The sequence below is a fragment of the Convolutriloba macropyga genome, chromosome 6, assembly GCF_964194025.1.
Source record: "Convolutriloba macropyga chromosome 6, txConMacr16.3, whole genome shotgun sequence".
NCBI lineage: Eukaryota > Metazoa > Xenacoelomorpha > Acoela > Convolutidae > Convolutriloba > Convolutriloba macropyga.
Window position 1 is genome coordinate 4,354,077 of NC_134473.1, and position 72,089 is coordinate 4,426,165.

The following is a 72,089-nucleotide window of genomic DNA, read 5'->3' on the forward strand; positions in this document are numbered from 1 at the left end:
CGTACAGCACTTCACAGAATAACCAAACAAATAACTCTTCTTGTTTTGTTTGTATTTGTTGCCAACCGTGCCTTTATTTCATATTTGGAATTAAAGTGTTGAAACAGTAGTAGTAGTAGTAGTAGTAGTAGTAGTAGTAGTAGTAGTAGTAGTAGTAGTAGTAGTAGTAGTAGTAGTAGTAGTAGTAGTAGTAGTAGTAGTAGTAGTAGTAGTAGTAGTAGTAGTAGTAGTAGTAGTAGTAGTAGTAGTAGTAGTAGTAGTAGTAGTAGTAGTAGTAGTAGTAGTAGTAGTAGTAGTAGTAGTAGTAGTAGTAGTAGTAGTAGTAGTAGTAGTGGGGGACAAAATCCAACCTCACCTCCACGTGGTGTCCCCTGGGGGTAGGTCATGTGCTGCGGCTCTCCGCTCACATGGTCGAGCTAACGAGGCACTGGTCTTCTAGTTTGTGGCGCAACTAGTCGTATCTCAGCCTTCAAACACCAAAGCAATGAGTACATTCAACCATGGCCCCGAGTCCCGGGTAAGGGGTGCTAAGAATCTCCCGAGGAACCAACTCAGAATTGCAACTTTAAACGTCAGAACACTGACCCAAGCCGGATCTTTAGAGGCTTTGAAAATGGATCTGGCGCAATACAAGTTGGATATTCTGGGAGTGCAGGAGACGAGATTGCAGGAGCAAGAAATTGATCTCGGAGACCACAAGCTCTACCTGTCTGACTCGTGGTTGTCTGGTGTAAAGTCGAGACAAGGAGGAGTGGGCGTTGCTGTAAAGAAGTCATTGATAAACAGCATCGTAGAACAAGTGGCTCTAAGTGAACGTATTTGCTACGTCAAGTTCGCGGCTCGGAGGAGAGCCAATCTAGCTGTTGTTGTCTGCTACGCACCTACGAATGAAGCTAGTCTCCAAGAGAAGGATTTGTTTTGGAGTCAACTTTCAGACCTAGTTTCCAGCTTCAAACATAGGGAGCGTATTTGTGTCATCGGTGACCTCAATGCAGAGCCTGGACACCAGTTGAATGACATCATGAGCTGCAGAGGCCCGTTTGGAATGGGTGAAGAAAATGAAAACTCGGAAAAGTTGTTATCATTTTGCACTTCACACAAATTGCTCGTAGGTGGTACATGGTTCCAGCATCGACAAGTGCATCGGTACACCTACAACCCTCCCGATCCGAGTTGTCGAAAAAAGATGCTGGATCACATTCTGTTTGCAGAGAGATACAGAGGATGTCTGACGAATGTGAGGACCAGAAGAGGGAAAACCACAATTACCGATCATGAACTGGTCATTGCGGAAGTATCTATGAAACTTTTGTCTAAAAAGCCATGTTTCACGCCCAGAATCAGTTCTGCAAAGCTGCAAGATGAAACAACGCGTGACTTATTCACGCAGGAGGTCAAGTTACATCTTGATAAGAGCGGCGATTTCGAGAATACAGAGCAGTCTTGGGACAATTTTCGAAAAGCCCTGAACCAAGCAGCAGTGAAATGCCTCCTTCCCGACAAGCGAGTGAACAAACCTTGGATTTCTCCAGATTCTCTGGAACTTATCCGGAAACGAGCTGATCTACAGTTGAAGAAACACAGCAGCGCGGTGGCGTTGTTAGAGTTCACAAACTGCTGTAAGGAAGTCAGAAAAGCTCTACGTGCAGACAAACGGGCATGGCTTGAACGCAAAGGCCAAGAAGTGCAGAGCTTTGCGGAGAGAGGCAACTTGAAGGAGGTTTTTGGGGCATCACAGCAGATTTGCCGACTCCTGAATCCCTCAACATCCAGTTGCAGTACGAGATTGGATCCCGAAGAAGCAGCTGAAAGCTTGTCGATTGACCTGAGCCCAATTCGATTTGAAGAAGTGCTTGAAGTTGTCCGCAGGTTGAAGAATGGCAAGGCAAGTGGACCCGATAACATTTCCTGTGAGATGTTGAAAGCACACAAGGGTATTGTCGAGTGGCTCTGGGACATCATAGATAAGTGTTGGTCGACGGAAGTTCTGCCCGATGACTGGAAGGTAGCAGAAATTGTCCCATTATACAAGAGTAAAGGAAAGAGGTCAGAGTGTTCGAACCACCGAGGGATCTCTCTATTGTCAGTACAAGGCAAAGTGTTCGCTTCCGTTATTCTCAATCGATGCAAAGATTCAGTGGATCGCGTCTTAAGGGAAGAGCAGTGCGGCTTCAGAAAAAGCAGAGGATGCGCCGATCAACTCTTTGCCCTGCGTCAAATAATAGAGAAATCAATGGCGTTTCAATTGGATATTAGCTTCTGTTTCATAGACTTTCGAGCGGCATTCGATTCTGTCGATCGTGAGCAGATGTACCAGATAATGAAACACTATGGTCTCCCGCAAAAAGTGATAAACGTCATAAGAAACAGCTATGATGGATTCAAATGTCGAGTCAAAGCCGAAGGTGAGAAAGGACGCTTATTTGATGTCAGAACGGGCGTTAGGCAGGGTGATGTGTGGTCCCCAATCCTATTCGGCCTTGTCATCAACTACATTTTGGCTAACTCGGTGCATGGAGGATTAGACATTGGGAGATTGGTGGCTGACTTAGATTTTGCTGATGATGTTGCTCTCGTGGGGGTCTCAGACAGTGAGGTGCAAGAAAATCTACATCGAATCGAGGCCCTTGCGGAAGCCGCTGGTCTGAAGATTAATGTGGCCAAAACAAAGAATATGGGCGTAAAATGCGACAGCCCAAATGTTGTTGCAGTGCCTAGTATCCAACAGAACGTGGAGATACTCACTGGAACACATAAAGGCAAACGACTAACCATCAGCACGGAGGTGCTGCTTGGAACGAAAAAGAAAGCGGGCTGGTTCGAAACACAAGATGGCCGGAAGCTAAGATTGAAAAGCTTAGCGGTGGCTAAGCCAGCGTTGGTAGCTTCACAACAACAATCTGCGGTAGCAGATTCAGAGTCGCTAGAAAATGAGAGTCGGTCAGTGGTGGCTGACCAAGAGTCTTTAAGATGTCAGAATTGTCAGCGGCAATTCAGTACAGTTACCGGACGCAAAGTGCACCAAACAAGATTCTGCAAAGCCGGTTTGTCAAAGAATGTCGTCGACAAGTCAAAGTTCGAGCAACTAGAGGCGAGCCTTACCTGTGATAAGTGTGAAAGAAAGTTCAAAACAGTCAATGGCCGAAAAGTTCACCAATCGAGATACTGTGGCAAACCTAAAGCAGTTGCCACACGCGTGTTTTCCTGCAAAGTACAAGATGTTCTCGGAAACGAGTTCGAAAACATAGAAGCGTTCAAGTATCTCGGATCATATGTCAGCCTCAAGCATGGAGACCTGCAGGAAGTCAATTGCAAACTTGCAGAAGGTAGACAACGGTTTGCTAACTTCCAAAATCTCTGGAAGAGCAAGCAGCTCAGCGTGCACCTCAAGTGCAATTTGTACAAAGCACTCGTTTTATCAGCCGTGCTGTACAGCTCAGAGACTTGGACTCTTTCGAAATTAATGGAGAGAAAACTTGAGAGTTTCCACTGTGGTTGTCTTCGGAGAATTCTACGTGTGTCATATCTGGAGAAAGCAACGAACGAAGAAATTATGTCAAGATCACGAATGCCCCAACTATCCACGATGATCATGCTCAAACGGATAAAATGGTACGGACACCTCCAGAGAATGGAACCAGGAAGATTAGCCCGCAGTGCCTTCGATTGGGACCCGCCCGATCAATACGTCCATGCTAGACGCGCTCCTGGGGGGCAACGGAAAACGTGGATGAGTCAAATCGAAGGAGACTGTGTACGAAACAAAGTATCGTTCACCAGATTGCAGGAGAAAGCAGCAACCGGGTCAAAGAATGCATTTAACAATTTCGTCGTACAGCACTTCACAGAATAACCAAACAAATAACTCTTCTTGTTTTGTTTGTATTTGTTGCCAACCGTGCCTTTATTTCATATTTGGAATTAAAGTGTTGAAACAGTAGTAGTAGTAGTAGTAGTAGTAGTAGTAGTAGTAGTAGTAGTAGTAGTAGTAGTAGTAGTAGTAGTAGTAGTAGTAGTAGTAGTAGTAGTAGTAGTAGTAGTAGTAGTAGTAGTAGTAGTAGTAGTAGTAGTAGTAGTAGTAGTAGTAGTAGTAGTAGTAGTAGTAGTAGTAGTAGTAGTAGTAGTAGTAGTAGTAGTAGTAGTAGTAGTAGTAGTAGTAGTAGTAGTAGTAGTAGTAGTAGTAGTAGTAGTAGTAGTAGTAGTAGTAGTAGTAGTAGTAGTAGTAGTAGTAGTAGTAGTAGTAGTAGTAGTAGTAGTAGTAGTAGTAGTAGTAGTAGTAGTAGTAGTAGTAGTAGTAGTAGTAGTAGTAGTAGTAGTAGTAGTAGTAGTAGTAGTAGTAGTAGTAGTAGTAGTAGTAGTAGTAGTAGTAGTAGTAGTAGTAGTAGTAGTAGTAGTAGTAGTAGTAGTAGTAGTAGTAGTAGTAGTAGTAGTAGTAGTAGTAGTAGTAGTAGTAGTAGTAGTAGCAGTAGTAGTAGTAGTAGTAGTAGTAGTAGTAGTAGTAGTAGTAGTAGTAGTAGTAGTAGTAGTAGTAGTATTAGTAGTAGTAGTAGTAGTAGTAGTAGTAGTAGTAGTAGTAGTAGTAGTAGTAGTAGTAGTAGTAGTAGTAGTAGTAGTAGTAGTAGTAGTAGTAGTAGTAGTAGTAGTAGTAGTAGTAGTAGTAGTAGTAGTAGTAGTAGTAGTAGTAGTAGTAGTAGTAGTAGTAGTAGTAGTAGTAGTAGTAGTAGTAGTAGTAGTAGTAGTAGTAGTAGTAGTAGTAGTAGTAGTAGTAGTAGTAGTAGTAGTAGTAGTAGTAGTAGTAGTAGTAGTAGTAGTAGTAGTAGTAGTAGTAGTAGTAGTAGTAGTAGTAGTAGTAGTAGTAGTAGTAGTAGTAGTAGTAGTAGTAGTAGTAGTAGTAGTAGTAGTAGTAGTAGTAGTAGTAGTAGTAGTAGTAGTAGTAGTAGTAGTAGTAGTAGTAGTAGTAGTAGTAGTAGTAGTAGTAGTAGTAGTAGTAGTAGTAGTGGGGGACAAAATCCAACCTCACCTCCACGTGGTGTCCCCTGGGGGTAGGTCATGTGCTGCGGCTCTACGCTCACATGGTCGAGCTAACGAGGCACTGGTCTTCTAGTTTGTGGCGCAACTAGTCGTATCTCAGCCTTCAAACACCAAAGCAATGAGTACAATCAACCATGGCCCCGAGTCCCGGGTAAGGGGTGCTAAGAATCTCCCGAGGAACCAACTCAGAATTGCAACTTTAAACGTCAGAACACTGACCCAAGCCGGATCTCTAGAGGCTTTGAAAATGGATCTGGCGCGATACAAGTTGGATATTCTGGGAGTGCAGGAGACGAGATTGCAGGAGCAAGAAATTGATCTCGGAGACCACAAGCTCTACCTGTCTGACTCGTGGTTGTCTGGTGTAAAGTCGAGACAAGGAGGAGTGGGCGTTGCTGTAAAGAAGTCATTGATAAACAGCATCGTAGAACAAGTGGCTCTAAGTGAACGTATTTGCTACGTCAAGTTCGCGGCTCAGAGGAGAGCCAATTTAGCTGTTGTTGTCTGCTACGCACCTACGAATGAAGCTAGTCTCCAAGAGAAGGATTTGTTTTGGAGTCAACTTTCAGACCTAGTTTCCAGTTTCAAACATAGGGAGCGTATTTGTGTCATCGGTGACCTCAATGCAGAGCCTGGACACCAGTTGAATGACACCATGAGCTGCAGAGGCCCGTTTGGAATGGGTGAAGAAAATGAAAACTCTGAAAAGTTGTTATCATTTTGCAAACTTTTGTCTAAAATGTCATGCTTCACGCCCAGAATCAGTTCTGCAAAGCTGCAAGATGAAACAACGCGTGACTTATTCACGCAGGAGGTCAAGTTACATCTTGATAAGAGCGGCGATTTCGAGAATACAGAGCAGTCTTGGGACAATTTTCGAAAAGCCCTGAACCAAGCAGCAGTGAAATGCCTCCTTCCGGACAAGCGAGTGAACAAACCTTGGATTTCTCCAGATTCTCTGGAACTTATCCGGAAACGAGCCGATCTACAGTTAAAGAAACACAGCAGCGCGGAGGCGCTGTTAGAGTTCACAAACTGCTGTAAGGAAGTCAGAAAAGCTCTACGTGCAGACAAACGGGCATGGCTTGAACGCAAAGGCCAAGAAGTGCAGAGCTTCGCGGACAGAGGCAACTTAAAGGAGGTTTTTGGGGCATCACAGCAGATTTGCCGAAACTGGAGGCCCCAGTTGACCAAATTAGTTTCAAGCACTGGCGTCAACTTACGGACGAAAGAGGAACGACTTGAACGCTGGACGGAACATTTTAGTCAACTCCTGAATCCCTCAACATTCAGTTGCAGTACGAGATTGGATCCCGAAGAAGCAGCTGAAAGCTTGCCGATTGACCTGAGCCCAATTCGATTTGAAGAAGTGCTTGAAGCTGTCCGCAGGTTGAAGAATGGCAAGGCAAGTGGACCCGATAACATTTCCTGTGAGATGTTGAAAGCACACAATTGTATTGTCGAGTGGCTCTGGGACATCATAGATAAATGTTGGTCGACGGAAGTTCTGCCCGATGACTGGAAGGTAGCAGAAATTGTCCCATTATACAAGAGTAAAGGAAAGAGGTCAGAGTGTTCGAACCACCGAGGGATCTCTCTATTGTCAGTACCAGGCAAAGTGTTCGCTTCCGTTACTCTCAATCGATGCAAAGATTCAGTGGATCGCGTCTTAAGGGAAGAGCAGTGCGGCTTCAGAAAAAGCAGAGGATGCGCCGATCAACTCTTTGCCCTGCGTCAAATAATAGAGAAATCAATGGCGTTTCAATTGGATATTAGCTTTTGTTTCATAGACTTTCGAGCGGCATTCGATTCTGTCGATCGTGAGCAGATGTACCAGATAATGAAACACTATGGTCTGCCGCAAAAAGTGATAAACATCATAAGAAACAGCTATGATGGATTCAAATGTCGAGTCAAAGCCGAAGGTGAGAAGGGACGCTTATTTGATGTCAGAACAGGCGTTAGGCAGGGTGATGTGTGGTCCCCAATCCTATTCGGCCTTGTCATCAACTACATTTTAGCTAACTCGGTGCATGGAGGATTAGACATTGGGAGATTGGTGGCTGACTTAGATTTTGCTGATGATGTTGCTCTCGTGGGGGTCTCAGACAGTGAGGTGCAAGAAAACCTACATCGAATCGAGGCCCTAGCGGAAGCCGCTGGTCTGAAGATTAATGTGACCAAAACAAAGAATATGGGCGTAAAATACGACAGCCCAAATGTTGTTGCAGTGCCTAGTATCCAACAGAACGTGGAGATACTCACTGGAACACATAAAGGCAAACTAGGACTCCTGACAGAGACATCTAGCCAGTCACGACTAACCATCGGCACGGAGGTGCTGCTGGGAACGAAAAAGAAAGCGGGCTGGTTCGAAACACAAGATGGCCGGAAGCTCAGATTGAAAAGCTTAGCGGAGGCTAAGCCAGCGTTGGTAGCTTCACAACAACAATCTGCAGTAGCGGATTTAGAGTCGCTAGAAAATGAGAGTGGGTCAGCGGTGGCTGATCAAGAGTCTTTAAGATGTCAGAACTGTCAGCGGCAATTCAGTACAGTTACCGGACGCAAAGTGCACCAAACAAGATTCTGCAAAGCCGGTTTGTCAAAGAATGTCGTCGACAAGTCAAAGTTCGAGCAACTAGAGGCGAGCCTCACCTGTGACAAGTGTGAAAGGAAGTTCAAAACAGTCAATGGCCGAAAAGTTCACCAATCGAGATACTGTGGCAAACCTAAAGCAGCTGCCACACGCGTGTTTTCCTGCAAAGTACAAGATGTTATCGGAAACGAGTTTGAAAACATAGAAGCGTTCAAGTATCTCGGATCATATGTCAGCCTCAAGCATGGAGACCTCCAGGAAGTCAATTGCAAACTTGCAGAAGGTAGACAACGGTTTGCTAACTTCCAAAATCTCTGGAAGAGCAAGCAGCTCAGCGTGCACCTCAAGTGCAATTTGTACAAAGCACTCGTTTTATCAGCCGTGCTGTACAGCTCAGAGACTTGGACTCTTTCGAAATTAATGGAGAGAAAACTTGAGAGTTTCCACTGTGGTTGTCTTCGGAGAATTCTACGTGTGTCATATCTGGAGAAAGCAACGAACGAAGAAATTATGTCAAGATCACGAATGCCCCAACTATCCACGATGATCATGCTCAAACGGATAAAATGGTACGGTCACATCCAGAGAATGGAACCAGGAAGATTAGCCCGCAGTGCCTTCGATTGGGACCCGCCCGATCAATACGTCCATGCTAGACGCGCTCCTGGGGGGCAACGGAAAACTTGGATGAGTCAAATCGAAGGAGACTGTGTACGAAACAAAGTATCGTTCACCAGATTGCAGGAGAAAGCAGCAACCGGGTCAAAGAATGCCTTCAACAATTTCGTCGTACATCACTTCACAGAATAACCAAACAAATAACTCTTCTTGTTTTGTTTGTATTTGTATTTGTATTTGTTGCCAACCGTGCCTTTATTTCATATTTGGAATTAAAGTGTTGAAACAGTAGTAGTAGTAGTAGTAGTAGTAGTAGTAGTAGTAGTAGTAGTAGTAGTAGTAGTAGTAGTAGTAGTAGTAGTAGTAGTAGTAGTAGTAGTAGTAGTAGTAGTAGTAGTAGTAGTAGTAGTAGTAGTAGTAGTAGTAGTAGTAGTAGTAGTAGTAGTAGTAGTAGTAGTAGTAGTAGTAGTAGTAGTAGTAGTAGTAGTAGTAGTAGTAGTAGTAGTAGTAGTAGTAGTAGTAGTAGTAGTAGTAGTAGTAGTAGTAGTAGTAGTAGTAGTAGTAGTAGTAGTAGTAATAGCTTAAGCTTCAGTGTCGTGGCACTAGGGTGGGCATATTTTTATTGGTTGGCTAATTTGACGTTCTGTACTGTATTGCAGTTGTTGCAATTGCACAAAGAGGTCCGCGTTCGAGAATTGGCTTCAGAATAATGTCTAGAGAAATAATTCCAGTATAATTCGGTTAATCGTTTTTTTTGCTTAAACTTTCAATGGCTAAATTTGTGATTACAGATAATATTTAAAAATTGACTAGAACGCCTCCAGAAGTTTTCGTCTGCTATTTCGTTCTTGTTTGATTTATGTTTATTAGCTCAAATTGTCTGGTATTTCATTGATCATCACAGTTTTGGTTTCTAGTTATCGGAATTTTGATATAGTGTTTTCCTGAGAGAAAAGCAATTAAGTGAATTAGATCGTGTAGTTCTATGTATAAGGAGAGGGGAAATAAATTGGGCTTTCCAAGTCTCTTCTTGTTATTCAATTCCCAGTTGTTTACGATCCAACTGGTAGCTTTCTTTTGAACGCGCTCAATATCTTTCGTCTGCGTTTTGTTAGCGAACCAGGCTTGAGATGCATATGCAACAATTGGTACGACATATCTTGCGTACGTATTGAGTTTTGCGCTTAGTTTCGTGGACGTTGAAGTGTTTCTTTTTAAGAAGTAGAACGCTTGTAGGCGCCTTTGTAATGCCTAGATCTTTTTGCTGGCTCTGGTGAAGTAAAGTTTTGTTGTTTAAACTTAACTTGAGCTGGTCTTGATTTTTTATTGGCAAGATATAACACTTGTTTTCATTTAATGTCATTTTATTGTTTAAACACCATTCTTCCATTTGTTTTATATCGTGTTGCATGTTTTCACTATTCGTAGCTACAATCTTGAAATCGTCTGCATAACTAAAGGCTTCAAACTTAGCTACTTGTAGAGGAAGATCGTTAACAAAAATGATGAATAGAAGTGGACCTAGTAATGATCCTTGTGGAACACCACTTGTTATTGATCATGTCTCTTTCTTGAAAGAATAGTTTATGGTTTCAACGTCTTCGGCACCGTTTTCGCAAAATGTAATTGCGTTTTTGTTCTTTGTCGAAATTTAATGTTTCATTTTGATGACGTACTCGGTATCCTGAATAGTGACAGGCCTCAATGTTTTCATATGGAAGCATAAATGAAAATAAACCTATTTAAAGGTTGCAGTTGATTTCTAATCGTTTTGATAAGAAATTATTTGTTTTCAAAATATATCTATTTTTGAACTTTGCCGTTTTTTCCTGTCTACTTGTTATCTTGTCTGACGAAAAACTGGTCCAATGTTTTTCTATTAAAATAGAAGGTAATTTGTTTAAGTTAGGTTCTGTTTGACTCTATTTTGTCTTTGTTCATTTTTTTTTCAAAGAAACACACTGATTTTGGGATGAATATGTTTGTTTGTTGTTGTTTGTTTGTCTCGTCTCCGTGGCATTATTGATTTTGAAGCAATTTTTTTCAAACCCGAATCATTTATTAACGTTTTTGAGTTTTTGAAAAGTTCAATCTCTTCCTCATTTACTAGGGAATTATGCCAAAAATCTGGATATGCAGTTTCGGAACTTAAGTGCGAAAGCCCGAGACTCCTTGTTCTAATAGGTATTCTAGTGATTTCGTAGTGTTAATTGGACCTTAATGTGTTATTCACTGGTAAGTTAACTCGTTGTTCAACTGTTGTTATCGCAACGAATTGATTGCAGTTCAAAATAAATGAAACTTCAAATCAGTCAAAAGGGACTCATCCGACGAATCTGTGACCGAATAAGCAAATAAATACGTTAGCTGAAAGTCAGGACAGAAAATCAAAATTGAGCAAAGAGGCTGACCTGACCAAAACAATTGGTACCAGTTTCATTTGAAAGCAATTAAACAGCATATTTCATGTGCGTTTGCGCCGTTATGCGCCCCCCAGTTACAGAGCACGTGTCCTTATATAGTAAATCACTATGTAAAAATATGGCACGTGCGTCTGGGGGGTGCAAATAATATGCACCCACTAAGCTGGGGGGGGGGGCACAAACGGAAAAGATCCGATTCTATCTATATGATATAATTTGCGCTCCCTGCGCTGCAAGAAGTCTTCGAAAAGGGCAAATATTTAACACTAAATTTATTGCAGTCAAACCATGACCAAAAATTCATGAAAATGTTTGTTTTCTTGAATTCAGCTCTAGCGTCGTAATTAAGTCGCGTTTTCGCTAAGGCGCTGTTCGTTTAAACTGCCTGCTCATTAATTTGTTGTATATTGCTCTTATTTTCTGCCCAGCGCTTACTTTTCAGTACTCTTAGTTTCTGTTCATATTTATTGTCTTGATTATACAAAGGGATTTGAAGCGTGCTAAATAATTTATGTCGACATAATCTTTTATGTCGACTTAAATTATTTAATTATCGTCGACATAAATTCGTCGACATAAAATCGTCGACATAAATTATTAAATTATTATTTAATGTCGACATAAAGTTTTAATTATCTTCGACATAATGTGCCTTACAGCTTACCGAACAGCGTCAAGTATAATTTATATTCTGCCTGTGTTTTGTCGATTCTGCTTTATGGTTCTCAAGCGTGGTTTGCTGATGTTAGCCATCTTAGATTATTAGAAAAGTTTTATTGGAAGGGTTTACGCTGGTGCTATGGAAGGAATGACTACAACACACTTCTTCGTGCGTCAAATAATACTCCGATATGCTATCAACTGATTGAACGTGATCTTTGCTTCTTTATTTCCATTGTTTTGGGCAATACGTGCATAAAATTCGAAGACGTTTTCTCTATGAAGACATATTCTAAGATGCTTCGAACTAACTCTCATGATCATGTTGTAGTGAGCCCCACGAATAAGCAGCTGGTAGCTAAATCATTTTTTAAGCGGGTACAAATCTATGTGAATGATTTCAGCGACACTGGTAACTTCAACATCCTGAGGCCACCAGCCAACTACAAAGTTTTACTGAGAACTTTTTTCTCCACACTACGTGACTCAAAGTTTAATCCGGACGTGACATGTAGTTGGTCCATCAAATGTCGTTGTGCGTTTTGCCGTTCTTAATTTTTGTTTTTATTTTTTTTCACCAGTTGTAATAGCTATAGATTAATTTCTTGTTTGTACCATATGTATAGATCTTTCTGATGTGTTGTATTAAAATCCATAATTTGGTCAATTGAAGTCTTTTACTACTACTACTACTACTACTACTTATGCATATGTAGAGTCATGGGACCTAAGATCAGCCAATATTCACCAATTGTTGAGAGGGATGTTCTCAATTTACGTATTTGTTATGGTTTGTGACGCTAAATCGTTTTCCAGGCTATAGTGAAGTAGAGTTTGCTCGGTCGTGTTCAATATCAATTTCTTGCAATGCTTGAAGCGTAATTGGTTTTATTCTGCTTTGAACCTGATCATAATGCGCAAAGTGGATTAACAAAGAATCAGTTAACGAGGTAATTTTTTAATCCAAATATTGCAACACCTGTAAATAATTGATTGGGAAACAATATGGTTTGTGTTGGGACCTCTATCAATGTAAATAAAACACGCCGTGTATAAAGCTGAAACAATTAAGCTTTTCATATCACTCTAGAGCACTTTCGTCATTGTTCATTTATAATTCATAGATCAAGACCATCGAGATCTTTCTATTTTCTGCTGTTATAATAAATCCATTTATTTGCGCATTTCCTCTCAAAACTACACAACAATACGATACTTGTTTAAATCCGGATTGAAAGAAAGCTTAGCTTGATTGACGTGCTTGACTTTCTTTTCCGTTCTTTGAATTTGTGATTACCATTCGCAAATCGGACATTTCACTTATTTTAACATTTTTCTATATTTAATTCGTAACTTTGTAATTTTTTCGAAAAATATTGCGAATTCGAATCAAATCTGACATTCCTACCATCTTCTATTCGCATAACTTGAAATTTCCACAAAAAATATTTGATAACGTTGGATTTATTTTAAATTTCAACTGGTCTAGATTGTTTTTGCAAATGTCTGCAGTGCGAGTTCCAGCAAGTGGCAGTGGATCTCAGGCATTTGTTGCATTCAGTTGCATGAGGTTTGGTCATTTTTTGGATCTTTTCTGTGATTCGCCCTGCCAAACGTCATTACATTGTAAATCGTTGTGACATAGCTGTGTGTCTAGCGAATATACCCTTTTGTGGGTGGCAAAAAATTGCAACCAGCGGCACCGGGGGGGGGGGGGGGGTTGATGAACGCGAAAGATCCAATTTTAACATTTTAACTAAACTTTTTCCTTAAATTTTTGTTAAGCGTCATGTGATCCTGGAAGAAGTCTGACGTCATCTTAGTTGTGATGCAGATTCAATTCACAAATTCCCATCCAAAAACTGTTTCTGTCTCCCAGTCCACTAATGAATAGCACTATGTCTATCTAAGGTTGATAATTTCATGTATAATTATAGTTCTCTCAAACCCCCCTTCCCCCCAGCTGTGGGCATTCAATTTTATGCTTCCTCGGCCCAGGAGCACGGTATGTAACTGCGGGGGTCATAAGGGGGTAGATCCAAGTTTTGCACTTTCATAATGGTATACCCAAACAGTGCTGGCAAGTCAAACATCTCACCTGGCTATAAATAATCAGTACAGTCGTGATCAGTTCATAAACACGCATCAGTTTGTTCATACAGGCTAACGAAAACAAATTTTGTTCAGGGCGAACAATTCCTTTATTGGCAATATTGCTCAGTTAGCTCTCTTGCGATTGCCATATGGCGGCAGTTGCAAGAGATTGTCATGAAAACTGGATTTATTGGCTTTTGTAATTCTGCTTTTCAGAAAATTTCAAAAAATGGGAAAGAAACCAGAAAAAGGGAAAGAGAAAGCCGGAGGAGATAACAGAGACGACGACCCTTCCAGAACACCAGGTATGAGTAACTCAGCTTCTCTCTTAATTTTCACTGTAAGAAAGACAAAGTTTCAATTTTAAATTGCCTGCCTGCGAATGATGTCTGACACTGATTTGGATAGCATTTTTTGACCCAGGATTTTTTCCCTTGATGCAATTAATGGAGTTGGTTTTTTAATTGCTCTCAAACGAATTTGGTAGCCATTATGTTGGTGCTGCGGTCTTTTTAATGCGATTTTTGGCTGACACTTTTGATTTTTCGACCTAAAAAACGGGATAACGCCCGGAGGGCATTAAGTGGCCGAGCAGCTCTCTTAGAGCCTTACCGGTCTCTAAGTGCGCGATTCAGTGAAAGTGTTTTGATGACAAAATTTTGATGAAGGTCGGTTCCCGACGCTAGTCGGTTATGTTTAAACTTCTTCAACCTTTAAATAACTATATTTTTAAGTCAGAGTCTAGTTCTGTGAAGCATTAAGCAACCGGATGTAAAAATTGTGGGATCTTGCGGCTACGACTGCTCTAAAAAATTGAAAGGATTCCCAAAATTACAAACGTCTCATTTAAACCCCCATTTTGCTCGTTAGAGAAGCAAATTGCGATATGCTGATAATTTATTGGAACACATATTTATTTTAACTTTCAAAAATACTGGTACTATATTTTGTACTTGGTCGAAATAGACCCACAATTTGTTGCCTGTGTTAGTTGTTTTGCTGTGTGTCGGGCCTACAAAATTATGGAAAAAAATTTCTGGCTGGTGTATGACAAAAAATTATGGCTTTTTTTATGAGGGGTGATTTCCATTTGGAGTATACTCAGCTTATTATCTCGGTACTCCTGTTTTGTAAGCTGTAACTGGGTATCGGAATTTTTCAAAGAACATATCTTAAGGCTTCTATGGTCTAACCGAAAAGTTTGCCCACTTATATGCTCAATTTGCACTGGTGTAGCTTACGATTCTTAAAATTTAATAAATATGCAATTTTGAACAAAACGTGGCGTGATTGAGATATACAAAAAGAAGAATGTTCTAGCTCAGTGTCTTTGATGTTTTTATTAGCTGAAAAATTTGTGTTATGAGTTGAAGCTCTGACAATGTTTCGGCAAAAACAAGGAATTTCGGTAATGTGCGTTTGCATATACTGCTCTTATCTCTCTAAACAGCAAGTTTTCCTTTTTTTTTACCTTGTAAGTAAAGCAGAAAAGGGATTTTGAAAATTTTGACTACTCATAGGTTTTTTGACATTTTGGGACTTAAGAAAGTATAACTATTCATAGTCGTTGAGAAACTCCATTGATTAAATGAAGGTCGGAAGGTTAAAACAACGAAATGTTTTTTGTCAGAGAGTTATTTTAGATGTTCTTGGAAATGCGGTAAAAGAAAATTAACCACTGAAGATCAAATTGCGTTAAAATGAACATGAAAATTTTTTTCGATACGAAATGACATTTTAATGGCGCGAAGTGATTGCGGCTATTATTGGGAACATCGTTATTTTGTTAAATTTCGTCGTCTTTGTCGATGATTCTTGCGATCTGACTTCTTGGAATTGACTTTTTCAATTTCAGTGCTTCTACTGCTCTGCAAAAATTTGTCTACGTTGACCTCATTTTTGTACGTGTCGTCATTAGTAAAATTTGTGTTCGTGACTTCATTTGTTCTGCTTTTTGGTCTATTGCGTGACTTACCTCATTAAAAAATGACTTCTGAACTCACTTAATGAATTTTAAATTTTATGAACATTTACTAGTTAAAGATCAATAGTGTGCATCTAAGTAGTACCAAACGTAGATGCCCTAATTCTTGAGTGTTAGAGTCTGGTCAATCTGTCTATCTGATTTCTTTGATTTTTCAATTCATGGAAGGCCACAAGCTGCTATTTCCCGGCAATCTGCCGGCTGTTTTTAGTAACTGCAAGACATGCATCTCCTCCTAGGATCAAACGACTAAATTTTTACCTTGACTTTCACCCAGTAAACTGTCAGCATTGGATATTGATCCTTCTGATTGGAACAAATTAGAAATGTTTGACAAAAGAGTAGAGCAAAAAAATAATTTTGGCCATTTTTGTCATAATTGGGACATGTTTTGTATTTGACTACTAAAGAATTTTGTTTGGAAATGGCTGTAAACAATTCTGCGAAACGGATTCTGAGCAAAAATTTGCAACTTTTTCTGGGGTCGAAACGTTTTGCGAGAAAAGTTTGAACTGCAATGGTTTTTCTTCTATGAGAACTTAGAGCCTAAAGTAAAGATATGGGTTCTCAAAATTATCCCAAGACCACGTATATATCTTAAAAGAACTAGTGTTGATTAAAGTTGGTTTAATAGAGCATAAACAAAAAGACAATGCTTCATTGTCTGTTTCTTTCAGCTCTATTAAAACAATTTTTAATCAACACTAGTTAAGATATATAGGTTGTCTTGAAATATTTTTGTTTGGGTTATTGTTCTGTATATTGATAGGGAAACACCTACATAGAGATTATTGTGTTTCAAATTGATGGATTTTGCAGAAAATGTGAGAAAGTTACTGATTTTCCGTTATATTTATGGAAAATCTCATTTTTAATAACCTTTTTGTATCGTAAAAACAGAACTAAAACAATCCTGTATATGGAAATAATTTTCTCAGCAATATTTTTCTGATGATGCCGCTCTTTTAACTCTCCGATAAATTTTTAGGTACGTCAAAAATGACGGAGCAGAAAAGCCAGACTGGCATAGAGTTCCTACATGAGGTCGGAACAATAAAATTTAATTCAAGTTTAGATATTTTAATCACAATCAAAACTTCGAACATTTCTATCTGTATTTTGTAATTTTGTAGACAGAACTCATCGATAGGAGCAGAGGGCCTGACAGTTTCTATCATATCTGTTTTCTGAGAATGTGCCGTCTATGTTGATAAGATTTTTAGCTATAACTTTCTAAACATGGTGCGTTTTATTTTATTTTCTCTTCTCAATCACACCTAATATGGCGTGAGTACCAGCGTTTCTAGATTATGTGTTAGGATTATGCTTTTTTAGATTAGAAAACTATGAGCAAATTCATTTTTACAATAGCAAAAGAGACTGTAGTTGAACTAACCATCATTAAAATTGCATCAATCTCTTTTGTTTATCTTGCAAAGTGCTGAAAACTAATCGAAATGCATGCAAAATGTACAGGTTTTAAAGACAAGTTTTAAAGTTCTGAGGTGTGTGTTTTGAGTATCGCTTTCACAAGTGATTGGTGGTGTACTCGGCTTTCGTTCGGTAAAATACTTGGAAAGGATTGATGGCTTAATGCTGTTGCTTTTGTTTCTCTCAACAGCTTTTTTTTGCCTCAACGCAGACTGCGTTTAAACTTGAAACAGAATATATTCAATGTTTGTTTCTGATGTTTTAGAACCCTATAACTGCACAGGGAACATAGACACAGACTTCACAGAGTTGTGCAGAAGAGCTGGAATGTCCGAGATCCCTTCTGTGGTCGTGAGAGCCAAGCCCCCCGGACAACAGCCACCCCCGGGGCAGGATAACAAAGCTGTTAGTTTCATAAGTTAAAAACTCTCGTTGGAACTTTTTAATGTTCATCCTGGTGGAGAAGCAGTTTTAGTTCTAGTTTACATCATTATAACTGTGTATAATAGTTTAGATAGCTAATGTGACGTATTTTTAAGTCTAGTTGATGAGCGTTTTTTACGGATTTTTAAACCAGGTGAAATGTTTGAAAATAAGCTGTCGAGAAACTGGAATTTTGACATTTGGGGACGGCTTCGTTACTCAGACTTCTGTTATCATTATTTGATCTAATTTTAGGATGTTTAGTTATGTTCTAATTTGTCCGCTGCTAATTCTAACGTACCTACCTGCAATTTTGCAGATTTCGATTTTATCTATTTCTGTGACACAAAACGTCTGAAAACTGAATAATTCTAGTCTAGCAGTCTTAAATTAATAATTTGTTCATTTGCAGGGTAAAAAGGGCAAGCAAGTGGTCGAGGTATGTCCTTAACATTCACGATGATGCTGTCAATAAGTATTAACCAGGTTGATGATTCGACATAACGTGATTTTTAATAAGAGAACTTGATGTTTAATTTGTTTGAAATATTTTCCCTCAATTTGCTAACTGCCATGTATTTAAATTATTTTTTGATCTCATTAAAACGACTGAAATCGAAAAAAAAAATTATCCCATTAATTTGAGGTGCCATGGCTATGATTTGTATCATTGTCAAAGTCCCTGGAGAGACGTGCAGAATAGTGGCATAATTCAAGTACTTAAAGCTTGTGCTCAATTTGAGAAACATAAGTGTGAGATTGCTGGATGAGAGCCAAAAAAGACAAATAAATACTTGCCGTTGTGAATTTTGAAAATCTGTTTTTTTGCTCATTTTGTTCCATTTAGTGAACTAAGTTAACTATCTTTCTACAAAATGCGATCATACTATCAATTCTGGTTGTTTCGTCAAATTGTTGAGAATTTTTAACTAATATAACAGTATTGGTGGAATTGAAAATGCTGCAAATTGAGAGAGGTCCAAATAAAAATTGTCCAGTTTCCAATAAGCTGACTGAAATGTGTGCAACGTGAAATGAAATCCATTGGAATATCCATAAACAATGTAAGGTAAATGCTCTTTTGGTAGGCTGTTGATTTGAACGCGACAGCGACCAACGTGACAGCTGCAACTGACGAGGCAGACATGGGAGGCACGAGTGGGGAACAGAGCGAAGTGTTTGTACCAACTACGTACATTTTGAGGAGCAAGTACGATTATATGAAGCCAGTCGTGCAAGTAGACGCGGATCCCAATGATAAAAAGGCCATTGTCAAAGAGATATTTGTAAGGAGTAAGTGCATTGCAGTATAAATTTGGTAACAGTTGATAATATGACAAATCTATGAGCAATGTCTGCGTTTGCTGGACTCGCATTTTCTCATGCTTTTTTCCCGAAACTGGAGTCTTTGGAACTATTTTATCCCCCAGCCTAGTGGGCATATAATTTTTACGCCTCGAGGTGCACGTGTGCTATTTTTTTAAACATAGTAACGTGCTATATAATCATACAAAAATTGTAACTGGGGAAATAAAAAACTGGAGCGGGCAGAATTGTTCCGAGTTTTGTCAATGATTAATTTAAAGGTATTTGCCCTCCGAGCATGAAGGCCTAGCAAGTTTCCTGTCTTTCTCGGTATTTCTCTTTTTTAGCAAGTTTCCTGTTCCTTGACTAATTGTTACTGCTTACGCTTTTGCGAAAATGGAATTCATTATGAATTCATTCTGGAGATCAAATCCAGAAGAAAAATAGTGTTTCTTCAAGTTTTGATAAATATTTTGGCCATTCTGTGACAGCAAAAAATTTTCTGTTAAATTGACCTTTTCGAAGTTTTGTTGCTCTGCAGTGAGTTCAAATTGTGTCATATATAAACAGAATGATTACGGTCGCATATTTTTTTAAACTGTGCATTACCCTTCATTATAACAAGACAATATTCGCCCAAAAAGTGCTCACAAGTATGTTTTTAATTGCTCTCAAACGAAGTTTGTAGCAATTATATTAGTCCTGTCGGTCTATTTTTTATGCGATTTTTCGCTTGACCAATTTTTCGTCTGACGCTTTTGACTTTTCGTCCTCAAAAACGGGATAAACAGGTAGCGCCCAGCGGCCATCAAGTGCTCTTAGAGCCTTTCAGCTCTGTTTCAGCTCAAACTGTTTTGGAGACTTATACTTATACTTATGGTGTGAAGGGCGGTTCTTAGAGGTTAAGACACCTCTCTCCCCCCCCCCTGTTGACCCCCCACCCCCACTATTGCCTCCTCCACCCCCACCGCGCTGTTGTCCCCATCAGCCCCCGGTGCACCCCCCCCCCCCCCCGTGACTAGCTACTGACGAAGCCAACCGCTCGCCGGTCGTTTGAGAGCAATTCGCCCGACGTTAGTCGGTTATGTTTTTAAATTCCTCTCTCGTGATTAATAGCTCTTGAACGTAGTTCATAGCAATTATTGTAAACGTGTGTGTCTTTTTTATGCAAAATTTTCGCTTGACAATTTTGACTTTTCGAGTGACTTTTGCGCCCTTGACTTTTTGCATTTCGCGTGATCTAAAATTCCCTCTCAATCACAATTTCAAGCAGCTGAACTCAATTGGCGGCAATTAAATACTAAAAGTCAAATGAAAAGTGCGCCGAAACTGGTGTCATTTTTTACTTTAAATCTTAATAGTCGTATATGTTAACCTCTAATGTGGTTATTTGAAGCCCTCTATAGAACTTCTTAGTCCCATTTAGGCTCCTCCCCCCCCGACTGAAGCAGGCTGCAATTGATTAGAGCTCCCACTAGTCGTTCAAGAGCAATTCTTCCGATGTTTAGTCGGTTATGTTTGTTATTTTAATTGTTTATTTCCTGCTGGCATTTTCTACAATCTGTAAGGCAATGTTTTAATTACTGTTTTCGCTTCGCTCCGGTATTAGAGTGGGTAGGTAGTTTTTGGAAGGTCAATATATCTAACCACAGAAAAATATTTCACTGTCTTGGGGTTCAACTTTGTTGGACTCTCAATTTATTTGGACCAACGCTTACCAAAATGTTGATCTGGGTTTTTTTAATCAAATTGGCCTAAATCGGTAGAAGGGATCGTGCAACCCCATATTTTAAAGTTTAATCTTTCGTAGTTTTGACGAAGAAAAGTTTTGATATTTTCAAGGACCTCCTGCTGTGCAGTGAGTTCAAATGGTGCATGTATAAACAAAAAGGTTGCATATTTTTATGAACTATGCATTGCCCTTTACTTAAACAGAATAAAAGTAACGGAGTTTATGCACTGGAAGAAGCTGTTTAATTGCTCCCAACTGAAGCTTGTAGTAATTGTTTTTAATTGCTCTCAAACGAAGTTTGTAGCAATTATATTAGTCCTGTCGGTCTTTTTTATGCTATTTTTCGCCTGATCGATTTTTCGTCTGACGCTTTTGACTTTTCGTCCTCAAAAACAGGATAAACAGGTAGCGCCCAGTGGTCATTAGGTGCTCTTAGAGCCTTTCAGCTCTGTTTCAGCTCAAACTGTTTTTGCGACTGATACTTATGGTGTGAAGAGGCGGTTCTTACAGGTTGAAGACACCCCAACCGTTGACCCTCTCCACCCGCAAATTTTCAAAAATATCAGTTTTTGATTTATTTACTAACAAGGCTAGAAAACTAAAAGTTGCAGAGTCGAATGAAGCTGAAGCTAGCCTCACTAAACCGTGGCTAGCTACTGACCGAGCCAACCGCTCGCAGGTCGTTTGAGAGCAACTCGCCCGACGTTAGTCGGTTATGTTTAGAAAGTCAGCTTCAATAATAAACTGTCAAATTTGATCTTAATAATATCCACTAGGTCTTTTTCTCAATCTAACGAGAGTAAAATTCTAGGCGGCCTGGTTTTTGAGCAATTAGTCAGATTGTCCCACTCGTCAGTGACATTGTAAATGTGGGTTGAATCTGTCTAAGGACACTTTTTTTGGTATGATCCGTGCTTCTTTGTTTAATTAATTACTTTCAATTAAGCTAAAGCTAGCCTCACTAAACCGTAACTAGTAACTGACGAAGCCACGCGCTCACTGGTTGTTTGAGAGCAGTTCGCCCGACGTTAGTCGGTTTTGTTCCAAATATTACAGTTCTCATTCTATATTTTTGATTAAGGTTTGTTGCGAAAAAAAAAATCAATTTTTATACCGCTAGCGATATTTGCTCAAATGCTGTTAGAACATCCACTTGCGTACAAATTGTGCAATAAATTTACCTTTCAAGTTAATAACTGCTAGTTGAGCTGTGGGGCAGTTATCTACAAACTAGCTTAAATCTATAATGATCGTCTGCAACTGCAGTAATGTAAGGGTATGTTCAACAACAACACAATAGTGTGCTGATCAGATTTCATTTCGGCGCAAAAGTAATTCCGATGAATGATAAAAAATTTTTTTGGCAAATTTATATAGCCTTACTGCACTCATAGTAAAAAAAAAGAAACTGCCATACAAACTTTTAATACTCTTATGATGTTTTAGAACTGATTTAGTTTCTTCCAGGTATGTATGGCCATTTCTTTTGTCTAGTTTGGATTTGGAAAAGGGCTAAGGAATAGCTAGAGATGTACTACTTACTATATGGCAGACTATATTTGCAAGTGTTTTTTTTATCGAAATTGAGGATCTTTTTTCATTAATCTTCTTTGACAACTTGGAAGGGTGACATGAAAGTAGTTCGTTTTTTGAAAATATGTTAGCAGATTGATAGCGGTTGCACCGCATGATGAGCCATGCGAGTTTTCTCTATGCTAAGTGAATTAAAGGAATTTGCTCAAAAAGGTAATGGTTTTTATATCACCGACAAGAAATTATTTGACTTAAAAGCATTTGAATACAAAACTCAGATATTTGCGCAATTTTTAAAGTTTATTTATTTCATCACTAAGTTATCATTTTCTCTAATCTGACTATATAGAGCACTGATTGCGCTGCAATTAGTTTAAATTATGTCAAATATGATTGGAATAATTACGGTCGCATTGTTCAATGATCTATGTATTACCCTTTGTTCTAACAATCTTGTCTTTGAGTGACAGGAAAACTAGCCTATTCATCTTAAGTTCTTTTAAATGTTATTTTTTAAAATTTGTGTACGGAATGTCAGTTATTTTTTTTTCGGCTGGATTTGATTTCAAAGTCATTTACAACTGTATCTAAAGCAATGTTACAAATTAAATTGAAATGACGCTAACTGACTCTCCGATGATATCATCAAAGTTATTTAAAATGGGACAATTTGACAGAATGGCTAAAGAAATTGTTGGTCAAGTAATTTAAAACTCAATTGTGCTTTTAGTCAAAGCTATATTAGTTGTTCTAGGTTTCAGAAACCTCGATGAATTGCATTTGTTAGTTTTAATATTTAGCAGCATATCTGCTATATGGCATATTCGAAGCCTTGTTGCACTGCATCGAGTTCAAGCTTTGCCAAATAAAAACAGAATGATAACGGTCGCACGATTCGCTGATTTGTGCATTACCCTTCATTCTAACAATTAATTATAATTACAATATCAATTTGATTTCAGGTATTCTGTCTGTTGATATGATTTGTTGTTTTTTGATTACTTTTTAATTAAGACAATAGTAGTAGACATAGCTGTTTGGTAACTATTACGGGGGGACTTTACATGTTTTAAGATAGGGAATAACCATAAATTAAAGGATAGAGGGGACATTTGCACTTTTTGGCCAAAATTTTTTTTTCTCGAAAACTTCATCCCATGTCCCCCTCTATCCTTCCTTATATGGTTATTCCCTATCTTAAAACATGCAATGTCCCCCGTAATAAATACTACACAGCTATGCCTACTACTGAAAATCTTAGGCATGTGGGATTTTATGCTAGTTTTGTTGGTTTTTTTTACTTTTTTAAGATCTTGTATTGATCAGGTTTTTAATACACCAAGACAAGCGTTAAGTTTGAGCTACAATTAACAAGAATGATATTTAGGCCAAATTCGAAGTTTATTTAAATTGAGAAATAATAAACAAAATTGAGCTGTGTCTTTTCGCCTTGTACTAAAGTTTTGTTAATGGAATTCTGTGGACTAAACAATGTCGACTAGAAGGATTTTTTTAACTCTATAAGCATTCTTTAGGCCTATAGGGTTATAAATGACCAATAAAGGAAGGTCATATTCTAATGGATGGAAACGGCAACAGTTTCAAAATGTTTTGCCAGAACAAAAAGTTTTAAGCGTTTGATGAGGGTTTTATGAGATTATGGTAATAAAATATGAAAGATCATGCTGCCATTTCCATCCACTAGCTACAAATGAGAGCCCCATGCCTGTCGTTTGAAAGCTGTTTGCCTGGTGGAAGTCGGTTATGTTTGAATTGTATAAGGGCCCAAAATAGGCGAAGGAATTTGTTGGACACAATTCTTAAGTTCAATTTTCCTAAAGCGTAATTCTAAAAGTTTTGTCCGCTTGGTTGGAGGTCAGACACAAAATCAAAATAAAAAGGCAAGGAATTCGCGAGCAAAGTTTGTTAATTCTTGGGTTTTTGTCTTATTGTTTGACGTAATAGTATATGTTAGCGTGAGGCAATTATATAATGCATTGCTTCTTATCTCCTTGCACAATTATACAAACTTTTGTATTTTGTCCTTGAAGGATCTAATTTAGCTCTGGTTCGTTACTTTGCGGGTTCAATCAGACAGCGGTTGAATTTATAAGCAGCAAAATATCAACATCAATCTTTTTTGGCCTTTATATTATCAGCATTGGCTCTCATGGTTGTGAAGTTCAATATGAGGTTACAATTAGAAGCTACTGATTTTGAACAGAAAAATCTGAAAGCATTTGAAATGTAATAGCCAATTTTGCATATTGTCCGATTTGCATGTGATGTCTTGTTTTTTTAATTAATCATTTCAGTGGTCCATAAACTTTGTACGATTTTCAATTGTATAACTATATTAAATATGTTAAGCTTTCAAAGAATTCACGAGCTTTGAAATTGATTCTGTTTCAGACTGGAAAGTGGACGATACAATGATGACAATCTTCAAACAAGCACTGCCAGCAGTAGAGAAGTTGACATTTTTAACTCTGTACAATGTGGGACTAACAGACTCAACCCTTGAGGTTTTGGGCTCTCTTGTCCAGGAGTGTGCTAATCTCAAGTTAGTAGTTATAATATTCAATTCTTTAAGATCGCCATATATTAATGGTAGATATATGATTATTGCTCGCATTTATTATTATTATCCCCAAAATCTTACCCCTATCAAAATCAGTCCTGCGTGAAAGGTTTCTGGTCATTTTCAAAACCTGATTTCGTTAAAGTATCATATGAATTTATCCAAAAGGAAAGAAGAATATACAATGCCAGATTACCTTAAATGGCAAACTCATCAACAACTGTTTGATTTGACAAAGAATGCTATAACCATTCACTAGTTAAATTTTGAGAGTTGTTGAACCAGCCCTGCTTTTTGTGGACCCGAATTTGGTTGATCGCTACCTGATGCAGAAAAATACAAAATGATATCATTAACTCCTTCAAATTTACGATGTTGAGAACACAGATTGGGTTATGGCTGAATTGATAATCTTATAAGGGAAAATTTCTGCCTGGAAGTTGAACGTAGTGGTGATCTCGTTTTGTTAAAAGTTGAGAAAGCGTCAAAAGTGAGATTTTTTTGCCACAGGGTGACTTTGTAAGGGCTTAAAAATTGGGCAGTCATTCTGGATTTTTGGTAACATTAGCCAAATTAGACCAAAAGACATAATTAAGCTAAATGGCTAAGCTCAATATACTGTGTCTTGAGTTGTTTTTAGAGAGATAAAACGACTAATTGACGGATTTCTGTAATTTCGTTTGGGAATCGTATCCTTACTTTGTCCATGCATAATCAGAATTTTGACCATTTGACTCCCTCTGTAATTTTTACCGTCATATTTTCTTATTAGAACTTGATTTGCTTCACTTCGTTCTTGTGCGCTTCAGGACTCTGAACGTAGAAGGAAGTCCTGTGTATGGAGAAGAGTGGCATCGACTCATCATGGGAGAGAACAACAAGTAAGTCACCATCACTCCGAACTTTCAGTGGACCCTAGCGCCCTTTTTGAACCAATTAAAGAGCTCTATTGTTAATGTGCATAAATAGAAGAGACAGGTGATCCTTCTTCAAAAGCTTAACAGTTGGGTTAAATTAAATACTCATAGTTTACAAAATTGTCCACAATCGTCAGCAATTATCAATTTTATGTTGAAATAATTGAACCAATTGCGACTTTTCGCGTTTGGTCTCATGAAAAATAAGCTTTTGATGGTAGTTTTTCCAGCTTTTCTAAATCGATTATGCTGAAAACTTTTTCAGAGTGTGGAATTTGAGTTTGAGGAACAATAGAATCACAGATCTCGGTGCGAAGTACCTCGGATATGCACTCGGCACTCCTAGAGACCAGAATCAGACCCTAGTAAAGCTCAATCTGGCTTTCAACAGCATCACTGGACAAGGCGTGCAACATCTAACCGATGTAAGAACTATTTATGGTTTTGTTTACCTGAATATTTTTCACTGTTTAATTGCTCTCAAACGAAGTTTGTAGCAATTATATTAGTCCTGTTGGTCTTTTTTTATGCGATTTTTCGCTTGACCGATTTTTCGTCTGACGCTTTTGACTTTTCGTCCTCAAAAACGGGATAAACAGGTAGCACCCAGCGGGCATTAAGTGCTCTTAGAGCCTTTCAGCTCTGTTTCAGCTCAAACTGTTTTGGAGACTTATACTTATGGTGTGAAGGGCGGTTCTGAGAGGTTGAGAAACCCCCCCCCCCCCGTTGACCCCCATCCCCACCGCGCTGTTGCCCCCCCAACCCAGTGTTGCCCCCATCAGCCCCCAGTGCACCCCCCCCCCCCCCCCGTGGCTAGCTACTGACGAAGCCAACCGCTCGCCGGTCGTTTGAGAGCAATTCGCCCGACGTTAGTCGGTTATGTTTTTTTTATAGCTGCGAAGCTGTAAGCTGAGCGAAGCTATATTGCGGTGCTCTTGGTTTTTTACAATTCAAAAAATTTGAATTGTATTGGGGCGCTGTCTTTTTTTAAGATCTGTTCACACATTTTCATGGTTTTTGAAGTCAAATTGGAGTGGTGATTTTAGTCACGCCGAAACAGGAAATGGAGTGAAAAAGCGAGTGGTTTTGCGGCGTGAAATTTTTTCGCTCCAAATTTAAAGTAGAGTGAGAAAACGGTGTTTGAACAAAAATTCGGTTTCTCGGTAGTGGTTTTTAGTTCACATGCGGCAATTTCACTCTGATTTTTACTGTTTTTTCGATTTTTTGGATCGGATTTTTTTGTAAATGGTTTTCCCAATCCATTTATAGTCTGTTCTAGGTCTAGTTTTCTGTTTAGTCAATGAAAATTCTTTGAATTGTACGTCAGGACTTAACCTGCTATGTTTTTTTGTTTCGTCGTCTGACGCTGTTTTTTCGTTTTACATTTGTTCACACAGCAAAGCTGAAAAAGTCAAATTTTCTGAATGACTTCTTCCTCTCACTAACGGCATTTGCGCGCGTTACGTCATTTCTCACTCGCTTTTGCAAAAGTTTTTAGGTTATTTGCTTGATTAGATTTTGATCATACGTGATTTACCTCACTCAATAAAATGACTTTTGCACTTTAAAACTTAAGTTTAGTTTGAATTTGTTTAAGGTCAAAGGTACTCATTTGTGCAGTAAAGGTCTCTAATAAGAGGCTTCTGCGGAATGAATTTTAACTAGCTTTATTAATTTATCGCTGAATGTTTTTTACCTCGTTTTTTTGAGAGGCGTCGATTTTTTTTCAATTTAGATCTGTATCTGTTTCTGTCTCTATTATATGGCACGCAGGTCTTTTCCTTCGCAGCTATTCCGGCAATCTGCCGGCTGTGTTCTTTTATTAATAATAATAACAATAAATTTTTCATTATCTGTTTCCAAAATTACAACAAAAATATTTGCTTACAAATGTATGTGCAATCAAAGGAAACATAAGAGAGTACACCGTTAGATCATCAATTGATCCGTGATCCGTTTTCAAGTGCCTCTTTTATTAATAGCCGCGAAGCGATAGCGGCTATTATTGGGGACATATTGGTTCTTTACAATTCAACGAATTTTAATTGTATTGGGGTGCTGTCTTTTTACGACTCGAAGAGGAGTATTGGAGAAGTGCTTTTTCAATCAATTTTATTGAAGTGAATTTTGAAGTAGGAAGTGAAAGACGTGAAAAAATTTTGAGTGATTTTGTTGCTGAACAAAATGAAGAGTGGAGCGAACAGAAAGTGTTTTTTTGTTCCTATCACTGTTTTTCGAGAACGAGAAATTGGGGTGTGAAAAAATTTGTGAGCCAGTAAAATTTTTTGTTCACGTGCGGCATTTTACAGCCGTTTTTTTCCAATTTTTTTGATAAGAGGTTTTGTGATTTTGCTTAAATTTTAACCAGATTTTGGTAGTGGTTTGAAGGTTTCAGGAAATTCATATGAATTTTATGCTAATTCGGAGGTTTTTTTAATGTATTTTGCTGATTTTTGGGCTAATTTTTGCGATTTTTCGGCGATTGTTTTATTTAACTATCTCTAAATTTTTTTGCAGTTTTTTGTTTTTTTTCTGTTTTTTAGACAAGTTTCTTAGCCTATTATGACTTGACTGTTGTTCTGCGAGCATCTGGATACCTTATTGGTTGAAGGGAGTTCTTTGGATTTATGTGTTTTTGTAATAGTAAAATTTTAACGTTTTCCAGTTTTTTAGTCCAAGTTGTTTGTAGGAGCTTGTTTTTTCATAATTTGGCTTCAAGTACTTTTAATTCTCAGAAGTGGTTTTGGTATGTACTAGTTGTTCTGATGGAGTAATATTGGCAGAGATAGTTAATTCGCAATCTCAGTTTTTGACAAAATTTGATCAGATTTTTAAATTTAACTATCTCTAAATTTGTTTGCAGTTTTTTGTAATTTTTTTCTGTTTTTTTAGACAAGTTTCTTAGCCTATTATGACTTGCCTATTGTTATGCGAGCATCTGGATACCTTATTGGTTGAAGGGAGTTCTTTGGATTTATGTGTTTTTGTAATATTAAAATTTTAACGTTTTCCAGTTTTTTGGTCCAAGTTGTTTGTAGGAGCTGGTTTTTTCATAATTTGGCTTCAAGTATTTTAAATTCTCAGAAGTGGTTTTGGTATGTACTAGTTGTTCTGATGGAGTAATATTGGCAGAGATAGTTAATTCGCAATCTCAGTTTTTGACAAAATTTGATCAGATTTTTTTATCATATTTAACAGATTTGATTGTCTTGTTTTTAGTTTTGTTTTGTTTTGTTTTTCAAGATAATCATATTTAGTGGAGGCAGGTTTTCTCTGATGAGTAGTTGAAGGGCGTTTAAGTGTATTTCCACTTTGAGTCGTTTCCGGAATTCTTCCGGCTATTTTTATCTTAAGATCTGTTCACACTTTCATGAATTTTGAAGTCAAATTGGAGTAGTGATTTTGATCCAGCCGAAAGTGCGTGTGGTTTTGCGGCGTGAATTTGTTTGCTCAAATTTTAAAGTAGAGTGAGAAAACGGTGTTTTGAACAATATTTTGCTTTCTTGCTAAAGGTTTTTTTGTTCACATGCGGCAATTTCAATTTGATTTTTACTGTTTTTTCATTTTTTTTGGATCGGATTTTTTTCTTAATTGTTTTTCCAATCCATTCATAGTTCATTCCAGACCTAGTTTTTTTGTTTGAACCAAATTTCCATTTCTCGCTAATGGTCTTTTGTTCACATGCGGCATTTTGACATTGATTTTCTAATTTTTTTTAGAAATTGTCTTCCCAATTCACTCAGTCCGTTCCAGGTCGTTTTTCGTTTCGTCAATATAAATTCTTTGAATTGTACGTCAGCCTTGTCTTGCTATGTTTTAAAAATTAGTCTCCATTGACGATTCATGCGACCATTGACTTTTCGATTTCAGTCACTTCTCCTGCTTTGCAGTTAAAATTTGTGTGCGTGACGTCATTTGTTCTCTTTGTAGGTCCATTGCGTGACTTACCTCACAAAAAAATGACTTCTGAACGCAATTAATGAACTTTAATATATATGAGCACTTATAGTTAAAGGTCAATAGTGTGCATCTAAGTAGTGCCAAAAATATATGCCCTAATACTTGAGTTTTTGATTTCGATTAATGTTTTTGGAAAAGTTCTACTAGAGCTTTTTCCTTAAAGAGCGTATGTGTCTCATAAAAAGGACAGTCCTATTGTCACCCAAAAAATCCAGTGGTCTATTAAAGGACCTGTGGTCAATCTGTCTATCTTATTTTTGTAGTTGTTTCAGTTCAATGGAAGACCACAAGCGTCTAGTGTGGCTTTTTTTCCGTCAATCTGCCGGCTTCGTTTAGTATCTAAGTACTTTTCTTGGAATAATATAAGGCCAAAAATTTATTTTGTAAGTACAACCAAATGTAAATTTAGTAAGATTGAAGAGTACGACGAAAAGAGATGTTTTTGTGCATACCGCTGTTTTTGAGAGAGCGAGAAATTGAGGTGTGAAAAAATTCCTGTAAGCGAGCGAATTCTTTTTATGCGCGGTTTTTCAGGCAATTTTTTCAATTGTTTTGGTTAAGAGGTTTGATTAAGGTTTTGTATTAATTTTTTTTGATAGTTTGAAGTTTTCTGATAATTGACGAGTTTTGTGTTAATTTGGAGGCTTTTCAGGTGTTTCGCTGAAATTTTGATATTCCTGGCCTACTGTTTTGGTATACTGACAAAGTGAGATTTAACAGACCCCAATTTTTTGTAGAGAATTATGACAAATTTTCAAATTATTTCAAATTCTTGCAGTTTTTCATTTTTCTAAATTAAATTTTTGCAGTTTTCATCTTTCTTAATTAGACAAGATCCTTTGTTTTGTGAGCAATTCAATACTCTTATTTTCTGAAAGGATTTTTTTCTTAGGCTTTACGTGCCTTTGTCTTGTAAAAAGAAAAATTAATTGTCTCTAGTTTTTAATTAAAGTTGCTTTTTAACAGCTTAACTTCATCAGTTGACTGAAAATCTTTGTTTAAGGAATTTTTCCTCAATTTTAGTAGCTACTAGTTGTTTCGGGGATTAGTTTTTTTGGCATAGAGTGCTTTTCGATGGAGTCGTTCCTAGAGGTCTTTGGGCAATCTTTTACCTTTTTATGATTTTTGAAGTTGATTATGAGAAGTTGTTTTGGTGACGTCGAATCAGGTAGAGGTGCAAAAAAGCAATTGGTTTTGAGGCTTGAAGTTTTTTCACTCTCATTTTATTGTAGAGTGAGAAAGTGATATTTATCTTTCTCATCCGTGGTTTTTCGTTTACATGCGGTAATTTGATTTTTACTTAACTGCTTAACTGTTTTTGATAGCCGCAAAGCTTTAGCTGCGGCTATTGTTGGCCTTCTCTTGGTTTTTTTACAATCAGACAATTGGATTGTATTGTAAATCTGTCTTTTTACAATCCAAAACATTTGGGTTGTATTGGTGCGCTGTTTTGTAAGATGTTTTCACACTTTATAGATGACTTTTTAGCTTTCGACGCTGGATAAACTGTTGAAGCTCTGCGGGCATTAAGTTTCAATAGAGTGCCTCAGCGGACTTTGAGTAGTTTTTTAAGTGTTTAATGTATTGCAGTTGGTAGCAGCGTCTAATTCAAGATTAAAAGTCTCTTTGTGGAGTTTTTGACCACAAAAGTGTCCTGTTTTTCATGCTTTTTGGTCAAATTTTTTAAGTTTTTTTCCTAAACGAGTGTTTAATTGACATTGGTTAAAGCTCCTATTAGTCTTCTGCCAGCTAGAATTGCTTTTCTGCAATCCTTTTGAGTTATTTGTTTTGGTAATCCAATTTTAATTGAAAAAGTTTGCTACACAACGGTATTTATCATTATTATCCTAGAAGTGTTTACATTTTGAATGACGTTATTGTTTCTCTAAATTTATGAAACTGTTTTCCTTTTGATTCGTAATAATTATTTGGTGTGCATGTCAGATGTTTGACTGCTTAGTTTTTCATTTAATTTAGTTTTTTGCAAGACTTGTCGTGCTATATTTATTTTTCGTTGGATGTTTTCAAGCGTTTTTCAATGATTTGATCTTTCAAAGCGGGATGAACATGTAAGGCCCAGTGGGCATTAGGTTTCATTAGAGGCGGAAAGATGAGAGGCTTGGCTTTAGGGGTATTTGAAATGCTTAGAGCGTTGCAGCTGCTGGGTGGGGCTTAATTGAGGGTCATTTTTAGGAGTTTTTGAGCCCAAAATGAAGTAATTTTTCTCATTTTTTTTTTGTCATTTTTCAGTTTTTTTTGTTGGATCAGTCTTAATTCGACGTTTGTCAAAGTTGACTAAGGTCATTTGCATGACATAATTACTTTTTATAACCATTTTATGAGCTACATTTTATTCGCACTGCAAACATAACCACGCAAAATGATATTAATTTTTGCAAGTTTTTTTTGAAAACGTTTGTCGCTTTTTGAGTTTTTCCAGCCTCAGGGGCTTTAAAACCTCCTCTAGGGTCCGATAATAGGTTGATGCACAGTTTTTGTTGGCAATAATTTCATTTCATCATTTTTATTGTTGCAAATTTGAGCAAGTTTTTGATAAAATTTGCATATTTTTGTTTCAAAATATTTTTCTTTTTTTTTCCTCCATCAACGGCCAGGCAACATCCTCTAGGGTTTGATAGTATGTTACTGCTGGGGTTAATGGTGTGGTTTTCACCATTTTAATATCATGAATTTTCGAAAGTTTTTGATAGAATTTGAATTTTCTTAATACTATTGTCATGTTCTTAGTTTCTCGATCTTTTTGAGCCAGTGAAACTTTTTGGGGCTTGAATTTGTGCTAATGGATACCCACTTTAGACAATGAAATGGTTCTGAACAAACTAATAAACGTTTTTTGACAACATTTTATTAAAATATGTCACTTTCTGAATTTAAGGATCTTTTCGGGGCAATAAAACTTTTTTCGGTCTTGCAGATGGCCAACTGTACAGATTCCAGAGACATAAAAGTGACTTTGAGCTTTTAAATATTGCAAAATTAAAAAAATTTCTTAATGTCTTTATTTTTCAACTTTTTAAGTGTTTGTTCTACATAATCAATCTCTATCTTAAAAGGCATCAGTTTTGTTCTTTAGTCTTAGCGATGGTTATATTTTTGTTTAGGTTGTTTGATTGTTTTAGTTTCTCAACTTTTGCTATTGTTTTTTCTCTTTGGTTGGCACTGTTCAATTGATCTGCTGATCAGGTAAGGTTGTTATATGTTTTTGATTCAATTCTTTGGATTGTATTTCAGGACTTGTCCTGCTATGTTTTTTTTTCAACAGGATATTTGTTACGACCATATGACGTTACAATCACTTCTAATCTTATTTTTGTTCATTTGTTCATTCAATTTCAACGGAATTGCGTGTGTGAGATCACTTTTCAATCTTAATGGAGAGTGTTTTCTGTTCATTCGTGTAATTTTTTGGTCCCGCGTGACTTACCTCTCTGAAAAATTACTTCCTCGCTCTGAAATTTCTTTAATATAGTTCAAAGAGATAAGGTCAAGTATGTGCATGTCACTCTAATTGAAGAGTGTTTGAGTGCAGCTAATAGCAGCAGCAATACGTTAAACAGATTCTTAAACAAAGTGTAACATCTCAGCATTTAAAAAAAAGAAGTTTTTTTGTCTGTTTCTTTACTTTTTTGAGACCGCAGATCTACGAAGCTACTGCGGCTATTTTCTAGCAATCTGCAAGCTATGTTTTGAATTTTTGATCCATTTTTTCTCAATGGTTTTCTAAATCCAATCATAGTCATTTCTAGGTATAGTTGTTTGTTTAGACAATGAAAATTCTTTGACTAATTTTTTTGACCTTTGATCACGCTTTTTGTTTTACGTAAGTTACCACTTTCACGTTCTTTTTTTGACCTACTTACTTATTTACTTACTTACTGTTTCAACTTACTTATTTACTGTTTCAACTGAATGGATTTCAATCACTCATTGAGTTAGTCAATGTAGTCATACGGTGAAGGTCCAAAAAGAAAAATCAAAAGAAATAGGATAAATCGATGAAGCCATTGGTAGCTGGCATTAGTATTAAGCTTAATAACCTTCAGTTTAGAAGCTGAATTAAGTAAATTTAGAATATAACTGGAACCGAACCAAATTGGAACACTTTTTGGCACTGAGAAAAAAAATTCTGTCAATTGCGATCGCTTTCCATCTCTGTTTCAATCTCGATGCGCGTCAACGGCGACTTTTTGAAGCTGATTGTTTTAGGGACTGCGCATGAACCGATGTCTTCTAGTGTTGGACCTGAGCAGTAATCAGATTGGAGACGAGGGTGCCAGAAGTCTGGCAGATGTGATGTCCACCTTTAAACTTACTCACGAGGAAGTGGTCGAGAGACGCATCCGAATGAGAGACCAGCTCTCGCCTGAGAGATCAGGAAAATCTGTAAGCAGGCGCGTCTATTTTGCTGAACGAAGTTGATCTTTTCCGAATCATACACATACTATTCGTTTTTTTTATCTCCATTCAGAGATAAAATTCCGTTTTGTTCTTGTATTCCTTCTTAGGCATTATTAGCCGTAAAATCACAGTCGGGACTTTAACAGAAAGAACTATACTGTAGAATTTGACATGTGTAAAATCTTATCGTTTGTTCTATTACCTCAAGCTCTATCAGACCTCATGAAAGACTGTGAAAAAATAATTTCCGAGTCATTTAACCGGTAACTTAAATCAACCCGGCAATTGCCAAATATTACCAGTAAAGGCTATCATTTTGGAGCTATTATTGCTGACGTAGGACTTTCTTGAAAATTGACCTGTCTTAAGGTTTTGTGCAAAATTCTTACTTAACCAAATTTTAAGTTAGATGATTTTAAGTTTTGACTGCATTTCAGCCACCATCCTCGCGTAAAACTGATCGACCTAATAGCAAAGGCACAGCATTGAGTGACAAAAAAGGAGCCGATAAGAAAGGGGCAGCTGGTGGGGGAGCAGCAGGCGGCGGTGCAAAGGGAGGAAAGGGCGCGGGAGGGGGAAAGGACGCCCCTGCTGACAAGAAGGACGATAAGAAAGCAGCCAAAGGTGGTCAAGATGCAGGTGCAAATGCAAATGCTGCAAAAGGAAAGAAAGCATCGAGTGAGTTTATCATATACAAACTTAAACGAAATCTTTTTTATGGTTAATAGGTACGATAACTATATTTCTATTTACGAATTGATTAGTGTAATAGGCAAAGTTAAGACCAGGCCAAGCAGAGTTGAAGCGAAGCCCGACACTAATCAGCGACGCATCAGAAATAGTTCTCTTGCTTTTTTTTACACCAACTATCGGCAAAATGACATGACTTCTCAAAGTAACCATTTTTACATCTCACTTTTACCTTTCAAAATTTCGGACCTTTTTCTTCTTGGAGCCGCCGTCGATTCTATTGGTTCTTGTTGCAACCCCCCCTTCACCTCCCCGTCCGTCGGCAGCTGAATCCACCGCTAACTCTACCCCCTTGAGACCCCACTCCACTAAAAAAAATCTGTCATAATTAGCTCCTATTTCAGATGGAAAAAATGTTTTCCCTTTACCAAAGTCTTGGTGTTTTGTCAGATCCTCCGCCAGTGCAAGTGGACCCAAAGGCAGCTGTGGGAAAACAGCAGAGAGGAGGCAAGACTACTCCTAAGGGACCCAGGGGATTCAGTCAAGGAGAAAATGAGGTACACTCATTCTATATTACACCCTATTGTATTTTTTATAGAGGGCTATGAGCCACTTAGCATACCTTAGTTGGTTATGTTTTATTGTGAAGTTAAGATTTTTTAAGTTTTCAAAGATTAAATTTCTTTTCGCTTAAATTTATCGCCCCTTTTATTCTTGAGTTGGGCGCTGAGAAAAGGCAAATACAGTGTTGCTCCAACATTTTTTTGAGTACTCAATGTTAATTGTTCTCAAACAAAGTATGAGGCAGTTGATTGACTCGTGTTTATCTTTTTGTGCAGTTTTTTGCTCTACACTATTTGTTTGTTGATTGACTTCTATTACGCTTGCCAGTTCGCCTACTGCCACTTTTCTAGTCAGATAAGTGGTCCGACTGCTGCTTGTCATAACAGCATGTTGCATAGAATACAGAATATACATACTAAACTCTTAAAACAGCAGTATATACATTCTGCCGAGTTTATAAAAACTGACATGCATGAAACAAAATGCAAAAATGATTCAAAGCTCACTTTGGGCTTTCACCAAGTGTTCTTGTTTGTTTAATAGCCGCACAGCGATAGCTGGGGCTATTATTGGCCTTCTCTTGGTTTTTTACAATTCAAAGAATTTGAATTGTATTGGGGCGCTGTCTTTTTACGACTCGAAGAGGAGTATTGGAGAAGTCCTTTTTTTTTTAATCAATTTTATTGGAGTGATTTTTAAAGCGGGAAATGAAACGCGTGAAAAAATGTTGAGTGGTTTTTGTGCTGAACAAAATTGAAGAGTGGAGCGAAAAGAGAGTGGTTTTTGTTCATACCGCTGTTTTTGAGAGAGCGATAAATTGATGTGTGAAAAAATTTTCTCTAAGCGAGCGAAATTTTTTTGTTCACATGCGGCTTTTTAAAACCGTTTTTTTTTGTTATTTTTTGGTTTAGAAGTCTGATTATGATATTGTGTGATGCTTAGGGTTGTTTTAATAGTGGTTCGTAAGTTTCTGGTCATTAATAAGATTTTTATACCATTTTGCTGGTTTTTCAGCTATTTTGCTGAATTTTAGGCGAATTTTAGCAAATATTTGCGTTTTGTTTTGTTATAATGCTTTGTAATGGCTTTGAATAGACGCATGTTAGTTACTGAGTTTTTAGATAACAAGTGATTACATTTTCTTAGGTTTGAAACGATTTTTTTGTTTAGAAAAATGACAATAAACTGAAAAATTTTGAATTATTTTTCTTAATTTTTTGCTGTTTTTCGTTTTTTTTCTAAACTTAGAAAATTTTTTCAGCCTATTCGACTGTCCTATTGTTTTCGAAGTCTTCCAGTACTAATTCGCTCCAATTAACGTTTTTTGGGTCTATGTGCTCCCGTGAAATTAAAAAAAGCTCAATTTTCTCTATGATTTTTTTTCAATTTTTTTTAAATGCCTTTTGTGTTCTTCAATTTTTTATAGCATTTGGGGATGCTTTTAGTCCAAATTAGTTGTCTTTGATGCGTGTTGATGATTTTGATTTCAGTTTTGAATCATTTTGTTAAAGATAATTGAGTAACTTTTATGAAGAGTTCCGCGAATTTTCGTGTTTTTTTGGAATTTTTGCTGAATTCTTTTGATTGTCTGCTTTTTGCTAGTTTTTAGTGTTCTAGCTTTTGATAGGAGCTTTTCTAGAGGTTTTGTTGAAATATATTTAGTGCACTTTTCAATGACAAATATCACTAACTTTTCTTAATCACTAACTTTTTTTCTATTTTTTTCGTTCTTCGTTTTTACTCAATTAAATAGACAATGATTTGGATTGGTGGACACTTGACCAGATGTAGTATTAAAAATTTTTTGAAATAATGATTTGAATTCAGCATAATGGTATTTGATTCATTATCTGTGGCCAATTTTTTGTTTTTTTTACAGAAGATATTTTTGGTTTTGTTTTTCATTTCCTTTCTTTTACCTTCGTTTATTCTACTTGAAATTTGTTTTCGGTTTTTTGTCTCAAATAGCAGTGATTCAATGAAATTAAACTAAACCTAGTGCATGGGTTTTCGCCAAAAGTTGTTTTTAAACTTGCAACTCGATGTAAAATTTTTATCACGTGCTTTATCGTCTTTTCTGGTCAGTTATTTTTTTTGTTCTTTTTCTTTTTTTTTGTTTTAAAGTGACAAGTGTTATTCAGTAGGATAAGCATTATGTTATTTATTGTGGTCAATCAGTAGAATAAGTTTTGTGTTTGTTAGAGGCGTTCGTTTTTTTTCTTCGAGTCGTTTCCGGAATTCTTCCGGCTATGTTTTTTTTTAAGATCTGTTCACACATTTTCATGATTTTTGAAGTCAAATTGGAGTAGTGATTTTGGTCACGCCGAAACAGGAAATGGAGCGAAAAAGCGAGTGGTTTTGCGGCGTGAATTTTTTTCGCTCTAATTTTAAAGTAGAGTGAGAAAACGGTGTTTGAACAAAAATTCGGTTTCTCGGTAGTGGTTTTTTGTTCACATGCGGCAATTTCACTCTGATTTTTACTGTTTTTTCGATTTTTTGGATCGGATTTTTTTCTAAATGGTTTTCCCAATCCATTCACAGCTCATTCAAGGCCTAGTTTTTTGTTTGAATTAAATTTTTATTTCTCGCTAGTGGTTTTTTGTTCACATGCGGCGTTTTGACATTGATTTTCTGTTTATTTCTTAATTTTTTGTTCTGATTTTTTTTTAAAATGGTTTTCTCAATTCACTCATAGTCCATTCTAGGTCTAGTTTTTCTGTTTAGTCAATGAAAATTCTTTGAATTGTACGTCAGGACTTGTCCTGCTATGTTTTTTTATTTCGTCGTCATGATTTTTGTTACGACCATATGACGTCAGAGCCACTTTTTGTTCATTCGTTCATGCAATTTCAACTGAATTGCATGTGTGACGTCATTTTTCGCTCTTAGTGGAGCGAGTTTTTTGTTCATGCGCGTGATTAAATTTTTGGTCACACTTGACTTACCTCACTCTCAAAAATGACTTCCTCACTTCGAAATTGACTTTTATTTACTTTAATTCACAGAGATAAGGTCAAATGGGTGTGTGTCACTCTAAATGAATGTTATTTGAGATCAGCTAATAGAGGCAGCAATAACTTATACAGATTTTTAATCAAAATGTAACAGATCAGCCCTCAATGAAAAGACGAATTTTTTGGTCTGTCTTTTTTACTGTTTTTTTTAGACTGCTGATCTACGAATCTATTGCGGCTATTTTCTGGCAATCTGCCAGCTTGTTTTTTTTAGAATCACTGCTGCCTCCCTTATTTTAATTATCTCCTCATTTAATTTCTAATATTTTATTCCTCCTCACAAGAAGGTCCCACATAACAACCCCTCAGTTGTTGTTTTTGGCAACCAGGGCCAGGAGCAAATCAGAAGAGATCTGTATTTCTCAGTACGTTTGCCATTTTTCGGGCTTCTCTGATTCCCATACCTGCAACCTGTTGCATTCACACATTAATTTAAACGGTGTCCTGCTTTTTCACCCCTATTCATTTAACCCCCTATTCTTTAACCCCGATTTATTCAGCCCTGTATCATTTAACCCCTCTATCTTTTAATCCATCTATCATTTCAACCCGATTTTAATCTTTCTATAAAATAAGGATTATTAAATTAGCAATATAATCATTTGGTCATGCCTCGCGGGCCATGGCCATGCCTCAGCAGCTCATGGGACTTGATATGAAACTATCACAACCGAACGTGGGAATATCTGCTCAATTATGACAAAACATGCTTTTAATGACGACTGCTAATTGGCTGAAATGATAGAGGGGTGAAATGATAGAGGGGTTAAATGATGTGGTGTTAAAATATGCGGGGTTAAATGAATCGGGGTGAAAAGAAGTAGAACCATTTTAACAAGAGTCCTGGGTCGTTAACTGTAGGCGGGGTAAGGGAGGGTTGTCTAGAAGCTGAATTTGTTAAATTTAGCGGGTGGTCAGGTCACTTTCATCTAACAGATAGAGATCTATTATGATATTGTTTCATGAGGCGATTTATTCCAATGCATTGTTTTCATCATCAGCAGCCTTTTTTATCTTAGTATATTTTTTTTATTGTGTAGGACATGCTTAAGGAGCATTTTGAATACCGCTTTTATACACTGCTTGAATTGTGATTAGTTCAGTTGTTAATAAAAGTGGCTAGATAATTAACACTTAAGCTGCGTAAATAACTTTAATGCTGACTGGTGTGGGGACAGTCGGCAATTGGTGCTGACCAGATAGAGTGCAGTTGGCACTTAGCGGTGGCCAGATAAAGGGCAGTTGACAATAAGCGCTGACCGGATAGCGGGCAATCGGTACTTAGAACTGGCCAGATAGAGGGCAGTCGACAATAAGCGCTGACTGGATAGCGGGCAATCGATACTTAGCACTGGCCAGATAAAGGGCAGTCGACAATAAGCGCTTGAGAACAGAATTAACTCAACCCATGCTCAGATGAGGGGCTAAATGCAGACTTTTAATTTTAAATTTTTACATTAGCATAGAAATGCACATAAGGAAAAACCGAATGCTTTGTTAATGACTTATTACTGTTTTGAGCTGAGAGTACCATGCGAGCGAACTCAAGTGGCGGGTACTCACTATTATAATAATAAGTTGAATGAATAGAGCACAAAGTTGGTTTTCTTTTACAGTTTAAATCCTAGTTACCTAAATAAGTAAAATAAGTAAACTGTAGTTGAACCTCTTGTAAGATTATATGAAGACCCTTACTCAAGGTATGGCCGCCTCCTTTTTGCCAGGTTGCGATAATGGAGGTTACAACTACAATTTACTATTAAAATTCAAATGAAAGTGGCGCGAAAATTGGTTTCCTTTCCATTTTAAATCTTGTCTATGTTAGTCTATGTTAAGCTCTTTTACCAGCATTTTAAGCCCAGACATCACCTGCTCTGCTAACGTAAGATATAATTGAACCACGTTCGCCGTTTGATAGCAATTCGATCGACCGTAATCGAATGTTACAAAAGGTGTTAGATTACTACAAAGTAAAGCCTAGTGTCCAAATTTGTTCGACTACCTTGTTTTTAGAGCACTGAAACTACCACCACTACTAGTACCATTCAACCAAACCGTCAATAATTAACTATTGAGTTCTATTCGGTTTTACAAAAATGTGCCCTTTCTATTTTTTAAGAATTTATTGAGCTTTCCGGCCTTTAGGGGCAATTTCTGGGTCAATCTGTTGATTTTGTGTGCGAAATATAAGATTGGATTTTTATAGAATTCTGACAACTACGAGCAGAAGCATCCTTTAGACGATGAGGTTATCTATGAGGATGGAGATCTCTGGCTCAAGATCGCAAACAGATCCATCATATCCCTCAATCTCAACAGTAAGAACTCTTATCAAGCTCTATTTTCGGTAAATGAGCTATTAAGTTAACGTAATGAAAAAGTCTATAAATGATCATCAATATATGGTCATGAGTTTAAGTGATTCGGTAAGTGTCTAAGTCTGTCTGATTTTCAGGTGCTATGCTTTTGCGGTGACAATATTACCCCAAATTAACTAGTTTTCCGACATCGTAAGAGCCACTTACTTATATTTCGGTCAAAAATTCGATAAACCCTTTATTGATCTTCTACAAATTTGTATCAACCACAAGAGTTGCTCGATTGACTTTTTATGCTGAATTATTTTTGAAACCGGTTTCTGTTTGAAATTGGAAACTTAATCAGAAAGCGTAAATTGCTAATATTCAGAACATCGAGGTCAAATGTGACAATAAACGTTTTTCGTGTGGAATCTATTAAACATTTCTTTTCATCAATTGGCTAAACGAATAAGAAAGGATAGTTTGGCGATATATCTGTTATATGGTCAAATATGAGTTGAGGGTGAATGGGTGATATTTGTGTTTAGGGAACAAAGTGAGTGAGAAGGGGGCGTATGAACTGTTGCGTGCTATGAAATATCAGAGTAGAATTCACACTCAGGGTCCCAAAAATGCACCTGTTGGACTCATGCGACTATCTCTCTCTGTTAGTAATACTCACTAAAGAACTCTTTCTTGATACGCACACGTGCAAGTTTTAAAACGCCGAAAGTCTCCAGCGCCATAAGTTAAAATGCCAGAAGTTCCTATATACATTTCCAGAAGCTGACTTCCAAAAACTTTGAGCATTTTCAACCATTCAAGTTGCGTGATTTAAGCAAGGTTACGTGACTCTGCGGTTCTCAAACGCAAGTTCTCGCATGACCTCAAGCAGAGGCGCCTAACCTATACGTGAAACATTCACGTGTAAGTTCTGAAATGGCAGATCTTAAAAATACCAAATTCTATTGTCAGTGCCAGATTTAGAATTTGCAACATGGTATGTCAAGCAAAGTTTTGTGACTACTCAAGTTACTTGAATTTCTGATTTTGATCTCAAAGTGTATCGCGGTTCTCGACGAATACGATTTCCTCGGTGACTTTCTCAGAGTCACGTAACGCTTGCTTTTCTTACGCTTGGCTTACTTTCATAGTGGCTGATCTGTACGCTCTTAACATTGCGTCTAATCAAACTAACATTGCTTTGGAAAAGCGAGATTCTGTTTTCTGCATAGAAATTTGTGACCAACTGAAATTGATGATTGCAACTTCTATTACGCTGTTTTCATTCTATGTTTTTGAGTATTGGGAAAATGTGTGCTACGGAAATAAAACAGATCTGAAGAGAAATTGTAATTTCAACAAGATCGATTTGATAACACTTTTTTAATAGCCGCACAGCGATAGCTGGGGCTATTATTGGCCTTCTCTTGTTTTTTTTACGACTCGAAGAGGAGTATTGGTTTTCTTAAGGTTTTTACGACTCGAAGAGGAGTATTGGTTTTCTTAAGGTTTTTTTTTTTACCGGAAGTACTATTCGTTCAGACGATGTTTTGACCTGAAAGCGAAAGCGAGTAAAATTGCAGTGTGAACTAATTTTTTCTGAGCGAGAGAAGTTTTTTGATCATGCGCTGCGTTTACTGAATGACTTTTTGACATTGAAAAGTAGTTTTTGACTGAATGGCACATATAGATAACCGTTTTTAGCCGTTTTTACGTCTAAGTGGCCTAGTTTTTTTGCTTGTAATTTGGTTTTTTGTAGAAATATTTTTTAATCGATGCTATGTTGAAATGTAAACCCCGGAAATTGATAGCACAGTATTTTGCATAGCCTGAAATTGCGTTTCAAATGCGAAATTGGCACATATTTCTTGATTTTTTAGTTAATTTTTGGCTTTTTTTCTATTAATTTCTTCATTTTTGGATCTTTTAGCTGTTTTTTGTCAAAAATCAGTTAATTTGGCAACTTCCCTTTGATAATTCATATACTCATTGCCTCTTTCTACCTCGATGTAATTTTGTTTCCTAAAATTGTACATTTGCTAATCCGATTTTCGTAGTTTTTTGACAATTTTTTTCAATTTTTTGTTTATATTTTGCTTTTCATTACTAGAATTAGTATCTTGGGGAATATGAGGGACTTTAACTTCGTTTCAATGAAAATTCAATCAATTTTTGGTGTTAAGTTTTTGAAAACAGATAATTTTTTTTCATAAATGCAGTCTTAAATATTTTTTGACCAATTTTTTGCAAAATATTTCATTGTTTCGTATGTCTTGAATTCTGCTTTTTCTTGTTTTATTCTCTTCAGCAGGTTGGATTTTTGTCTCGAATGACTCGTTGTCTTTTTATGTCTCAAATGCTGATCAATGAAATGTACTCCTTTTTCTTGATTTTTTTAGATTTTTAACTTTCAAAAATCAAGAATTGGTCTTTTTGTTGCGGTGTTCCTAAGATTGTGTCCATATTCTTCACATTCTCGTTTGTACCATTCTAGATACGTCCTGGCACCTACTTTTGTATTCGTTATATTGATTTTTTCAGTTGAAAAATTGAATGAATACAGCTTTTTCTTAGATCTCGGTTTCTTCGGTTTGCAATTGATTTAATTCAAAACAAGGTGGTACTGGGAGTTTGCTAGAAAGTCTTTTCCAAAATTTCGATTTATTACTATTCATTGCAATTTTCTTCCGGGCTCGCTATTGTTTTTAGACGATTGTATGCCTTTGAATATTATTCTGTTGCTTTTGTTTTTCTCTGATTAATTTAATTTTTGAATTAGTATCATGTTGTCTAGCATATATACAACAAGGAAGAATCATGTATTATTTTTGTCTTAATTGCCGTGATTAGAAATCTAATTGTAGTGGTTCTCTGATTCTTAAGTTTGAGCACTCTTTTTTGAATAATTTTGACTTTCCTGTCTTTTTTGAAAAGTTTTTATCTGCCGTTTGCTTTCGCGATCTTTTTGAGATTAGAATCATTAATTATCTGAGGGCAATTAATGGCCCTGTCAGCTTTGTCAGGCTATCAGTTTTTTGACCATCCTAAAAATTTCAGACTTTTTTAACGTTACCAAACGTTTTCAATAATAAAATTTTGCTGCATTTTCTTTCTCTTGGTGACAGTGGCTTAAATTTCACCGATTTTTAGATGAGACCCGCGGAGGTAATTAGTTAATGGTTTAGTACAAAAGGTAATGGCTTCAGCTTTTTGTGAAGTTTTGGTGCTTCGAGTCGCTTCCGGAATTCTTCCGGCTATTTTTTTTTAACCGGAAATACTATTCGTTCAGACGATGTTTTGACATAAAAGCGAAAACGAGTAAAATTGCACTGTGAACTAATTTTTTTGGAGCGAGAGGAGTTTTTTTATTATGCGCTGCGTTTAGTGAATGACTTTTTGACATTGAAAAGTATTTTTTGACTGAATGGCACATATAGATAACCGTTTTTAGCCGTTTTTTCGTCTAAGTGGCCTAGTTTTTTTGCTTGTAATTTGGTTTTCTGTAGAAATAATTTTTATTCGATGCTATATTGAAATGTAAACTTCGGAAATTCATACCACAGTGCTTTAAGAGCCTGAAAATGCGTTTGAAGTTTAAAATTGGATCATATTTCTTGATTCTTCTGTTAATTTTTGGCTTTTTTCTATTAATTTCTTTATTTTTGAACCTTTCAGCCGTCTTTATGTCAGAAAAATCAGTTAATATGGCAACATCCCTTTGATAATTCTTATGCTCAACGCCTCTCTCTACCTCAATGTAATTTTGTTTTATAATATGTTAATCCGATTTTGGTAATTTTTTTTTTCAATTTTTCTCTTTTTTTTTGTTCGAGTTTTGGTTTTAATTACTAGAAATAGCCTTTTTGTGCAACATGAGGGACTTTAATTTCGTTTCAATAAAAATCAACCATTTTTGGTGTTAAGTTTTTGAAAAGCAGTAAAATTTGTTTCATAAATGCAGTCTCAAGAATTTTTCGACCAATTATTTGCAAAATGTTTCAATGTTTCGTATTTTTAAATTCTGCTATTTCTTTTTTTCTGTTCAGGAGGATGGATCTTTGACTGGGATGGCTCGTCGTCTTTTCTTTTTCTTGAATGCTGAACAATGAAATGTGTTCGTTTTTCTTGATTTTTTAATTTGTTTTTTAACTTTCAAAAATTAGCCTTTTGAGAATTAGCCTTTTTGTTACGGTGTTCTTGCATTGTGTCCATATCCTTTACATTCTAGTTTGTCTCGTTCTAGCTTTGTTCTGGCACCTACATTTATATTCGCTATATTGATTTTTTCAATTGTTAAAAATTGAATGATTTCAGCTTTTTCTTAGATTTTCGTTATTTCTTTGGTTTGCAATTGATTTTATTCAACTTAAGGCTAGTACTGAGAGTACTGAGATTTTGTTAGAAAGACTTTTCCCAAATTGCCACTTATTACGGTTTATTGCAAGTTTTTCCCAGCGTTGGTATTGTTTTCAAACGATTTTTTGGTTTTTAATTTTCTTTTATTTATGTCTTATGTGATGAATTTAATTTTTGAAATAGTATGAAATCATGTCTAGAATATTAATTCAACAAGGAAGAAGTACGGGTTGTTTTTATCTTAATTGCAGTGATTAGAAGTCTAATTGTAATGGTTTTCTGATTCTTGAATTTGAGCACTCTTTTGTGAAAAATTTAATTTAGTTTCTAAGATTATTAACTGCCGTTTGGTTTCGCGATCTTTTTCAGATTAAAATCATGAATTAGTTGAGGGCGATTTATGGACCTGTCAGTGTTTCAACCTATTAGTGTTTTGAGCATCCTAATTATTTCGGACTTTTTAACGATTTGAATAGTTTAAATCTTTGCTGCATTTTGTTTCTTTTGGTGACAGTGGTTAATTTTCACCAATTTTTGGATCAGAGCTGGGTAGGTAATGAATTAATGGTTGCATACAAAATTTAACGGCCTCAGCTGCTGTTTTAGTTTCTTTGTGAAGTTTTGACGTTTCGAGTCGCTTCCGGAATTCTTTCGGCTATGTTTTTGTTCTCACAAAAATGACTTCGTTTGAAATGGTTTTTTATTTACTTTAATTCAAAGAGATAAGGTCAAAGGGGTGTGTGTCACCCTAAATGAAGGTTATTAGAGAGCAGCTAGTAGAGGCAGCAAAAACTTATACAGATTTTAAATCAAAATATAACATATCAGCCTTCAATGAAAAGACAATTTTTTTTGGTCTGTCTTTTTTACTGTTTTTTTTGAGACTGCCGATCTACGAATCTATTGCGGCTATTTTCTGGCAATCTGCCAGCTATGTTTAGTGTAATTGGCAAAGTTGAGACCAGGTCAAGCAGAGTTGAAGCGAAGACCGACAATAATCAGCGACGCATCAGAAATAGTTCTCTTGCTTTTTTTACACCAACTATCGGCAAAATGACATGACTTCTCAAAGTAACCATTTTTACATCTCACTTTTACCTTTCAAAATTTCGGACCTTTTTCTTCTTGGAGCCGCCAGTAGTGGATAAAACAAGGGATTCAACCACCAGTAAAATTTGTCCCTTTCTCCTAACGCTAATCGCGCATGTCGAATCGGGCCAAATTTTACTGTTTGTTGAATCCCTTGTTTTATCCACTACTATATATTAGCTCTATATTCACTTCTTTTATATTTTAAATCTATCATTTCTTGTCTCACTTAGTAGTTCAAAATGACTTCGTTTGAAATGGTTTTTTATTTACTTTAATTCAAAGAGATAAGGTCAAAGGGGTGTGTGTCACCCTAAATGAAGGTTATTAGAGAGCAGCTAGTAGAGGCAGCAAAAACTTATACAGATTTTAAATCAAAATATAACATATCAGCCTTCAATGAAAAGACGAATTTTTTGGTCTTTTTTACTGTTTTTTTTTTGAGACTGCAGATCTACGAAGCTATTGCGGCTATTTTCTGGCAATCTGCCAGCTATGTTTCTAAATTTACTGTTAAGTCCTTTGCTTTTTCAGAGAATTTTATAAGCCTTATGCATTTAACATGTAAAGAATTTTATAAGGCTTTTTGGATCTTTTCCGTTTGTGCCCCCATCTTAGTGGGTGCATATTATTTGCACCCCCAGACGTACGTGCCATAATTTTAGATAATGATTCACTAGGTAACGACAGGTGCTCTGTAACTGGGGGTGCATAACGTACGGGGGGCACAAACAGAAAAGGTCAGGCTTTTTCATTAAACATGTATTCACAGAATTAACGGAAATCTAGTTTTGCATTTAAGCTGAATTGGGCTTTAAAAGTGATTGAAAAGGTTGGTTTATATATGATGTGTTACATAAATTTTATAGTCATTGTATCGCTTTTTGTTATCAAAACTGGTTAAAATTTGAAGAGCAATTTGGTTGACGAGAACCACTCATATATGCGACATCTAAATGCCATAATGGAAGAGAGAGACGTCACTGCAAAGAACAAAGTGCAACCCCCCACCAGTGCATCGGGGGGAACCCCTGGGGTCGCTTTGAATGTATCCGGACAACCTATACAGGCTGACAAAACTTCCACAAATAACGAAAGCGGTGGAGGATCTATTAGCTCTGCAGCTACCACCCGCGCGGGTTCAAGTCTGGGTCAGGCCCAAAGTCGGGCTTCGAGTAAAACTACCCTCGGGGGTCGAGGGGAGCCAAAGGGTCTGTTTCGCGATCACAACGATAGTTTAGATTGTATTAGGGTTTCACCAAAATGTTGCTCAGAACAATTCACTGATCACAAATTTCTGTCCAATTGAAAGATATTAGGTCACCCCCTATCACAACCCTAGATTTAACATGTAAAGTATTACATTTGCACTTGAAACTGTCTTTACCGGTCACAATGTGTTGATAATTGATTGAATCTGTCTGTTAAATATAAATCCATGCGTGGTTTTCGGCCACCTCAGTTTTTACCATGTCAAAATTTTGGCTGTCAAAATGACATACTCAAACGTGACACGGCGGCAGCGGGAAAGGCTAATGTTATGAGTACTGAGCTCGTTGTCGTCGAAATAATTTAAGTCCAAAATTGTCAAGCCATGTACTAAATAGATAAGACAAATGAATAGATTATTTTGTTAATCTCCTATGCGTTTTTTGTGCTGAAGATTGGAATTGGTTTTAAGATAATTTTTTAGCGGTTGACATTTAGACTGCTCTGTCAAAATCTCTTTTATTCAGAAATTTAAGCAGCTTCTCTGACCACGTGCGTTTATTGATGACGTAACAGCGGAAAGTCAAATTAAACGTGTGCTAGTTTCAATATTATATTTAATTGCTCTCAAGTTTGTTGCAGTTATATTAGTCCTGTCAGTCTTATGCGATTTTTCGCTCAACCGATTTTTCGTCTGACCCATTTGACTTTTTGGTCCTCAAAAACGGGATAAAGAGGTAGCGCCCAGCGGGCATTAAGTTCTCCCCCCCCCCCCCCCCCCCCCCGTGGCTAGCTACTGACGAAGTCAACCGCCCGCCGGTTGTTTGAGAGCAATTCGACCGACGATAGATAAGACAAATCAACAGATATGAATTTTTTGTTCATCTTTTTTGCGTTCTTGTGCTGAAGAGTTTAATTTGTTTTGGGATATTTTTAGATGTTGAAATTTATACTGCTCTGTCAAAATCTCATTCATTCAGAAATGTAAGTAACTGCTCTGAATCACGTGCGTTTATTAATGAAAGGTAACAGCGGAAAGTCAAACGTGTGCTAAAAAGTAGTTTCAATATTATAATTAATTTAATCTAGTCGATTATAGATTTTAATCCCAGCTTCGGGCAACAATGTTTTTATTGTTCAGACCTTTTAAAAATGAAAGAATATATTTAAGAGGCAAAATATTCCAAATTTTGTCTTGTCCAATCGTAGGAAAAAAAACAATACTTTGTTACTCTACTCTATTCTTGATTCAAGTTTGATTCAATTCAAGATTTTAGTATGAATGGAAAGTGTGTAGCACCTGAATTTTGTAGGAAATATGAAGAAAATTTTGAAGTTTGTAAGAGCTCTCGAACGCAGGACATAATTGTAGGGCTCCAATTATTTGGGCCCTGTTGGTCCATTTGTACAACTCTTTTCGCGTGATGATTTTTGTCCGATTAAGTAGACTTCTCTTACTCGGAAAATATATAACGACGGAGGGCTACTTGAAACTTTCTTTGCCATTGTGGGCTCTAACTATAGGGTTCAACAAATAGGCTGCAGTATAGGGTTCAACGCGAGGTATGTATAGAGGCTGTACACACACACACACACACACACACACACGCACACACACACACACGCACACACACACACACACACGCACGCGCACACACACACCCACCCCGTCCACACACACACACCCCGACAACTTTCACCCCGTCCTCTCCTACTCGACCTAGAGATTTGGATCCCCCTCTCGTCCAGCCCTCCCAACCATGCCCCCCTCCTCGCTTGACCCCAACTACGCTATTCCCCGCCTAATGCTAGCATCTCTGAGCCCCAGCTGGCCTACTACCATGGCCAACCAATCGCCGGTTGCTTGAGAACATTTCCCCCGATGTTAGTCGGTTATGCTTTTCAATTGTTTACCTTTGTTTGAAGTCACAAAAAAATCGTATACTTTTGTAATGTAAAATTTTGCGTGAATGAAACACATTCATAAATTTTAGATATCAGACTGTGATAGATAAGAAAACAGCTGAACGTTTCTTTAAATGATGTTTTGTCTCTGAAATTTGTTTACTCTTGATATGATATACTCTAATTCATAAACATAGGTTAAATGTTGCAAAAAAATTGACTTTTTTGATCCTTGAATTCAATTGAGTAGCATACTTTAAATTTCATTGAGTAATTGGATTTACAAAGTCGAAAACTAGCGTATTCTCTCACAAACTGAATTTCTTTGGCAAGCTTAAGAGTTGTGTTGAAACACTTACAAGAACCGTCTTGTCATATCTGTAACTAATTTGGTATTTGCCCTCTTTAGATATCTAAGAGCCGTTTTTCAGAATAACCACCGCAAATTTTTAACTTGCTGAATTGTAATTTGCTGGCCTCCTTAGGCTTAAGCTGGCTACAGATTCTCATTTCTGTATTTTGAGAGCAATTCGTCTTATGTTTAATTGCTCTCAAACGAAATTTGTAGCAATTATATTAGTTCTTTTTACGACGATTTTTGTCTGACCCTTTCAACTTTTGGTCCTCAAAACCAGATAAACAGGTCAAGCCCGTCAGGTAAGGCCGAGCAGCCTTATGTTTCCGAAGTACGCAATTCTCCGACACTGTTTTGAAAAGACAACTTCTTAATGTGAAGGGTGGTTCTTAATCTTAAAAGTTTGACCGCCGTTCCCCCCTCAGTCACCCCCCCCCCAACACACGCACACACACAACTTTCACCCCGTCCTCCTCCTCCACCTAAAGATTTGGATCCCTTCTCGCCCAGCCATGCCCCCCTCGCTTGATCCCCACTCCGCTATTCCCCCACTAATAGTAGCATCTCTGAGCCCCAGCTGTCCTACTACTGTGGCCAACCAATCGCCGGTTGTTTGAGAGCAATTCGCCCGACGTTAAGCGGCTAGGTTTTTCAATTGTTGACCTTTGTTTGAAGCCACAAAAAAATCTTCTACTTTTGCAATGTAAAATTTTGCGTGGATGAAACACATTCAAAAATTTTGGATATCAGACTTTGATAGACAAGAAAACAGCTGAACGTTTCTTTAAATGAATTTTTGTCTTTTGTCTCCAAACTTTGTTCACTCTTGATATGATATACTCTAATTGATTAACATAGGTTAAATGTTGCAAAAAAAATCGACTTTTTGATCCTTGAATTCAATTGAGTTCGCATACTTTAAATTTCATTGAGTAATTGGATTTACAAAGTCGAAAACTAGCGTATTCTCTCACAAACTGAATTTCTTTGGCAAGCTTAAGAGTTGTGTTGAAACACAAGAACCGTCTTGTCATATCCGTAACTAATTTGGTATTTGCCCTCTTTAGATATCTAAGCGTCATTTTTCAAAATAACCACCGCAAATTTTTAATTTGCTGGATTGTAACTGGTTCACTGTAGATGATTAACAGCGGCCAGGTGCAGCAAAGTCATTGATGTCCATTGTTTAGAAGACAGTCATTAATTTAAAAATGTGTTTAGGGAAATGAAGTATCCCCAGAATCGGAGACTTATCAGTCTATAATGAAGATGTGTGCTGAGAAGGACCCTCTGAGAGCACCCGCCTCTGCCAACAATTCAAAGTCACCTGAAGAGATAGAAACACAGTCCAATGTAGGCTCCACAGGCAGAAGGTAGATAGATACACTGGGCAATTTAGTATTACTACTCAACTTGGAACTGTTTTCTCAGCCCATTGTAGAATGTTAAATCAGTCAATGTTAGGGAGTATCCTTTGATCTATAATAGATAGTGTTAGTTTTTAGGCTACTGGTTTGACATTTCAGATTATTTTGTTTTGGCACCAAAGTGTTTGTATGACTCATAGTTATATATACATTGTGAGTTGTTATTGTTCTGTATTCACGATAGTGTTACGGGCAGAGGAAACATCCTTGAAATCTTTTAGTTCAAACTAATTTTTCCCAAATTTGTATTGTATATTGGATTGTAAATGAGAACGTAAATTGTATATAATTGTAAATTGTAAAATATAAATTTTAAATAGACTGAATCAAATGTACATTTGTTATATCGATATCTGAGATTGAAATTTATTTTTGGATCTTTTAATTTTGTACATTGCTAGATGATCACACTCACCAATATGAAAGAGAGAGAGAGAGAGAAAGAGAGAGAGGGGGGAGGGAGGGAGGGAGAGGGAGAGGGAGAGGGAGGGAGAGAGAGAGAGAGAGAGAGAGAGAGAGAGAGAGAGGAGAGGAGAGGAGAGGGGGAGAGAGAGAGAGAGAGAGAGAGAGAGAGAGAGAGAGAGAGAGAGAGAGAGAGAGAGAGAGGGAGAGGGAGAGAGAGAGAGGAGAGGGGAGGGAGGGAGGGAGGGAGAGAGAGAGAGAGAGAGAGAGAGAGAGAGAGAGGAGAGAGAGAGAGAGAGAGAGAGAGAGAGAGAGAGAGATCTTTTGAAATTTTTTGCAGGAGAATTGGGATCTTTTCCGTTTTTGTGCCCCCCAGGTTAGTGAGGAGCATCTTATTTGCACCTCCAGACGCACGTGCCATTTTTTTACATAATTACTTACCATGTATTTACACGTGCTCTGTAACTGGGGGAGCACAACGTACTGGGGGGCACAAACGGAAAAGATCCGAAAATTGTTAGCTATTTTAGTCCTGACTTTTTAATGAGATTTATTGTGTGATCATGGATGACTTTTGGTCTCCAGAAAGTGGTTGAACACGAGTGTGTTAGGTCTCTGAGCCATTCTGTAAAAGCGATGCTAGTTTTAATGTATGTTTTGTTTAATGCTGCTGAGAAGACATAATTTCGTGAACACCCCTCGTACCTGTCGTTTGAAACTTTTTCGTCCGTTAGTTGGTTGTTTTTTTTTATTTCTTCGATGAAAGGAGTTGCAATTGATTAGTTGCTCTCAAATGAAGTTTGTAGTAATTATATTAGTCCGGCTGGTATTTTTGTGCAATTTTTTGTGCTACCCATATTTGGTTTGATAATGTTTTTTCCTCCGAAGAGTTGACGTTCGTCCTCAAAAATGAGCTCAGGTAAAGCCCAGAGAGTAGTAAATTACCGAGACGTTCTCTCAGAGCCTTAATATTCTCAAAATTCAGATTAAAATCCGCGAGCTGACGCTAGCTTCCATAGGCCGCTGCTAGCAACTGATAAAATCAACCATTCATCAGTTGTTTGAAGGCATGTTTTGTCTTCAAGCAATTGTTTAAACGCATTTTCCCACCCATTAATTTTTCTTGATATGTGCACTCAAACATGATGGGTAGTAGTGAAGAAAGACAATTGCAAATGTTCTGAAAGTGTTTTCAATTGTACGCATTTCGCTTTTTGTCAATATGTGAGTTTGTGAAGCGGGATAAAATAGTAAAACCCGAGGTCATCCATCCACACACATTATAGATTTGATAGTTTTTCAAGATAATGTTCTGAGTTTACTAGGAGCAAATTTTGCATAAACGATGCATGAGCTTTTTATTGAAGCTCATGACAATTTTTCGGCTGTTATTTGAATCGTTTGGTTTTTGATGGAAAATAATACTCTCATTTATCGCGTTTAATAAAAAAGATCCCTTGTATTTATAAGAGCATGTTTTATGATCTGCTGGGCAAAGATTTAATAATAGCTGCGAAGCGATAGTGACTATAATTGGGGACATCGTGGTTTTTCACAATTCAAAGAATTTGAATTGTATTGGGGCACTGTGTTTTTTTTAAGATAAGTTGACACATTTTTCAATGACTGATCTTTCAAAACGGGATAAACAGGTAAAGCACGGTAGGCATTAGGTTTCATTAGAGGCCCAAAGAGGGCTTTATTAGTCCATAAAGTGCATAGAGTGGTGCAGCTGATGGCATCCCTAATTGTGGTGCAACCCTAATTTAAGGTTAAAAATTCAATTTTAGGTGTTTTTGGGCTCAAAATGGTGCAATTTTTCATTTTTTTTTGTGATTTTTTTGAATGTTTTGTTTGATTATTTTAAAATTGAACATATTAAAAATTGATGAAGGCCTTTTGCGAGACAAAATTACTTGTTATGACAATTTTATAAGCTATATGTTTTGATACTACAAACACAAACACGCAAAAAAATACTAATTTTTGTTATTTTTTAATTTTTTTTGAAAATTGAAATGCTGGTCTTTTTTGAGTTTTTTCGCTTCAGGGGCCAGGGAATCTGCGTATGATTTGATAGTAGGACACTGTATAGTTTCTAGTATCAATGGATTGGTCTCAACATTTTAAGGTCTCGAATTTTAGCATTTTTGTATACAATCTGCAATTTTTTTAAGGTTTCCTAAAATTTTTGTCAATGTTTGTTATTTGTACATTCTCAAGTGCCAGAAAATCTATTCCATGGTCTGATAAAAAGTTACTGCACGGTTGTTAAGTTCAGTGGATTTATTTTTCTACAATTTAAACTTTCGAATTTTAGAATTTGTTTGGTAAAGTTTGCTATTTTCATTTTTTTTAAATAAAACATTTGTCTTTTATTCAGTTTTTCTTGCCTCAGGAGCCAGATAACCTCATCCACAAGGGTTTGATAGTTTGTTAGTATTTAGTTGCTTGGGGGCAATGGAATGGTTTTCAACATTTTAATAGAGCGAAATTCTATATTTTGGAACTTAAAATTTTTTCTGAAAATTATTGCCTATCGATCTTTGAGCCAATGAATTTTTGGAGGATTTGAATAGGGTTACTGGATAACCTCGAGAGACACAGGAAGTATTCTGAAGATATTATTATCACAAATTTTTGCAACATTTTATTAAAGTTTGCGATTGATTTCATTTAAAAAAAATTGTTTTTTTTTTGAGTTAATCGCTCTTCAAGGTCCAATGAATTTTTTCCAGGTCTTCAATATAAAACTGGACCGATTTCAGAAAGAAAAATTGGTTCCGAACATATTTTTGAAATAGGTTTATTTAAAGGGATAAAATTTAAAGGTTAAAGCTTAAAGAGTTTTAGCAACAAGTTGATTTTTGTTTAGTTTGTTTGATTGCTTTCGTTTCTCAATTTTTTAGATGATTTTGTTTGTGTTTTGGCTAACATTGTTCAATTGATCTTCTGGTCAGGCAGAGTACTTCTAAGTTTTCTATTCAATTCTTTGAATTGTACTTCAGGACTTGTCCTGCTATGTTTTTTAATTCGTCGTCTCCATCGATGATTTCTTCGACCTGACTTCCTGCTTTTATGTCAAGTGTGTGACTTACCTCACAAAAAAATGACTTCTGAACTTAGTTATGAAACTTTAAAATTTGTGAATATTTACTAGTTAAAGATCATTAGTGTGCCTCTAAGTAGTGCCAAACTTTCATGCCCTAATTCTTGAGTATTTTTCTTGAGTTTTTGATTTCGAATATCATTTTGTTTTGAAAAAACCCATTCGGGGCGTTTTCCTTATAGACCATATGTGTCATAAAATTGACAGTCCGAATCTAACTCAAAAAGTCTAGTGGTCTATTAAAGGGCTGGTTGTCTCGATTTGTCTATCTTATTTCTTTAGTTGTTTCAATTCATGGAAAGCCACAAGCGTCTATCGCGGCTATTTCCGGCAATGTTATTCGAACGAAGAACAAACAATTTAGGAAACTGCTAAGCTGGTGGAATGTAAGTTTACTTTAAAAATATTCATTGATTAATCTAGTTTACCATGAAGGACTTATTCTAACAGATAGTGAAGTTATTATTCATTTACTGGTCAACTGATATTTTTAAGAAAGCCCGGCCACAATAAAAAACCATCTGAGGATTTGTCACTCGTCGACATAGTGTCAGTTTTAAATTTCAAGCTCCCATTTCGGTACATAGATATCTGCAGAAGTGCGCGGGTCAATTTTCAGAACAAATTCTCTTGAAACGACCAATTGAATGTTCCGAAAATGCCGAACCTTAGAACACTATCAAATTGCTCTCGAGTAGCTTTTTCTTCCCTTTAAATAGTTTTTTTGATCAAACTTTTCGAAATAATTTGACAATTCTGTTGACGAGTTTTTGAACAAAGTAGATATTGAACACTTACCCTGAATTACCTGATGGCACTAGATGCTTCTTTCTTTTTCAAGTGGCCGATGCTCGTCTGATTGGGCTGTGGATTGACCAACGACGAGCTTCTCTTCAAAATGAATACCAACAAGTTTCTAGCTTGAAGTTGTAGATTGGTCTCTTATTTTGGTTGTACTGAGAATATCGTATGTTTCTTAATCATAGCGCCACAAATTCCTTAAATTGTTTTCTTTTTCTTAGCGTTAGACCAGACACTTCGCAATGGAACTCGCTTTCTCTTGTAAAGTATAATCTACTACCCTCGAGTTTGTATCCTAAGAGTAGTAGAAGAGCCTGGTATATCACTCTTTGTTACTCAGATTAGTAGGCGTGCGAAGTTAGCACTACTCTAGTTCTTTTTAATGAGTGTTTAAGTATTTACTGTTTGCTGGGATTTGTAGAGGAAAGTGCTCCATCTCGGAACTTCAAATTAATGTCGACATTATTTTGCTGCCCAACTAATTGGTAAAATTTTGAGATCTTTTCAGCAATTATAACTTTAAATTTCTTGCTGGCGTGATCTGATAATCTTTTTTTTCGACCTAATTGGAGGAAAAATTTCATATGCACACAGCTTTAAACTAGATATAATTTAAAACTAACACAATCTTCTACTTAGTTTTTGTTGTATTTCGAAAATTGAAATCTGTTCCCTGGTTGTATAATGATCACTTTTTGCTGAAGTACTTTTGATTGACTTTTTAATGAGAAGTGAAAAAGCACTGCGAATATTACTTTTCACAGCCTGGTTTTGTTTGCTTCTCGGCAATTTCGTCTGCTAGTTACCATGAAGCCATTTTTTCTTGGCATTTCAAAATTAACCTGGTAAACTACCTTGATAAATGGTTTGAGCAACATATATTGAGTATTTAGTTTGTCTCGGAGTTATTTATGTAAAGTTGTCTTCTGTGTTGTTCCTTTCATTTTCAAGTTGAGAGAGAAAATTTATACATTTGCATCAGCCTGTTTTATGCTAGCCTCGAGTCTAAACAAAAATTTGATTTTTTACTGGGTCAAATTAACTATAAAAGATTAAAAGAAAAGCTGACTCTGCTCAAAGAATTGCACGATGTTTTTCAAAATTTTCGTCACTTCAATTGGTCAAGAAAAAAGATACTAAAATAGTGATCGTCAACTAAATTTAACATAAACAATATTGTTTTGATCAGCTGGAACAACCGAAAAATTACAATCGTTGTGATGAATTTTTGTAACCCTTGCTTGGCGATTTCAATTAGAGTTTATGTAAAACTTTGTTGTTGACCTCGGCAAATGCCTAATTTAGTTTATTTAACAGTTCAGGAAGCTCAATATTTTCAAAAAAAACAATAAAGCATCCATAGTAAAGCAATGCAGTTTTGGAACTTGTTTTGTGTTACGAGGAACATTTTATAATTATTTTAAGGCTTGTTTCTGCCAATTTTTGTACTTTTTTTTTGCTTTGATAGAGTTTTTCCGCTATGTATTAATGTATACTGAACAGTGAACGTAAGTTATTATCCCCTATTCATAGCTGAACAAACCTGAAAACACCCTTTTTTTGACAACTTTTGTTTTACTGTGAAACTCGGATGGAGCTCATCAACTTTACATGGTGATTTATTGTAAATGAACTTTCGGACAAGACAAGCAATCACTTATGTTTTGGGAGTATATACTATCAGATGGGTGAAAACTGTTTGTGAGATGTTCAAACAAGCTAAAGGTTTTAGGTCACTTAGAAATGTCAGAAGTTTGAAAAGAAAAGCTTAATTTTTGAAATAATCTCCTTTTTCAACATGATGCTCCTCTGAATTAATTGAAGGTTGTCAGAAATTTTCTCGACAAAAAAGAGCGGGAGGTATAGAAATGGTCAGCAAATAGTCCCGATTTGAATCCAACTAAAACTGAACAATTTCGAAGCAACAGTTACTAAAATAGACAGTTTTCAATTTTTGAAGAAAAAGTGTCGAAAAATTGACTCAGATGTTTTAAAAATTTTGTGTGAAAATTTTACAAGCAGTCTATCTGATGTTTGAAAAAACTTAAAAAAAGGTAATGAATCGTTACTAGAGAACTGATTTGAACTCAAATTGTTGTTTTATTTGATGTCTGTGGGGTTTTTTGAAAACTATTCAGTTGTACATAACTTTTTGGTATCATATGGCTAAAATAATATGGAGGTAGCTAAATTTATACATACGCATAATAGATTTTACCCTTCAAAAGCTTTTTTGTGACAATATTTTGAATTTATTTTTGAAAATTTCAAGACTTTAATGAACAGTTATAAACGAAACAAGTTATTTTATACTTTCTCTCTCCCACAAATACACATTTTCTTCGCCCTACATACATTTCCGTCCTCCCAATCCCTATCATTTCCTGATTTCCATTCCGCCAACCTACTTCAATTGATGCCCTCTGTAGTTGGTGATTTTATTGAACAAGTCAGAAGTGGTTGATATTTATTCCATTTTTATTTATAGTAAGGGATTTCCTGTTTTCGACCTTAACGTGCGTGCCAATGGCGTAAATTGTAATGTATATTTAGAGCTTGATTTGCTACCATGAGTGCGACTTTCAGAAATACAAGCATTGATGAAAACTGTCTTGGTGCGCAAGACTTAGGCCGAAGAGCATAATCTTTTTTGCCGTTTCCTAATGTTAAAAACGGACCTTCAAACTTGGTTGACTTTGACTGGAAAATTTTTGATTTTGTAGTTTGAACTTAGACATTTTACACTTTAGCACGGTTCAAGCTCTAGTTTTGATAACTTCACAAGATTTTAATCAAAAACATTACAATCACAAAAGATCCAACTGATTTTTAATCTCTCCCTAAAAGTGAGGATGAGATGAGAATCCTCCTGAGAAAAATGCTTGCATGGGATGCCTAGTCACGAATGATGGGCTAGCCTTACTTGCAGATTTGAATTTGTCATTTCGAAGACTGGCTTTTAATGGGTGTCTAGTAATTGTTGGATCAATATAGTATCTTTCAATTCTGCATTAGTTTTAAAAGAAATGAGTAGGTGCTCCTCTAGGTGAAATTTAAAGCACCAGTAAAACAAACACCTTGACTTAAGATTAAATGCAGGGCTTGGTATGCCCTTGCTACAGATAGTTTTATAGGAACGTTAAGTTATCCCCCAAGTGTCAGTAGTTATACATAATAATCAAAAGTCAGCCACCACAGGTTAAGTTTCTTTCTGTCGCTCTCGAAAAACAAATGGGCAACCGGACAAACATTACATTTCTCTAAGTTTTACGAAATTCACTGATTAGAGAAAACTTTAACTCTATAAAACTTCTGATAAGTGAAGCATCAAATCCGCAACAAACATCACTGATTAGTGATAGCCACAAGCACAAATATTGCAAATAAGCGTTAAGCAAAAGCATTAGCTGAGCACAATAAGCATCAGCCTCATTGATATATTGGTTTTAACATAACATAACTTAAAATAGGGCTGTTAGAAGGATACACAGTGCAGTTACAGTGCAGTAAGAGCTTTGTAAAATAAAACAATCTTCTAACAGAGTCATCATGCCAAACAAGTCCAAAACCTCATCAACAGCAAAGAACAGCCTCAAGCAACAACTTCAGCTGAATGTGATGGAGTGGAACGCAGTAAAAGAGCTCCTCGAGCAATAAAGCAATCGTAACGAAGATTCAAGCATACTACGCGAATTTTTGGAACTCTTGAGGTTGCCAAAAGAGCCATTAGACACAAATATCAGTGTACTCATGGAGCTACAGCTAACAACGAAGAGTTGACAACACTTGCTAATGATCATGCCGAAAAAATATATTCACAATGAAAGATAAACGAAGAGCAGAAACGAAGAATGGACGCAAGTGACACTGAATCTGCTCTTAATTTATTAGCATCCTAATCTACAGAGGAGCCTTTACGCAATAGAGCATTGAAATATCGGTTTGCAAGCCGAAACAATCAGGAGACTAGCACCTCTGTCTCATTCAACTCCGAAGACCCTGATAATTCAATATCGACTCTGAACATTGAGGAGAGAGGGAGGAACAGCAAATTTTTCTCAGGTGCACTGAGAACAGATAAAACCTGGCAAAATTCAAGTCGATCAAGAGCAGAGAACCATATTCGAGAACAGAGCCGACATGAAAAGGAGGATAGCAGAGCAGTGCAATCTCACCAACCAGGTTCTTTTCACAACAATAGCATAGCTGGTCCAACCATGAGCCATAGGTACACACCGCAAAACAATCAACAACCAATGGACAATTGTTCCGGACCTGATGGACACTATACAAACGGCCATAACAACAACCTATACAATGACTTCAATGAGTTTCCCGAGTTCTCCTCCAGACTGCATGCAACACCAAGCACTGATTTTCTAGTACACATTGAGTTTGCCTAAGATATCAATTGATAATTTTACAGGTGATCCTTTGAAATGGCACCAGTGTATCAGTTTCTTCAAAGCAACCATTCACAACAACAGTGGTCTCTCAGGTGCCCGAAAAATGACTGCCCAAAAATCTGTATTTCATAAAGCAAGAGATTTCATTGGTGGATTCTCCTACAATGGGGACTATTAGCATGATGTTATCACTGAACTGACCAGGGAGTTTGGTAAACCACAGCATATTGTCGCTGCATGTTTGGATGAATTGGAGAAACGTCCAAAACCCAGATTAGACGAACCCAACACTTTTGTTAGCTTCTCATCTTTCTTGAAGAAGCTGGTACAAAACCTCTGGCTTCACAATTTCGAAGATGATCTCAAGTCGTCGGCCGTTCTGAGAACGGCCAGAGACGATCTGAACGCTACCATGATAATCAGACGGAATCAACACACTAAAAGCCAAGCATTGCTTCAACCTAACTTTACCCACTTTGCTGAGTGGATTGACTCCTACGCAGAGGCGTGCGAGAACATCTCACCACAACGGAACCAAAGAACCAGAGAGTACAGCCCTTCTAGGATTGGCCCAACAAATGTGTCATGTCAACTGTGCTCAGAAAATCACAACCTTGGCCGAAATCCCTAATACTTGAAAAAGTCAGTGTATTACCGACAGGCTTGTGTCAGGATTTTCAATCTTTGCCCTAACTACCTAGAAGCTCAATCAAGGACTTTGTCAATTAAAAACAAGATACTTAGGACAGATGCAATGGCTTCCATCACTCTACACTCCATAGAACAGATGCAAGGCAGCAGCAAAAAATGCACCACCAAGTGAGAACTGGAATTAAATCTCACAAAACAGTATCTTCAGAAACCAAACAAACTAAAACCAGTCAAACTATGGACGTAACTTTAATAATGAAAACCAAAGGCGGCAGACCGGTTCGAACTACAACCAACAGAATGGACACAAGAACAGACAAGATAGATCCAACAGCAGCACTTCACACAGGGTTCACTGGAATAAAAATGGTTTTCACCATCAACCGATTAACACGCAGAGGAACAACAACAGACAGCAGAATAATATTCTGCGCACTGTAGCCCAACGCAGGCAACTACTCCGCAAAAAAACTACACTTGCAGCAACCAGCTGTAAAATTCTTGGTTCAGACCTCAGATACAATTGCAGGCTATACCAGTAACACTTTTCAACAGATATTTTGGCCTCCAAACCTACGTACTGCTGGACAGTGGCAGTGACAAAGCACAAATAACATAGAAGGTTGCCGCGGTACTTCAAGTTCAACAACACAAAGACATAACACTACCACTTGCTTTGTTCATGGTGAACACTCAGTTAAAACAGAAGATGTCGTGATCGGAATAGAAGCTTTGTACAGCAGTTGGTCTGTGATCAAAATCCCTGTGAAATCAACAGCTATGGACGAGTTTTGGTTGCAAAAAATTAAAGTTGAGATGTTGAATGAGATCCGCATAGACCACTCTCACCTCCAGAACAAACGTTTTCCAATAACCAAGGACAAACGGATAGGAATTCTGATTGGAGCAGATTCATTCACAGCAACACTTCCCAGACTATTCACACTGGAGCTTGATTGGACACTGACAGGGCCCTTTCATCAGGGGTACACACAGAAGAGCATCGGACAATCAAGCCACAGGAGCATAGCACTTTTCAATATCAAGAGACGACAAGATGATCCAGATGATGATCTTCTCCTGTTTTTTTGGACAATTGAACGATTGAACGTCATTCAGTGCTCTTTCAAGGACAGTTTTCAAATGACAAAGAAGCTGTGTCCATTCTTAATGATATCATAAAACACATTGGTGACAGATGGTTGATTGGACTTCCAAGGAAAAAGACATCATACTAGCTAACAACCAGTTCATGGCCTAAGTTCAGTGGCACTCCCTGCAACAATGGTTGGTGAGGGACACAAACTTAAGAGACCGCAACGAGGAAACAATCAAAAAAGATTTGGATAAAAACTACACCAAAAAAATACAATTGCAGACCCCAGTTGCAGACACACTGTTTGTTTTCTTCCTCATCACCCTGTGATCAACCAACAGAAGCTAAACAAAATCCGCAGAAACACACAAGGTGCTTCAAAAAATTTGACAATCTCAGTCAATGATGCATTGCTGACAGGGCCGGATCTACCTGTATGGCCTTCTCCGCTTCAGATAGTACTCAGTAGCAGTCACAGCGGACATCGCGGCAATCTTCATGCAGATGTGCATGCAACCACAACACCAGGACAATCTACGTTTTCTGTGGACAGAAGATGGCAGTGAGAAGATCTTCAAACACAGCCGACTCACTTTTGGAGCCTTATGTTCACCTTCTTGTGCCATCTTTGTTCTGCAGAACTGTGCAAATGACCACAAACAAGGGAATCCAGAGGCGTACACATCAATTATGCTGCAGTTCTACATGGATGATTTTATGCCGACCTACCTTTCTGAAAGGAAGCCCACAGAAGTGGAGAGTAGATGTAAACTTTTTTGCAGACGGGAGGATTCAATTTTACAAGGTTCCTAAGCAATAACCAATCAAAGTAGAAAATATTCTGGAAGAATACAAAGCAGAAATTATAACCCAAAGAATCCTTGTTTACACGTTGAGCCCCATGACGGACAAGCTGATGTTCGGAAAACCAAAGCGTCTCTACACAGCTCAATTGACTCCAAAAAAAATGCTATTATTGTCAGCTTCTCTGTTCAATCCAGTTGGCCTGATTTCATCGTTTGCCATCAGAGTTAGATTCATTCTCCAGAATATTGTTAAAGAGTGACAAATCTGGGATCAATCAGTCTCAAAATAGTACCAACAGGAACTACAAGAGTGGATGGAGGAGTTAAAAAGCATGACTTCAATCGAAATTCCTAGATGCTTGATTCCCAATACCAACGGAACTCATCAAACTCACACGTTCACTGACGCCTCAGTGAATGCGATTGCTGCCTTTTTTCTTTACGAGGAGAACCAATGCCAATGGATGTTCCATATCACGATATATTATCAGCACAGAAGCACCGATTGAGCATTCCAAAACTGGAATTGGAAGTGATAACACTTGAAGCAGAGCTAGCTGGGTTCTGTCAGAGCGAGTTGACAACAACGATAAGTTCGAAGCACCTTTGGACAGACAGCACTGCTACCCCTTGATGGAACCAATCCCAGCACAGACAGAAGACGGACATTCCCAAAAGATTGACCAAAATTCAAGAGATTGCCAACCCAGACTATTTGAGACACATCCCTGGAAAGATTAATTGCTCTGACCAAGGCACGCGAAGCCTCTTCCCATCAGACATTTCAAAGCTAGGGCTTGTGCCACCGGACTTTCTGAACTCACCTCAAGATTCCTGGAGTTTAGCCGAGCACAGTGATCCCCGCATATGATCTTCACAAGCGACACACTTTCAGACGCCTGTCATTGAGGTTGAAAAATTTTCAACATGGAGTGGACTACTCAACTCTGCAACAATTGTGTTCCAGGCAAAAAGACGATTCAAGGCAGAACTCCAAACGAGATGACAAAACGAATCGCTTGAGACCTCCAACACTGACGATATTGCATCAGATGAGGCCAAGGCAAGGAACTACCTCATTACGTTGTCCCTAAACGAGTTTTTCTCGGGAACAATTTCTTCACTGTTGAGGGGAAGGAATGTTCAGAAAGGAGACAAGTTGATTCCTTTCACTCCTTTTCGAGACGACGACGGACTCTTGAAGGTAGTAGGAAGACGCAACAAGGCACCACTAACCTACAGTGCGGAGCATTCCCTCGTTCTCCATAGCAGGAGCAAAATTACAAGACTGGTGATTGACAATTCCCATCATATTTGTGGTCATGAGGTTTGGAAAACTGGAAGCAGTTTTCCAGATGTAAACAAGCAGTAACCCTTCGTCAATACAGGAATTGACATTTTTGGACCTTTCTAGATTGAGGACAAGAAAGAGGGCATTCAGATGCACCATGTTTGCTTATTCACATGACTGGTCAACAGAGCTGTCCCTCAACAGCATACTCAGTGGACTTTCATTCCATCATTCGAGGACTATGACAGAGGCTAATAGAGACGGCAAAGAAGAGTTTAGTAATAGTGCGGTGCAGTCGGAAACTAACTTTCTCAGTTTTCCTGACAGTTTTGAGAAAGGCCGAGGAAATTTTGAACTCCAGCCATTAACTAATGTGGGCTGCAGCAGATGAGGGAACGCTTGCGCCTAATCGCTTCCTACATCGCAGACCTCACATGTGTTTGAAACCTTATGCGAGCAACAGGCAGCGGTTCTCCTTTAAGTACTTCAAGTTGACGCAGACACTGCTTGATCACTTCTGGGGCAGGCTGCTAAAGAAATATGTTCCTGAGCTCAACATGAGAACAAAGTGGCAAAAATTAAAAAATGAGCTGGACGAAGTTGACATTGTGTGGTGCTCAAGGACTTCAGGACTTCACACCCCGAGGAATCTGGAAAATTGTGAATGCACACAGAGGTTCGGATGGAATAGCAAGGAACTTCGACATCCGGACGGCTACAGGAATAGTCCAAAGACCCATCCTAAGCCGTGCATTCCCGCGATTGTCAGGTGTCAGAGTGTCACTGAAACAAGTTCATTGAAAGACAAAAAAACTCAAAATCTAAAAAAAACTTTTTCGCTATATTTTACTGTGTTTTAGATTTTCATTTCAATTGTTGACTTTTTGATGCCGAAGTTATTTTATACCCAATTTCCTTTATACTTTCTCTCTTCGACACACACACACACACCTTTTCCTCCCCCACATACATTTCCGTCATCCCAAACCCTTTCGTTCCTTGACTTCCATTCCCCTTAATCCATTTCTATTGATGCGTTTTAAATTTGTTGGTTTTATTGAAGAAGTCAGAAGTGGTTGAAATTCACTTCCAATATTATTCATAGTAAGGGATTTCCGGTTTTCGACCATAACTTGTATGCCAATGACGCGAATTGTAATGTATATATGGAGCTTGTTTTGTACCATGAGTGCGACTTTCAGAAATACAATTTTTTTTTGAATATTGGTATACAATGTTGTCTTGGTATGCAAGACTTAGGACGAAGAGCATAAAAAACAGTGAAACAAAAACATTAACTGAACGATCGGTTAGTCTTAATTCATGACAAAGCGGTACTGAGTTTGTTCTTGACATACGGTAAAGCGGGGAACCCTTAGAATACTATGATACAGTGATGGATCTTCATTTTACTCTAGTTTTATAATGAGTCAGTACTGGTTTACTATGACACTAGGTCCGTTATAAAAACAAAACCAAATCGTTTGACGTGGCAGGAAACAATGTCTGATATTAAATTAGCTGTAAAATTAGAAAAAAGCATTACTTTCAAATTTTTGTTTTTCATGCTTACACCGGTATGGTATAATGATTTGATAAAATAAATGATTTGTCAAATTTGAATCTCTAGAACACAAATACATCAAAACTAAACAATATAGCGATATGATTTGATTTGTGACACAGAATTAATTGCTATCTAACATAAACCGCGTTGAATTTAAATTTGAATTGATATAACTTCATCATTGCAACGAAAAACTAAAATACTCGTCTTCAGGCAAAACTGTCTCTGACAAAATAGTCCCAACTAATAATTGGACTAATATTATCTAAAATTAACCCAATAAGCTAAAACCCATTAAACAGATTTCCCCAAAAATTCCCCTCTAATCAGTAGCATAATCGGGAGACGATTTCTGTTAATCGGAAAGTTCATCCGATTGACCAGATTTATTATTTCTTGACTTTTTTGCTCAGGACTAGTTTGTCGGTTCATCAAGTTACTGGTGCAATGAACAAAACTACTGAAACCAAAACAAATGCTGGCATGTAAATTTATCACTCATTGACTTTTTCTAGTAGAATTCTTAAGCGTAGTTCATTTTTCTTCGGAAACTTTTCCCAATCTCAGTTGTATCAGCTTATCATGCATGATACAGCTTTATACGACACCTTGCCACGTTTGGTAAGTTTTATAGGCCACCTTATAAGTGTTAGTAAGTTTTCAACGTTTTGTCTGCGGTGGGCAACACGGCTAACTTCAATTGCTGACGGCTAAATAATGTCCAAATTTTGAGCGTAGAAGTTTACATTATTATTATAAGTAAAGTTCCCGAAGTCAGCTCAGTTGAACTTATTGCACAAATTATGAAAGCTAACACACAAAAATTATGAAATGTAGCACGCAGTAATCTTGGTGGGAGAAAGTAATAAGCATCACAATATATTCCCTACATAATTTCAAAAATTGGTAGATTGGTACACCTAGAACTTTCAAAATCCCACTTCACCCCCCCCCCCCTCGGGTACAAAATTATACTTTTTAAAAATATTTTTTATATAGTTCTGTCTGAGATGACATTCACTTTTTCCACTGATCGTTGGGAGGCTTGGCAAGACTGTTCAAAATAAGCGCATAAATTGTGTTAGGATGTTAAGATACAATTAAATCATTACTATATCGCCATTGCGAAAATGTAACTCATAAGTTGCCATAATATTCTGTCGTTGCCCAGGAGGCGGAGGGGTTTAACGAGAGCTCAGTGAGGTTCTTTTAAAGAAGGGTTTGCGGGTACCGAAACGTTTTAACTAACATTTTCCTTTGTATGTCAACAAAAAACTCTGTTGAGCAACCCTATCTATGCTACAATATGCGACTAATACACGTACAACTGCCCTAGATTGAGCCAGAAGCAAGAAACGTGCTTTAGATAGATCAACAGATTGATAGCAGAAATTGGGATAGTAATTCGAAATTGAAAGTAATCAAGTTGCGCATTTTCGATCAGACTTTACCTATAATACAGCGCATGACATGTTCGGTCGCGATGTTTTGTTCGATTAAGATGGTCTCATTATAATGATGATCAATTTGAAAAGTCAATCGCATTTTTTTTAACTTGCCAAAGTGTTTTCGTAACTTGCTAAATATCCCATGAAAATTTTTTCAGGAAACTAAGTGTTTACGGACTTTCAGATAACGCTGTAAAATTGTACCAGTCATTTCTTGCTGATAGAAAAAGTAAGGTGTAAAATTAGAGGATATTTTTTAGAGAGGACAAAAATCAACCACGGAGCTCCACGAGGAGCAGTTTTGAGGCCTCTGATTTTCCTGCACTACATCAATGAGGTTAAGTATAAATTATAAGAACATTTTAAAACTATTCAGTTACTTCATCGCAAGAAAAATACGGTCGAACTCTCGAAAAAAATGAGTCGTCTGTGTTTCGAAAATCGGCGAAAACTCCAAACAAAACAGGCCACCGATGAAAGTCGATTATTTTTCTTTTCCAGGCAAAATGATGATTTTGCGATGTAATTTCGACGGAGAATCAAAAGAACACTGCAGATATTTAGGAATTGAGAATGACTGAAATTTCAGCTTTCAAAATAGAACTATTAACGTTCTCTTGAAAATAGCAGTGGTCACAAGATCAGTATATATTAGACGAAATACGTCTTGAAGAACAATTAATGTTGTTCAGATCTTTAGTACTCTCACATTTAAGATTTAGTACATTATTTTTGCAAATTCTTTACAATTCATCATAACAACCGATATACTGACAGATGAATTGCGGAAACAACGTATGTTACATGAGAAAAAATTTGAAAGGTTGGGACATCTTTTAAAGAAATCGAAATTTTGCCAACATAATTGCTAATCACGCAAGTGGTTGTCTCGGAGTTAAAAAGTGACATTATTTCAAGAACTGCATTTCGTTAGGAAATTTTTCTTGGTGGTAATATTCTAGTGAGAAAAAAATGCAAAACAGAACAATTGATCATTTTAAACGCAAGTACGCGTTCTCTGCAACAAGAAAAACCGTTTTGTAATTAAATAAACTTCCCCTTGAATTACGAAGTACAAAATATCAAATCAAATTTTTCAAAACGTTCCAACAGCGTCTGCTCCATCAGTTTAAACCAGTACCAATCGAAAGAAACAATCTATACTTCAGAAGTTATTTTTATGTTTAGCAGAATACGGCACCCTTAATTTTCATTTAAAGAATTGTACTGGAGAAATTGAATATATATTTTACACGTGACTTATGAACTCTAACCCACTAGTTGAGACAGTAATTTACTTGTCAATTCGGTACCAAAAAAATTCATATCTCGCGTGTCACTGAGGCATTGCCATGGCTCGCGAGGCATGGCCAGATGCGTTACTTTTTGCCAGTTTGACGATAACACTTAATTTCCGCAAATGAGAATAAAGATTAATTTTCAATCCATCGTCCCAATTTTTCTGCTTCCAATCTATTGACCAGTCACCCAATTATTTGTGTTGTTACATAATTCACAATACTGATGCTAATTTATTACGTAATGTTGGTATACTCTGAACTTGTGCATTCTACAACGTTACGCATTATATGATCGCTCAACGTGGAACAGTCTATTCCGAATAGACTACTTGTAAAATTTTCTGTAAACCATTGAAGGAACCAACTTGGCCTATCAAGTGAATTTTTTGGATACATGACAATTTACCCACCCAATGCCAAAATACCGGATGCCATGATACCCAATTTAATCCCTTTGATCTCTTTTCATTAAGTAATCCGATTACGAGTTGACAGTTGATAAATCAAAGTTCTTTGAAATTATGTGACATCCTAAATGAGAAAATAAATTAAAAGCAGAATTGGAAATTTGCTTCAAAAAGTGACAAATTAAATCAACATTTAAAAAATTTCGTTACCAGCGTTGGACTCTAATCGTTACACATTGCAGAAAAATTCAACTGTCTATAAAATTTAGGCTAGCCCGTTTGTGTTTTGGGTAACTGAAGTCACTACCTTATTAGACTGTTTGACTTTGTTGGTCTTGACCATGTAACCATGGCAACTGCAGTTATTGGAAATGATGGCACTGCTCAGGGTTGTGAATGACCCAGAACTATGCAATGTGTTGTATTTCATAGCCGGACCAAGACCAACGCCTTTAAAGTTCTTCAAACCACCCGAGTACTCATTGTGACTACTTTTTCCTTTGTTTTGTTTGTTTTTCGAGTCTGTTTGTTGACCATTTTGATGTGCTTGCTGTTGTTGTTGTTGTTGACATGTGCACTGCATGTTGTTTGTTTGTGGTCCGCCTGAGACAGAGACAAATCGGCTGTTTTTGTTGTAGCGACTGTCGTTCACGCCGCGGTGATTTTGGTGTCTCTGGGAGCGAACCAAAACCCTAAACAATGAAAAATTTAAACTTTAAGGCAAGCAATTTGGATCATTGATTCCACATTACGTTGCCAAACGTACAATTTGATCGACTGAATTTATTCTAAAATCTAAACATTATCCGCAACCATGTCATAAAATAAAGTTTATGAGCGTCTGTGGACAATAGTGACAAAGAGAAAAACTAGATCAAATTCGCTCAAACTTGGAAATATCTGTCACATTTATTCACAATTCTTAAATTTTGGCAATTGTGAAGAAATATGCACAATTCAAATTTTAGAAAGGCGGAAATATCTAGAAGTATCTAGAAATATCTTTGGCGACGTAATGCATGTTTAGCCATAATCATGTTGATAATATCATACTTTTACCCGGATATAACATAAGGGATCTTTTCTGTTTGCAACCCCGAACCAACCCCGAATATCCATTTTGAAAATATGGAAAACTTTTTGCCTGCTTTATGGAGCAATAAGTTAATTGGAAAATACTTTTTTTTTAAAATTTTTTAGTTCTGATGGGCCAGTAACAAAATTTTTATGTTTTGACCCGTCTGTCAACTTCATTAGCAACCAGTTTGGCTTACGCATTTTCGTCTTCACCAAAGATATTCGCCAAGCCTTAACTTCAGTTCGCCAAAAAAAAATAATTTTTGCCAAAAAAGTTACCTAAGTGTTTTCATAATGCATTATTTTGCATTTCAACAAAAACGTTCCTCTGACTGCAGAAATTTTTGAAAAAAAAACATTTACAGGCTTCAGGATGGAAAAGTGCAGAACCGATTACTAAGTTATGAGCATGAAAATCTACCCGCTGCAAAATTTTATAAATACAGTTGCAGGCCCGAATTTTTCTTAAACGTGCGGCGAATGCAATGAACGAAAAACAGTTTTCCCTAAGTCACTGCTATTTTTGAAAGAAAGTTTAACTCAACAATTTTAAAAAAAAATAAACACTCACAACGCAATAGCATAACTGAAAACAGATAGGTTAAATAAATAAACGATTGCGGTCGTGATGAACGATCTTACTGCAATGCATGAAATTCGAAGCTGACTAAAAAAGTGTTCCTATGTACAGAAAACGTTGAATTAGTTGAAAATTTTAATAAAACCACTAAGTTCACCCAAGTTCTTACAAAATTTGTCCATGCTTTTCTTTGCTAAAAACTGTGGACGCTTTGGAATGGAAAATCTATTCTAACCGAAACTCAAATCCAATTTTTGTATCATTTCTAAGGATTCCATGATGTCTGTCATCAAAACATCTAAATTAGAGAAAGCGTAGTCAAATAAATTATAGTCTGTCGCCAAACATACAATTCATTGTTATTATTTTGAATAGCTTGCAACTATATTGGGCCTATAAAGTATTGAGAAACAATTGTTCACATATATCCATTCAGTTGTTGGCCAATAAAGTGAATAAAAAAAACAATTCAGTAAATTAATTTTACTTACTTTTTTAAGTATTTATTTATATTTATATATATATATTTATGTTTATATATATATATATATGGATGTATATATATATATATATATATATATATATATATATGTGTGTGTGTGTGTGTGTGTGTGTAACAACCCAATTGTGGTATTAGCTAACTCCCTATACTGTTAAAGAAATAGAGCTTTGAGGACTCGAACTTACTATCTCCAGAACCGCGCGTGCAAGGCGTGTTCTCAGAATCATTAGAGCAACTACTTACACAGCTACTTAAAAATTATCATAGAGCTTTAAAATTTTCCTAGAAGGTCTCGTTCAATTGCTTACAAACATCCAAGTTGTTTGAGATCAATCACTCGAAACTTATTGCTGGTTATTTGATTCATTTGTGCTTTGCAATTTTTTGGGTTATGCATGCATATAATGATATCACTTTAATGCTTGTATAGTTACATAAAAAACTTTGAATCAGTGATCCTACCATCGGTGAACCAGAATCGTTGTTCAACCTGATTGTTTTTGATCATGAAAAAAAAATGGGATTTTTCCCATTATAGCCCCTTCAAATTATAGACCCCATTTTTGTACATTTACCATGAGTGAAGGGAAGCTATAGGTTATCTGACCAATGAGCATATTTCTATTTCATGGTCAAAAACAGATCTAGTTGCCCTTTGACAAGGATCATAATTAAATCTTGAAACAACATTAATGGATCATACTAAGCTCCATTACCTTTTTGCGATGGGCTTAGAAACATCACATAAGTTCAGTGAAGTAACAGTGCCCAGGTTTAAGTGCGCGACCCTAGAATGCTATGATCAGACCATTTGGGTCACACACTGGTGGCGTGGTGTGACCCAAAATACACGGTCTGGGAAACGTTTGGGTCGCACGATGGTCTGGACAATGGTCGCACTACGATCTGATCAGAGGGCAAAGTCTGGGAAATGGTCTGGACAATGGTCGCGGTACGGTCTGATCAGAGGGCAAAGTCGCACTATAGTCTGATCATAGGTCGCACGAAAGTCTGGACAATGGTCGCACTACGGTCTGATTAGAGGGCAAAGTCTGGGAAATGGTCTGGACAATGGTAGCACTATGGACTGATCAGAGGGCAAAGTCGCACTATAGTCTGATCATAGGTCGCACAAAAGTCTGGACAATGGTCGGTCTACGGTCTGATCAGAGACCAAAGTCTGGACATAAGTTGCCCCAAATCTGACCATGGAGCATTAACTGACAATATTTATTTGACTGCAGTTTTTTATCACTGTTTTTGATTACTCGAAAGAAAAGTTGCAGGCACTTCAAAATGACTTTCTGTTAATATTTGTAACAATTAGTTTTGTCGCAATCTTAACAAGTTATACTAAATTATTAAATTTTAAGTTGAGTAGTGCATAGGTTTGAATTGAATAATTTAAACAAATAACAACGGATTATAACATGTATTCGGAAATGGTCTGATCAGAGGGAGCGTTGGTCGCACTAAAGTCGCACAAAATTTTGGGTCGCACCAGTATCGCACGAAATATATGGGTCGCACGATAGTCTGATCAGAGGTCTTTTGGGTCGCACCATGGTCGCAAAGTTTCTTGAGTCACACTACGGTCTGATCAGAGGGCTTTGGGTCGCACGATGATCTGATAAGAGGGCAAAGTCTGGGAAATTGTCTGATTAGAGCGGTCTAGGGTCGTGCACCTAAACCTGGGTGAATATCTTTGCATCATACTATGAATTCACACTGAAATCGTCTGCATCATAGAATCTAAGTTTAAGACTGTTTTCAGGTCCGAAAAATATCAGCAAAGCCGTACCAAATTAAAATCCGGGCATGAATTAGTAGAGCCCCAGTTAGTTTTTTCGAGACGCAATTTTTAGAACTAATTTTCGGGTAAAAAAAAGATTTGAGACGAATTAGTACGTCTAATCAGGTATCATGTGACCATATAATAGATTTCAGTGGGAGGTGAATTTCTGTTCAAGTCATATGATTAGCATGACTACTTCCTGTACAAACCCAGTAGCTAATTTGGCTCTAT

At 37.1% G+C, this 72,089-nt stretch overlaps 1 protein-coding gene across 3 annotated transcripts; it reads left to right on the forward strand.

The window, feature by feature from the left end:
- Nucleotides 1-12,799: 12,799 nt before the first annotated feature.
- LOC142341437 (leucine-rich repeat-containing protein 71-like) lies at nucleotides 12,800-51,004 on the forward strand. Of its 3 annotated transcripts, XM_075392375.1 has the most exons (15): nucleotides 12,801-12,898; nucleotides 13,639-13,727; nucleotides 17,103-17,242; nucleotides 17,673-17,699; nucleotides 18,349-18,553; nucleotides 24,243-24,393; nucleotides 25,221-25,292; nucleotides 25,594-25,753; nucleotides 33,516-33,692; nucleotides 34,145-34,385; nucleotides 34,848-34,954; nucleotides 40,182-40,293; nucleotides 40,824-40,942; nucleotides 46,637-46,934; nucleotides 50,414-50,489. In XM_075392375.1, exons 1-15 carry the CDS (start codon nucleotides 12,831-12,833, stop codon nucleotides 50,419-50,421), a joined length of 1,974 nt encoding a protein of 657 aa, XP_075248490.1. In that variant the 5' UTR covers nucleotides 12,801-12,830; the 3' UTR covers nucleotides 50,422-50,489. The 3 variants fall into 3 exon arrangements, with proteins under 3 accessions (XP_075248491.1, XP_075248490.1, XP_075248492.1); XM_075392376.1 differs by lacking the exon at nucleotides 17,673-17,699 and having other exon boundaries at nucleotides 12,800-12,898; nucleotides 50,414-50,490; XM_075392377.1 differs by lacking the exon at nucleotides 46,637-46,934 and having other exon boundaries at nucleotides 12,804-12,898; nucleotides 50,414-51,004.
- Nucleotides 51,005-72,089: the final 21,085 nt, after the last annotated feature.

Excerpts from the sequence above, each read along its gene's own strand:
- LOC142341437 (XM_075392375.1), top strand. The coding sequence starts at position 12,831 with ATGTCTGCAGTGCGAGTTCCAGCAAGTGGCAGTGGATCTCAGGCATTT. Across the intron at positions 34,386-34,847 it reads AAAAGGAAAGAAAGCATCGA|ATCCTCCGCCAGTGCAAGTG; the intron begins GTGAGTTTATCA and ends GTGTTTTGTCAG. Across the intron at positions 40,943-46,636 it reads TCATGCGACTATCTCTCTCT|AGCAATTTGGTTGACGAGAA; the intron begins GTTAGTAATACT and ends TAAAATTTGAAG.